Source organism: Ochlerotatus camptorhynchus, unplaced genomic scaffold (assembly GCF_037179485.1).
Source record: "Ochlerotatus camptorhynchus isolate MF236.1 unplaced genomic scaffold, CSIRO-AGI_Acam_v1.1 ptg000457l, whole genome shotgun sequence".
NCBI lineage: Eukaryota > Metazoa > Arthropoda > Insecta > Diptera > Culicidae > Ochlerotatus > Ochlerotatus camptorhynchus.
In genome coordinates this window covers 614,763-675,710 of record NW_027040943.1, presented here as the reverse complement: position 1 = coordinate 675,710, position 60,948 = coordinate 614,763, and the positions used below count along the sequence as shown (strand labels likewise).

General features: G+C 41.9%; 1 protein-coding gene and 1 pseudogene across 1 annotated transcript; both read left to right on the top strand.

Moving 5' to 3' along the window:
• Positions 1–1,172: 1,172 nt before the first annotated feature.
• On the top strand, positions 1,173–17,566 carry LOC135712073 (RNA helicase aquarius-like; annotated as a pseudogene).
• Positions 17,567–38,227: 20,661 nt separating this feature from the next.
• On the top strand, positions 38,228–40,170 carry LOC135712114 (solute carrier family 35 member F5-like). The gene has a single exon (XM_065235089.1). It carries the CDS (start codon positions 38,679–38,681, stop codon positions 39,999–40,001), a length of 1,323 nt encoding a protein of 440 aa, XP_065091161.1. The 5' UTR covers positions 38,228–38,678; the 3' UTR covers positions 40,002–40,170.
• The last annotated feature ends 20,778 nt before the right edge of the window (positions 40,171–60,948 follow it).

Here is a 60,948-nt window from a genome sequence, read left to right as displayed (position 1 = left end):
AACGGCTTCGTGCCGCGAGCCGAAATGTGCAAGGATAAGGACGGAAGCCTCTTGACGGACGGACGTGAGGTGATTGAAAGGTGGAAGCAACACTTCGATGCGCACCTGAATGGCGAGGAGAACGTAGGCACGGGATATCAGCGCAATGGAGGAAACGACTACGTCAGTGCAGCAGAGGACGGAACTGACCCAACTACCACGCTGAGGGAAGTTAAGGATGCCATTCAACAGCTCAAAAACAACAAAGCAGTTGGTAAGGATGGTATCGCAGCCGAACTCATCCAGATGGGCCCAGAAAAGTTGGCCACCTGCCTGCACCGGATGATAGTCAGGATCTGGGGAACAGAACAGCTACCGGAGGAGTGGAAGGAGGGGGTAATCTGCCCCATTCACAAGAAACGCGACCATTTGGAATGTGAGAACTTCAGAGCGATCATCATTTTGAATGCAGCCTACAAAGTGCTATCCCAGATCATCCTCCGTCGTCTATTACCTAAAATGACCGAGTTCGTGGGAAGTTATCAAGCCGGCTTCATCGACGGCCGATGTTCAGATCAGATCTTCACCGTACGGTAAATCCTCCAGAAATGCCGTAAATACCAGGTCCCAACGCATCATTTGTTCATCGATTTTAAGGCGGCATACGACAGTATCGACCACACAGAGCTATGGAAAATCATGGACGAGAACGGCTTTCCTGGGAAACTGATCAGACTGATCAAAGCAACGATGGACGGTATGCAAAACTGCGTAAGGGTTTCGGGTGAACTATCCAGTTCATTCGAATCTCACCGGGGACTGCGACAAGGTGACGGACTCTCATGCCTACTCCTCAACATCGCTCTAGAAGGTGTAATGCGACGAGCCGGGGTACGATTTTCACGAAATCCGGTCAATTTGTGTGCTTTGCGGACGACATGGACATTATCGCAAGAACATTTGGAACGGTGACAGAACTATACACCCGCCCTAGGGGCATCCCACTCTAAACTTTTGCTCTAATACTCAATAAGTATTTTCAAATCTCTATTAAGTATTTTTAAGTATTTTTAAATACTTTTTCTCTTGATGTGATTTTGATCATAGTAAGTCTTGATTATAACTTCGGTTGCTAGTGCAATTATTTTTTATATCGATGTCAAATGTTATGATTTCGAAGCGTATTGTGCAAAATGTTTACCGAAGAGTTCGTCACCTGTACGGTAAGTAAAATATATATTCACTTTACATTGCTATGATACTATGTTGATTAGTAAATTGTTGATTTTGTATAATGTAATTGACCACTCATGTTCCTCATTTTATTTAATATGTTATTTGCAGGCACCGTTTTGGGATGCAGTTCAACGAGACTTTGGTCAGGTTCCTGCGAAGGTGCAGAAGGTGTTGGACATCCTGGCATATTCAGGTAGCCTGACCCTAGAGTTTTTGAAGCCTGAAGTTATACCCGAATTGGAAGAAGATATGAGGACAATGGCAGAGTCATTCAAAAAAAACAACCCAACGTCAACTATGAAGAACTATATGGGGACTTCAGTGACAGCCCCGAGAAGTTCAAGTTCCTCAGCGGAGAAAAATCATGCACAATGCGATTGTGCCAGTTGTTTGCAACAAACGGAGCAAAAAAATATGTCAAGATGGCTTATCAGGGCAAAGAAAGACAACCCGCGCCCACTCGCAGCGGCTTTTTGAGCGAACCCAGTGAAGGGATGAATACTGATACTAACGAACTGTTGAGCACGATCAAATTAAACTTTGAGTCCCTTCTCCCGTAAGTAGATACTCAATAGTGATAAAGATGATTCCCGCAATGCGGAGGAGGGAATCAATGCGGACCATATTGTTGGTTTATTCGATGATTACAATATGTTTTATTTTTAGAGTGGGGCACTTAGTTAATGGTATTTTTTTTGGAACTTTTCTATGGGGTGAATGAGGTTCCCATCATTCAATTATATTGTTTTCCTTTACAACAAATTTAATCCTTTTGTTTTTACAGGGAAATCGATGATAGACGATATCACACGTTTGTATCAAAAATGAATTTTTTGAAGGCGGAAGTGTTCAGCGACACAGGTGGAAAATTAGTAGGAGAAGTATTGTGTCCAATTTGTGCCTCAGATCAAAACACGAAGCGACTTAAGGTAACGAAAGAAGTAGGAGGATGTTGGATGACGGGGAACTTCATTAAGCATTGTGAAAATCAGCATTATCGGATTCCAAGAGAGCTGAGAAAAAGGAAAAGGCGACTACCGACCGCTGACAGACAAACTAAAAGCATCGGTTTAGACGAAGCTACTATAACCGATAATTTCATCGTCGAAGAAGACCTCGTCGTTGAGGAAGAATACCTGGCGTTATCAGATGATATTCCAAATATCGATGATCCACAACAGTATATAATAGATCAAGGTATTGAATAAGCTTTACCTTTCCATTAACTTTCTAAAATCAGTTTTGTAAAGATTTCGTTTCACCGCCATCAAGCCATGAATCAAACCTACTGTTAATTGTAATAAATTATAATCCTGCTAGCATTTTATTTTTTTAATAAACAGATAAGAAAACCAATGAAGAACTTCATAAATGTATCACGGTGGATCACGGAATGCACTTCTATGATTCACTCGAAAGGCAGACTGAATGTAATGCTTCAGATTTATCTATAGACTCACCATTAATCCGAGCTGATGTAAATCTGCAACTGCGCTCAAAACTATACTGCAAAATTGGGATGCGTTATAGAAAGCATGAGAAGGACGTGAAAGCTTATGAACTAATGAAAGCAGGAAACAGCTTCTATAACTATCAAGCTAGTAACAAACACTGTATAAATCATAAAGTTTTGCGCAAACATATTACGGCTAATACTACTGACTCCGTAGAAGGTGTCCTAATGGTGCAAGCATTAGTAGACTATCTATCCTCAAACAATTACAGGTTTGTAGTTAGCCTTAGTGAGGATGCATCAAGTATAGTTCCACGTCCAACATATGATCCTGCAACAGATAGCCTATGTGGGTTGGTACCTCCTTTTGATGAGAATAGAATGCCCGTCATGCATCACTTCAAGATGACGTCCGCAATGAAGATGACGCAAGCGCTTTCGGATTTTGCTGTTGGTAATTTGACATATATGATATTAGCAACACCTATGGAGAAGCAAGCTGCACCTTTTTGCATTTACTTTGCATGCTCCGATACGAATTTTGACCATAACGTCATTTTTAAAAGATGGAACTACGTAGAGAAAACATTAGATGAAGCGGGAATAAAAGTTATCAGTAATTGTTCAGATGGCGATCCACGACTGTTGAAAGCAATGGTTACCAGAGCAGGGTTGAATAAGACAGATCCCTATATGAAATGGGGAGAATGGTTCCGGATTCAAGAAAAAAATCAGCCAGTGTGCATTCAAGATACCGTACACCTGGTGAATAAGTTTCGACATAGTTTAGTGAACCCTGGAAAACATCTTGTATTGGATAGCTCATACATATATAATTAAAAATTTACATTTAAGACATTAATTGATTCAAATATCTCTCAGGAACCTTTAAAGCATCACTTGCACATTTGGCTGAACTTATTACTCGAAAAATAGGAAAAGATAAACATCTTTTAACAACGTCTGATTTGAGCAGCAAGGATAAAATGAAATTTGAACCTACAATTAAAATGATGAACCCCAACGTACGATGTCTTTTGAAGCAGCATGTTCCTGGATGCGATGGGACAGTTTTGTTTCTAACTATAATGAGCCAGATATATGATTCGTACACATCAATCGATATGCCTCCTCTACAACGTATCTATCTTATTTGGTAGTTTTTTTTATATTGGAATACCTATATTGTTGGATAATTGATAAATGTAAAATCTTTTTCAGGAACTCCCTTTTCATAGTCAGAGCATGGCGAGCGTGGTGCTGGAAACGTTATCAAAGCATACAAAACTGTGTCACTACCAATGTTTACTTATCTCTTAAATTGAATGCACATTCGCTTGTGATTTATTTGGCCCAATGTCGAGATATTAATACTCCCGAACAATTTATTGTTGAAAACTTGTCCAGTCAGCAAAATGAGCATGTTTTCCGAGAACTAAGAGCTATGGCAACATCAAATTCTACAGCTGAAGCTGATTGGAAAAATGAAGCGTTTGCAAATGCAAATGAAAATAAAATATACATGGAAGAATGTACTACGTTTTCCATCAGGCACTAAACATCAAAAAAAGTTTTCTCCAGCTATCGTGGGCTATTTACCATCAGATGGGGATATTCGAACAACCATTGAAAATTCAAGACTTGATGCTATTACAATGCTTAAGGTAGTTGGAATCAACGAATGTGACATGGAGTTTGGCGATAGGATTAATGCAAAACAATCACAAAACAATACATTGAATCCATTTGAATTTGCCTCGGTTGAAGAATACCACGTAGACAGCGAAGATATTAACAATGAGGATAAACAAGAAGATGAAATTAAGGAAAATGGCTTTTACTCAAGCATATCGGAACTCGATCAAGAAAATAATATAGCTGATGCTGAGATGATATTTAAACATTGCAGTGGTGAGATTAACTTAAGAAATTGCACAACTGGCCTAAAGCACACTTTCAAAATACGAGGTACAAATGGAAAAGAGTACAATATCAAGAAATCTACGATACTTTGGATGCTTTTGAATACCAAGTATGAATGCTCCAATGACAGAATACGAAGATTTTACCGCCCAGATGAAATATCTATCAAGCAAACAAGCGATCGTCAACATAACAGTATATTAGAAGATATAAGTATGGGAGATTGGATTTTCGTTGAAGGATCAATTATTTGTCACGTGAATGGATTCTCGTTTAAGACAGGTAAAAGGGAGGTTTGTTATAGCATGTACTGCAAATAATATAAAAAATAATAATACTACGTTCGGAAATTAGCTGATATTACGTAATATAGGCTAACTTGATATCAAAAGTCATACATATGATTTCCAGTAAAAATTTCACGTCTTGTTATGATATCAGCTATAGTCTGAACACAGTCGCAGTTCAAACTAATATTAAAATTATATTTTCAGGTAGAACAAAGATGTGTTCGCTTCAACGGATTCCAGTAAAGTGCCATGAAAGTATAAAAAAAACGAGGAGTGTTAGTCAAATGAAGCATCTATAAAATTATGGACGGTGGAGCACTGTTGAACGCCAACGGGAGCATTATTGGAATCGATGTTGAGAAATACACATCGCATATCCAACCACCGGATGCTTCAGGATCTTTAAGTGCTGAAACTATAAAATATTTAAACGAATGCAATTTTTGAATATTTTTGTGTTTTTATTAAATGCACATATACCTATTATTACAGTTAATATTTATAAATCAATGTGTCATTAATAAGAAATAAACAATTAGTTCATATTCTATGTTCATTTTTGTTAGAATAGCATAGTGTGATTTTTAATATGGAGCACATAATATTAAATTTTAAAATACGCTTTATTTTCTCCAGGAAACGGGATGTGGGATATAGGGGACCACTTTCAGGATAAAATATTTTTTTTCTCGTACGTCAGAGGAAAAGACACATTCTCATAAGCGATAGACTTATTTTTACATACTAATCTTCTTTTTCGCTGAAGTTGGATATCTTTTCTTTTAAATGATTTATTCATTGATACGTTAACGCTCGCAATGCACACAAACCAGCCTAACACATAAAATTCCTGACAACATTGAATAAACAAACTGCAGAAATTCACCTAGCAACCAGGTAAGCATACTAGTACTAGGTATTTCTTAAGTATTTTTAAGTATTTATAGGTATCTAAGATATCAGTCAGATATTTATAAGTACACCGCGAGAAATATAAAGTTTAGAGTGGGATGCCCCTAGCACCCGCCTGAAACACGAAGCAGCAAAGGTCGGACTGGTGGTGAGTGCGTCAGAAACAAAGTACATGCTAGTAGGCGGAACCGAACATGACAGGATTCGTCTAGGAAGTAATGTCACGATAGACAGGGATACTTTCGAGGTAGTAGAGGAATTCGTTTACCTTGGATCCTTACTGACGGCTGACAACAATGTAAGTCGTGAAATACGAAGGCGCATCATCAGTGGAAGTCGTGCCTACTACGGGCTCCAGAAGAAACTACGGTCAAAAAAGATTCACCCCCGCTCCAAATGTACCATGTACAGGACGCTAATAAGACCGGTGGTCCTTTATGGACACGAGACATGGACTATTCCCGAGTATTGTGGCGTACTATTGTTGATTTTGTCTTATCTTAAATGTGATGTTGTACAAATAAATGTATGTATGTATGCATTAATAGCAGCTCGCTCGAAGTCGGCTAGAGCCACTTCTGGGTCTAGCTCAACACCAGTGCCTTCCGAAACTCTTACCACCTCCTCCATAGCACGCGTGTATATTTCCTCACTTTTGTTTGGGAGGAACATGAAATCCAAAGGCAAATACCTCAACGCATCGCCAGAACCTATGGATCCCAGGATTGAATAGATTTGCTTAAATCATGGAGCAGCAGTAGCAAACGTCTCATCCAACATCCAAATTTTGGCGGTGGACAGACACCGAATTTTGTCGTGGGTGGTAAACACTAAAATATCTCCTGAATGCGCATTCCCTGTTCCTGACGGGAAATCGACACCATTTAGCGTTTTCTTGAAATCCTCCGAAATCGCACTATAGTCACCGGGTGTTGGCTCAGCATGATACTTTTTCGGTTGCCGAACGCCTATATCTATCAATGAACTGCTCTTGTTTGAAAGAAGAAGACAACTCTAAGAGGGAAAATAGCATTCAATTGTACTTCGACCTTTCGTCCTACAACCGAGGAAGCGACTCGTTGGCTAAGGTGGGCGCTATGCAAGGCGATATTTTTGAGCGACAAATCGCCTTGAAAGAATTTTTCTCCATTGCTCGTCAGCAAGTCCTCATCAGTTGGCAACAAAAATGGAATGATGGTGATTTGGAAACATGGTTACATTCTATTCTCCCACAGGTGTCGAACAAACCGTCGTTCACAGGGTTGAACGACTATATACGTGGCGGTGGTTATCACGATGTCGAGCATGTTGTTTGATTATGTACTTTACCTCCGTGTTGCCAGATCTGAGTTATCCACATCCCTCAGGGCTAGAGGAAAACAAACCCGCGATACCCATAAGAAATGTCTTGGCGAGCCTGGATCTCGAATACATGAATTTTATTTATGAGTTTCTGAAACGGATCGATTCAGAACTTAGTTGTAGGGTAGAGCGCTACTTCGTCGTAATCGCCCATTTCCGTTCTATCGATCAGAAAAGATCAATAATATCAATGATTTCACCGTGCACAAATCAATAATAGGTTTGTTCCTATGCGTTAGTTCATTAGCCACAACATAAATCCTGTTAGAGCGCATTGTACGAATATTTACGCTCATTGTTCTCAAAACAAAAGAAGCGCTCCTAGCGAATCCCCTTTTTCTACGTTTATCCGTAGGACGAAGCAAATCTAATGGCGTTTCAATGCGTTAGGACGGAATTGAAACTCGTAGAACGAATTTAGAATCAAGAAGCAATGTTAGATTTTAGACAATATCTCAACAATTTGTAACTCTTTATCAAATCCAACGGTACGTATGGAAAGGTGAATAAATTTGCAAGTCATCTTTGACAGAAATATTCCATTTTTTTTTTAAACTCGTTCAGAAAAGAGAGGTAAAGCGTGGGTTGTGCTTAGTAGGACGGAAATTAGATCAAAAACCCTATCTCGTCTTCTTGTGTTTCTCCAAGTTAAAGCGTCAGCCCCTCTTCGGTGTTCGACCATAGTCCGTCTTTTGTATTTTGGTATATTTTTCTTACGTTCGCTTAGTTCGAGATCCTAAGCGCTTACTCAAACACCGCCATAGTGCATCCCAAAACTTTGTGTTATCAGTCCATAGCCCTCCATCCTCCTCTTTACCAATTTTTACCCCTAACCTCGAACAAGCCGTGAGTAATCGGCCCCCGCTCTACTAATTTTAGTTTTAATAAGTAATTTTGTTAAACAAAAACTGAATATCGGCTCCGTAAAGGTACTGTGAATGAGCCTGGAGAAATAAACGAACTATAAAAACAAATGAATGACAAGACTCAGAGAAGTAGTCTCAGTGTCTGTTGAGTGAAGTTAATTTAAATTAAATAAAAAATTAAATGAAAATTTCTTGAGAGAAGGGATGTTTTTGTATAAACTTCACTGGGTAAATCACTGAGCGCTTATCTACTATAGTGCAAGGTGAAAATGGCTATTGCTGATATTGATTGATGAAATCGGCAGCAAGTTGCGTATCAAAAGGACTTGTGCCTAATCGTATTTTATTAAATGCTATTTACGCATGCTGGAAGAACAAAAAAAGTTAAATTTGATGCTTGCAGATAGTTATCACTGTTTATAAATTATAATGTGTTGTGGTTCAAAGAGTTTGATGGAGGTTTTATGGTGGAAGCTTTTACATTAGGAACAGTGCTATGTTCCTTGTATATGTGTTTTCATGTGTTTGTGTATATTTTTTTCCTTTTCTTTCTTTTCGAAATTTTCCAAAATTTGTTTAAGGTTGTGTTGGAACGATACATCGAAATCTTACGGAGTTCAACACGGATGAGACTGGCGAGCTGTATGTTGTTTGAAACGAGGGTGACGCGCTTGGCATAGATGGCCCACAGCGACTCACAACGAGCAACTGAATCCGATCAGTAGCAGTGCGGCTTCTTCCTCCTTCTTCGGTGAATCGAGGGCTCTTGAGGGCAGCCTTGATATCTAGCTGCTTTCAAGGAGCCTTTCGTTGTGTACTGGAGAAAAATTTACAACGCCATGCGCCAAAAGCACTGCTGCTGATGATGATGATGACAACCAGACACCCCCACTCACCACACACGGTGATTGAATAAACACCGTTCGGCGAGACCGGACGGAAATCAATTTTGAAATCTGTGTTAGAGAAAGTGCTTTTCGCAGGCAATAGGTGATAATTTTAATTATTATAGCAACAGTTGCATATTTGAGACCTTATGAAAATTGATAAAGTCTTAATTTTAACAAATTTGTAGAAAAATTTCCTATCGATTGGCGTATTAAGAATTAAAATCTATCTTCTTCCTCTTTTTCGCATTTCAAGCTTATTGCTTACCGCATTTTAGCTTATTGCGTGCTCTCAACTTACTGTCCTAGATGCACTTCCACGGTTATTAATTGAGAGCTTTCTATGCATGTACCATTTTTGCATTAATATAACTGTGTGGCAAGTACAATCAGGAAAGTCGAGATATTGTCCAATCCTAAAATTCCTAGACCGGACTGGGAATCGAACCCAGCTACCTCCAGCATGGTCTTGCTTTGTAGCTGCGCCTTTACCGACTTAGCTAAGGAAGGCTTGAGAACAATGTTCAACACCACGTGCCGAAAGTACTGCTGCTGCTGATGAGGATGATGACCGACCCACACCACAACATTCTGTAATTGAATTGAATAAGCACCGTACGGCGAGCCCGGATGGAATTCAGTTTTGAAATCTGTGATAGGGAAAGTACTTTTTGCAGGCAATCGGTGATAATTTTGATCATCATGGCGACAGTTGGACATTTTTGTAATTTTCAATAGTGACCTATTGAAAATGGAAAAATCGTTCATTTTAGCAGATTCTTAGAAAAATTCTCAATCAATTGGTTTGTTTAGCATAAAAATCCATTCTTATTGACAGAGTTATAAGTGGTCAAAACCTGACCACTTTTCGTAACGCGGTCGATTTTGGTTTTTTGAAATTGCACCCCCAATATGTTACCGAAAGACGTAATCCTACGTCAAAATAATGAAAGTCATATAAGTAATCGATGTGACCTTCGAAACTCTTTACTGTGTAGGAGCCTGGGATTGAACGCACGGTCTTCTGCTCAGTAACCAAAAACGGAACCCACTAGTCCACCAAGTTCCTTATATCAAACTACTACGATCACCTTGGTCGTTTTGCAACCCCTAGGTCCAGTGTAGTAATTGAGTAACCAACAAAGTTGCTGCTTTAGTAGAGCATTGTCTCCTGCTGTAAAATCAATATAAACTCAAAGATTACGCCAAGACATGCCAACTACAGACACACCGCAAGGCATGATATGAGGCAACGAGACCTTTGAAGTAATTACAAGCCGGTGTACCCCTAAAGCTGTTATCCACTTCGTTCCTCCAACCACCTGACCACACCAGGTAAGACGGTATCAAACCTTACCAGACTTCATCTTCGTCTACGCCGTGTCGCCATCACCTTCACCACCAGTGACAACGATACATCTTTTGCGGTAGAATTTAATTAGATTTCAAACTTCATATCAGCATCATTATCACTACCCCACCGACCGTTCTCGTTCCATATACATATAGTATATATATAGTACCCAACGATGGATGGTTTACACTATATAGCTTCCTAACTTTGTCCCCAGAGCCTTCATTGCAGCAGATTAATGTTTAATTAGAATGTAATTAAGATGGGATGATTTAGTTACAACCACTTAACGGAGCTACTCTCTGCCACTAGTCGATGTACACATAGTAGCTGGCGGCGGCTGGAACCCGGAAGTCCAGGCTGGTAATTAGTCAATTGCTTACGGTTCAACTATTCCCAACGAGTGGAAACTACGATGCGATACTGTAGGATCACAATTGTATCACAACCCCAACGTGATGGGATATTCCAGGTAGCTGATGCGAAAATACGGCTCATAAACACTATAATGGAAACACATTCCCAGCAAGAAGGCGAATAGGGCGCGCGCAACCGGAAGCACGTGTGAAATCGAACACATTGCTTGGGGTATTTGGGATTCGATTGGAATTCGTGTCGGAATGCAAGCAACCCTCATCAGTGCAGTGCAAGGTTGCAAATACTCATTTCAGCTAAAACAATGTTTTCTTTTAATTATGAAATAATTAGATGCTATGATCATATTTAGAATTGGTAAGATACAAGAAGAGGTTGCAAAGAATGTGTTTGACATATTAAACCTGTCTATTTCACTTCGTGAGAGTCACAATCAGCGATTTTTCACACACTCGCTCACTCACTCACTCACTCACTCAGCGATCAGCAAATCACTGATTCTGACTCATAGAAAGCAAAATTTACAGGTTTTATGTTTCAAACGCATACTTTGTAACCTCTTCTTGTAAGTTACATATAAAACATGTCATCATACCATATTTTGGTTTTATTATTCCGAAAAACATTATTTTAGCTGAAATGAGTATTTGCAACCTTGGTGCAGTGCACCGAAAAAGCAACGATCGCACCATGCGATGAAATGCGCGATTCAATCTCGTGTTCTTCCTCGCAAGAGGGGCCAAAAATCGCCAAGCGGTTCAATGGGGTGCATTCAATTGCATCGCGAGGATTGTACGAATCGACGATAAATTTCCGAATGCACACATGTTGATGTTGGAATGAAATGGTATCGGTTCCGTCGGAAATTGCTCCCACCAAGTTTCGTTGGGGCAACTTTTTTGCAACTTTTTTTCAATCCCTTACACAAATTTGCTATAACCCACCGCGGAGTCAAAGCACTAACTTTTTCGGTTCTCCGTTCGAAAGCATCCTTTCAGTGGTTCCCAACCCTCAGGATGAAGTGTACAAATTAAAATAAATATTTATTTAGTAACACTCATCGTCCGCACCGGGTTCGTTGGCGCGGTGGAAGTTATTCCCCGACAGTTCATTTGCATTCGCAGAGCGACCCACGCGGCAAGAAAAAAATAACCAGTGTAAAAGGGGGGAAAAAACTGAATTAGAAAGGATCACTATCACGTCGTTCGACCGGTCCGGAAGCGGCAAATGGACACGGAAAAATGATCTAGGAACGAAATGGGAGCCACGCATAATTGCTCCGCCGAGAGATTGGTTCAAAGTGGAAAAGGTAGACGCACCGTTTTGGTACGGTGTGGAACGATTTTGTCCTTGAGCGAAGGAAGGTTGTCAATTTTTATTGCTGCCGGTGTCATCTGTGTACAAATAAGCGGACTTTGAGTGCTTAGGATGAAAATTAGCATATTTAAATATGGGTGTTCGATGCAAGCCAAAAGGGTTGAGCTTACTTGAAGCATGTTTCGACATATTTCAATACGCTTTGTCGATATTTGCAAAAATTCTGATTTAAATAAACACACAGTGATTAATTTTATTTATTTATTTATTTATTTCTTTATTTATTTATTTATTTACTCGTCAATCAAAAACGTAGAATACATTATAACATTATAACTTATAATCTATGATTTCGCAATGTTTGAAATTATTTTGTTTCAATTTTAGCGGTGGCATATTTAGGTCTATCAGTTTTGCAGCTGGACTCGTTGAACGAGATTCCACTGTATCCGACGGAAGATATCATCTGAAACGAACACATCGTTCCAACGGAGTACTACTCCGGCAAAGGCTGTTTGGCTCTGCCGAAGTTGAATCTGCAGTTTTTGACTCTCCACGACTACCTGTTGCTATACTTCAATCTCTTCCGGTCGGAATCGACTTGTAAGTTGAATATTGATCTTCTGATTCCATTATAAACTAGAATTATAATTCCGTTCATAAACTTTCAGATGAAATCTGGCAGGTCATCACAGACGCCGTCAGTCTCCGTGGCAAGGGGACGTTTGCAGTCGTCGAGGTGTCCAAACTGCACATTGGTGAGAAGAAGCTATCGCGCGTGCGGGCCGATGCCAGTGTGACGCTCAACGTTCGCAAGGAAATCCAAGATGAGTGGGAGAATTTACGGAAGCATGATGTATGCTTCTTGATTACCGTGAGACCGACTAAACCAAATCGAAATCCGAAATCGAAGAAATGCTCGATGGTAATGGGAGAGTCATCGAGGATGGAATCGAGCAGCTACCGCAGTTGACTGGAAAGCAGCGTACGTACAGGCTTTGGTTGAAATTCAACCAATATCGAATGGGGATGACGTGTAGGAGGAGTTCAACATAATCCTGCGTCGAAAACCGAAGGAGAATAATTTCAAAGCTGTTCTGGAGACAATCCGGAACTTGATGAACACGGAATGTGTAGTTCCGCCGTGGTTGCACGATATCCTCCTAGGATATGATGATCCAGGGGCGGCTCACTATAGGCGGATGTAGGACCGGGCACGGGTGCTGGACTTCAATGACACACTCCTTGATATCGATCACGTTAGGGTTAGCTTTCCGGGATATAAGTCTGTGGTGAAGGAGACGGAAGCTAGTAAGTTGGTACGTCCCTTCCGGTTGACGTTTGAAGATGTTGCCGAACAGGTGGACAGTAGCGATGAAGAGGACGACGATAAGAAGGTTGAATTGCCGAAGAATATTTTGGTGGAGCCATACACGATTCCCAAGCGTGAATCTTACAATTACAACGAGCCGAAATGGTATGAAACTATGACTAGGTTAACCGTTTGTCCGTACTAAGACCACTTTAAAGTGCTACAAAATGTTCAGTAGCGCCAAGTCAATTAATATTCCAAGAGAGTTCCAACCCCTGAAACTCTTCTTCCACTGGTCGAGTGGCTTTTGAAACTCGATGGCTTTCCTGCAGACAGTGATGAACTTCGCAGTCTTAATCTCTCCACACCAGCGGCGTCTTATAACCTCACTTTTTACCTGTTCACCAACTTTGAAAAGGTCATGTTTCAAAAGGCACAGGGTCTTCTAGTTTCACTGATGTGTATCCATTGGAAGCAATATTTTTTCACTTGTTTAAGTTTTGAGAGTTGGTAGAACAGATAGATTGAGGTTAGGGCGACGTCACTGCTTCACACATGTTGCCTGCCCTGGGATAGAATTGGTTATTTTTAAATCATTTAGTATAAAAGCCCACACCGACTCTAACAACCCATCCATCTTCCATCCCACAGAACTTACCTTACCAATCAGGCTAAGGCCTTGTTGTCCTCTGCTGTCCGAAGAAGTCGTCTCCACTCTACTCGATCCATGGCCACAGTTCGCCAGCCTCGTAGTCTGCGAAGGGTCCGCAGGTCGCCTTCTACTTGGTCGATCCACCTTGCCCGCTGCGCGCCTCTTCTTCTTGTTCCTGTTGGGTCGCTTTCTAGAACCATTTTCACTGGGTCGTCGTGCGGCATTCTTACGACGTGCCCAGCCCACCTTAGTCGCCCAATTTTTGCAATGTGGACGATGGATGGTTCTCCCAGCAGCTGGTGCAATTCGTGGTTCATTCGCCTCCTCCACGTTCCGTCATCCATCTGCACTCCACCGTAGATGGTACGCAACACCTTCCGTTCGAAAACACCAAGGGCGCGTTGGTCCTCCACGAGCATAGTCCAGGTCTCGTGGCCGTAAAGGACCACCGGTCTAATCAGCGTCTTGTAGACAGTCAACTTCGTGCGGCGGCGAATTTTATTCGACCGGAGCGTCCTCCGGAGTCCAAAGTAGGCACGATTCCCTGCCATAATGCGTCTTTGAATTTCTCTGCTGGTATCATTTTCGGCGGTCACCAGTGAGCCCAAATACACGAACTCATCGACCACCTCGATTTCGTCACCGTCAATCTGAACTCGGGGTGGGAGGCTAACATTGTCTTCCCTAGAACCTCTTGCTTTCATATATTTTGTCTTTGATGCGTTGATGGCAAGTCCAATCCGTCTAGCTTCAGCCTTCAGTCTGATGTACGTTTCCGCCATCATCTCAAAGTTCCGTGCCATAATGTCAATGTCATCGGCGAAACCAAGGAGCTGGATGGACTTCCTGAATATCGTGCCACTCGTGTCTATCCCAGCTCTTCTGATCACACCTTCTAACGCGATGTTGAACAGCAGACACGAAAGTCCATCACCCTGCCGTAACCCCCTTCGAGATTCAAAGGGACTCGAGAGTGTCCCCGATACTCGAACAACGCACGTCACTCGATCCATCGTCGCCTTGACCAAACGCGTCAGTTTATCCGGAAATCCGTACTCGTGCATAATCTGCCATAGCTGATCTCGATCGATTGTGTCGTATGCGGATTTGAAATCGATGAACAAATGATGTGTGGGCACGTTGTATTCGCGGCATTTCTGCAGAACCTGCCGAATCGCGAAAATTTGGTCCGTGGTAGCGCGGGCACCCATGAATCCCGCCTGGTATTGCCCCACGAACTCTCTTGCATATGGTGACAGACGGCGGCATAGAATTTGGGAGAGTACCTTGTAGGCGGCGCTCAGCAGTGTGATCGCGCGGTAGTTGCAGCAATCCAACTTGTCGCCCTTTTTGTAGATTGGGCATACGACACCTTCCATCCACTCCTCCGGTAATATCTCCTCCTCCCAAATCTTGGCAATTACCCAGTGCAGCGCTCTAGCCAGTGCTTCACCACCGTATTTCAATAGCTCACTTGGTAGTTGATCTACACCAGTTGCTTTGTTGTTCTTCAGCCGACCGATCTCCTCCTCAACTTCTTGAAGATCAGGGGCCGGTAGCCTGTCGTCTTCTGCGCGTGCTCCAAGGTCTGTTGCCGTGCCACCTTCGTTTTCTGCTGCTTCACCGTTGAGGTGCTCGTCATAGTACTGCTTCCACCTCTCAATCACCTCACACTCGTTCGTGAGAAGGTTACCGTCCAAGTCCTTGCACATATCGGCTTGCGGCACGTAGCCTTTGCGCGAACTATTTAGCTTCTCGTAGAACTTCCGTGTGTCGTTTACGCGGTACAGATTTTCCATCGCCTCGCGATCTCGATCTTCCTGCTGACGCTTCTTCCTTCGGAAAACCGAGTTTTGTCTGTTCCGCGCTTGTCTGTATCGCTCCACATTCAATCTCGTGCGGTGTTGCAGCATTCTCGCCCGTGCTGCATTCTTCTCCTCTACTAACAGTTTGCATTCGCCGTCAAACCAGTCATTTCTTCGGTCCGGGATTGCAGTACCTAGTGCCGCTACAGCAGTACTACCTATGGCTGAACGGATGTCCCTCCAGCCATCTTCAAGAGAAGCTGCGCCAAGCTGCTCTTCCGTGGGTTGTGCAACTTCCAGCTGCTGCGCGTAGTCCTGGGCAACTCCGGTGTCCCGTAGTTGCTCAATGTTGGGTCGTGGCGTTCGACTTCGACGTGTGTTATGCACCGTCGAGAGTTTTGAGCGCATGCATACTGCAACTAGGTAGTGGTCCGAATCTATGTTCGCACTGCGGTACGTGCGGACGTTGATAATGTCGGAGAAGAATTTCCCGTCGATTAGAACGTGATCGATTTGGTTTTCTGTGTGTTGGTCAGGTGATCTCCAGGTGGCTTTGTGGATATCCTTGCGGGGGAAAAAGGTACTTCGAACTACCATACCCCGGGAGGCTGCAAAGTTCACGCATCGTTGGCCGTTGTCGTTCGATACGGCATGCAGGCTGTTTGGCCCGATTGCCGGTCTATACATTGCCTCCCGTCCTACCTGAGCGTTCATGTCGCCGATGACGATTTTGACGTCCCGTTGCGAACAGCCGTCGTACACCTGCTCCAGCTGCGCATAGAACGCTTCTTTCTCGTCGTCGGGTCTCCCTTCGTGTGGGCAGTGCACGTTGATGATGCTGTAGTTGAAGAAACGGCCCTTAATCCTCAACTTGCACATCCTCGCGTTGATCGGCTGCCAACCAATCACGCGTTGGCGCATCTTACCCAGCACTACAAAGCCGGTTCCCAGCTCGTTGGTGGTGCCACAGCTCTGGTAGAAAGTAGCCGCTCGATGCCCGCTTTTCCATACCTTTTGTCCCGTCCAGCAAAGTTCCTGCAGTGCTACGACTTCGAAGTTGCGTGGTTGAAGTTCGTCATAGATTAACCTATCGCAACCCGGGAAGCCGAGCGATTTGCAGTTCCATGTTCCGAGTTTCCAATCGTAGTCCTTATTTCGTCGCGTAGGTCTGTGCCGATTGTTCCGATCCGTATTTCTTTCTTCGGTATTTGCAACTTTGTTTTTTTCCAGGGCGGCTTGTTGGGCCTGCCCCAACCCCCTGTCTCGCCGGGGGACCATCGTGCACAGCTCTGTTTAGAGTCCCACGCTGGCACTAGGACGGTGATCAGCCGCTCCTAACATGGAGAACAGACGCCGTTTTGAGCCGCACCTCCATGGTGAGCAGACGCTCAGGTTTGGTGAAGCATTTCCTCTATCACCGTACTATGGTTACCGCGCCAGTGTTCGCGTCGCACCTCTTCACTTTGCTATTGCCGGACTGGCAACATTGCCCAGGCTACGCCAACCAGCTGTGTCCATGTTTCAGCTGGTAGTCTTTTGTTATCATATGACTCGAGGAGGCGTGAAGTAGGAACTTGTGAGGACCAGGGCTAGGTATTCCGCTCCTTCCAGGTTGTCAACTCACCATTTTGTAGCCCACAGAAACACCATCCGATTCACGCCAACCCAGGTGGAGGCCATCAATGCTGGTATGCAACCAGGTTTAACGATGGTAGTCGGTCCCCTCGGTACCGGCAAAACAGACGTCGCCGTATAGATCATCTTCAACCTGTACCGCAATCACCCGAACCAACGTACCCTGATCGTAACGCACTCCAATCAATATCAAATATCAGTGTGCTAAAGTACGAAGGTGGACTTGCGACGAACTCAGACTTGTGGTAGTGTCGAGGGTAGTGTTTCATCTTCAGTGATGGAACAAGTTCTGCGATTTGTCCGGATCGACAAAATGGTATTTTGTGAAGAAAGAGACAAAGAAGCAGAAAAGTTTGGTCAACAAAACCTGGAGGGGGGAGGCGACTGTAAAATACGAACAATCTTTGCCTACCTCGCATAACTGGTTCCAAACGACAACAAAGCCATAAGCAACGATGGTTTGTTGATGTTTGGAACCAAATTCACATAGGGAAAATCAATGAGCGTAAACAGGTGAGGCCCCGTAAATTTGTCGTCTCTTTCGTTCTCCGGCTGATAAAATGGATGACGAAGTTTAACGTCACACTCCTTCAACCGTTTAAACAGCGGGAGAACGAAAGAGATGACAAACTCAATGAGCCTTACACATTTACATCTCATTGATGGATTTTCAGTAGGCCGATTTGACTGCACATCCCGCCCCTGAAGAATGAACTAAGTATCCAATCCCGAGCAGGAACGAATATCTCGATACCTTACATTGGTATGGATGAGCCATAAGAGGTACAATACAAAAAAAAAAATCCCGCAATACTATTCAAATAGCAAATTTGCTAATGCAATACCACGCAGATATTCTTTTGGTATCCAAATATCAATTTTAGCTATTTACAAAGTATTTTGCATGTAATTTTTTGGTATTATTGATACCAGATGTTGGCATCAGATCAGAATTAGGTATACATTAGTTATTTTCTTCTGCTCGGCACGTTTTTGTGACTCACGAGATGGCCAAAAGTTAAAGGATCATCCAGTTTCAACAACTATTTAAAATATACTATACTGTGGTTGAAGTAGTGATGAGAGTGTGTGATAGTGATCGAGATGTACTAAAACAACCAGAGCGACACAAAACAGAATCCTTTGTCTGCAAACTCGAATTGTTGCTCTACTGATGTGGTCATACCCACTGACCTACATATGAAAACTAGGTCAAGCAAGCTAGCCATGACCTGGTAATGGATCAGCTGGGTTTCTGCTGTTTGCTGTGTCGATCATGCTCCGGAGTCCTTTCGGCGCTACGTGTGCTGCTAGATGACGTTGCTGGAACTACGGATGCTACTGAGCTGGTATCCGTTACTAGAAAATATTCGTTGTAGTTCGGCCGATTGTCAGCTACCGGGAAACTTGGCCAGTCAACGAAAATTCGTCGACTAGAATCGTAAGAACTGTCGGATGATATCATAGGTACCTGTAGTTTCTGCTCCTACTCCTACTGTTATTTCTGTAACTCCTTCTATACGGTGAACGCACCACCCGTCGACCCACACACTAAGATTTTTTTACAGGAGTCAGTATTTTTTTACTGGGTTTTTGAATTGCTGAAAAAGTCGGTAAAAATTCAAATGACCGTTATCCGTAAGGAATCAATGAAATCGATCAATTTTATTTTCTATCATTAAATGGGGTTAACAGAACTAAGTATGTACAAGTTCAGAACAAATTTTCTCATTAATAAATTTTCCACAGATTTTTAAACTTTTACCGAACAGTTCCGCAATTCAAAAACTCGGTAAAACCGTACTGACTCGATTAGTGTGCAGTCTGGCAATTACGCTACCTCTCCGCTCATCATCTCTGTCAAACTAAGAGATGAACTAGCCTTTGGCTAAAAATCTCTATAATAAAGTATTAAAAAAAAAAAAATCTCTGTCAATGAACCGTGTTTTATCAGAAGATAACTCCTGATTTACAATAAGCTTTTCAGCCCTTTCTGAAGATAAATTTTCTTCATCAAAAAGTTTCTTTTGTAGTTGGCGGTCATATACCTCAATTACCAAAGCATCGCGGATGGCTCGCTCCTTAAAAGCACCGAAATAACAACGTTCAGCAAGCTGCTTGATAGAAAGCATAAAATCCTCTGATTTTTCATTTTGAGCTTGTCTACCTTTCCAAAATTTGTAGGTGTGGATTACATCGGAATCCTTTCTATCGAACCTTGTTTTGAGCGCATCTGTCAATTGTTTGTGTTCTTGTAATAAATCAGATCACCCTTCCGCAAGTTAGTGAACAGATTAGTTGTATAGTCTGTATCTGTAAGCAGTGGGTCTCGTTCCTCATGCAATTCTGTCTAATTACTTTTAAAACTATGCTTAGGGTTAATCAAGTCAAGTGTTGTCTTTGGCTTATACGATAGTAGACGCTCTGAGGGAAAACTTCCATCCTTTGCTAGGCATATGTTCGTATAATTCATTAGAAAATAAAAAAAAATCTGTTCATCATTGTCTAATTTCCTTATCTCGGGATCCAACAGGAACTTCCTTAGAACATCCTTCAATAAACGAACCATCCTCTCTGTTTGGCCGTTACTCGGTGGATGGTATGGAGGACTCTTCATTACGATCACACCCTGTTTCTCAAAAAAATTGACGAAATATTCTGAATTGAACGGAGGACCCCCGTCCGTAACCAGGACGTCCGGTAATCCGTATCTTGCAAAAACGCCAATGAAAACTTTAATCACCTTTTTGTGGTCTGTACCATATCTCATAAGCAGGGGTTGAAACAGTTGACGTTTTTAACTACACTCGCTTCGTTGTCGTGCGCGACAGTCTGTTTGTATTCGAACACTCATGCTCTACCGTCGTCTCTCTCACACCGCTCGTGTTGGTAGAATAACATTCGAGCTAAAAGAAAATTATCAAAATAGCTATCATATGACATGTGTGAATTCGTTGTAATTCCTCAATTTGGTGTAAATCAAACCATATCTGATCAGAAATATTATGACTAGGACATCATTGCTTGCTATTTTCAGAATTCACACAAGCACACCATCAGCAGCTCTTATTATACGAAAAACTAAAATACATACATTCGAGACGGTCTTCAGCGACAGTGCCGTATGACAGAGCCTGTCATACGACATTTTAGTTTGGTACTGCACTATGATAGCTTATGTTGCAAGTGTCCGAGGCAAAGGCATTCAATTATCACAGAAAATGTGTCGACTACCGTGACCGCTTACAAGACTGCTCATTAGCTCAACCTCAATCCATTTTGTATAGCTGTCCACTATCACAAGATAAACCTTTTTCTCAAAATAAAAAAATCAGCATGAATTCTACTGAAATACTTATTTGTAGGAATCCATGAAGAGTAAGGAGGTTTCCTGAAAATAGGTGTTGTTTCATGGCAAATTCTTTTTTTTTTTTTATATTAATTTATTTGTACAGGCTCAATCGAATAAACTTTACAGAGCCGAGTTATCATTTTCATTATACATGATTAATGTCTTAAATCTAGAGTTAAAGGAATTGAACCGATTACTCGCGGTCGTCTCGAGGTTAGTGGAGATTTACAATTTTTTGGATGGGGAAAGGGAGAAGGAGGTTTGAAAAATGATTTATTATACAAATATTTAATTAATCCTAAAACATGAACTTATTTCTATTCATCTTGAAAACAAACATTACAAAAAAAACCTACACGCACAATACACAAACTAAACACAAGGTTAATCAAACTTACAATCTAAGGTTAGTATTCTTAAAGTAAACATATATGAGTTTCATAAACTCCAGATCACGTCTAGCCAATCATGGCAAATTCTGCAAGATCTAACAAAATCCTCTATGTTTCAACACGTACCTTTTCATAGATTCTGTTATGATCACTCTGTCCTGGAAAAGAATGCATCCTTCCACTTCTTCCAGATCCTGATAATGAGAATAAACGTCCGTAAATAAAACGTTTTTCCAAACGTTCTGGCCAGCCTTTCTTCAGGAAATTTATAACTTTTACGAAAAAGTCGTCATGTTTGGTTTCTTGTGCGATTTGTTTATAGTCGATTGGAAATTTGTCTATGAAATTCAAACTCTTTACATATGCTCTATCCAACGTATTCGTATTCGTAAATGGAAAGCTCTTAAACGTAGCGCTGCAGCCTCGTGACTGACATCGAATTCCTACCTTTTTTTGCCAGATTCTAATTCCAGAGTAATTCATCGCCAATGCGGCGACCGCCAGCTTTCGTCTACATTTAAGCTTGGTAGGGTCATTTCACCCTGCCATAGTACAGCAATTCAGTTTCTCCTCGACACTCGGAATTAGATGTCACCAAACTAAAGTACCATCGAACTATTGCTGCGTACATTAGCTCACCTCGTCCGTCTCCAGTCAGACAAGCTTAACCTATCGTAAGATTCAATCAATCATCTGATCTTTGCGCAACTATGGCATCCAATGACATTGAATCGTATTGTCATTGAATCATCGCTGCTATCCCTCACCTATGGACGTCAACTCATCAAAGTTTCCATCAGGTAAATAGGAACATGAATATGTCCTCAGTGTTCACTCGGCTATCGACAGAAGCAGGCCACTCTCGATGTGTGCTATGCGATCGTCTGTTTACTCGGCAGCAACCATTGTGTGGTCCTCCTCATTGTTCTTCATCAGCAGTTCTTTCAGTCAATCCGTCGTCAACTTTGGAAAGCAACCGTTTCCTAATGAAAGTTTGAGTGCTGACCACGTGTTGCGTTCATTGCTGCTATGGAAGCGCACGGCCCCCCGTTGGCGATACTGCCATGCAATGAAACCACTCGAAGCGGCTCCCGTTGGACGGCAGACTACGAGAGCACGCAGCGATCGTCTCTCGTCCTCTTCCTCATCGTACCGTCATTGCGAGTGGACGCTTGGGTAAGTGCAAAACCTGCACGGATTCCTCAATCAATGACGGAACTTCACAGTCCCCAGTTCATGAGCTGATTGATGGGTCGATAGGTAGGGTCCAGGTGTGGGAGCTGCCTAACTGGGGTTGGTAGCATTGGTGCTCAGCACCGAAAACAAGAGTGACGGAAAACAAATCAAGGAAAAAAGGCAACAAAAGTCATAGAACGGTGAACTCTGTTCTGAAAATTATGATCTTGTTCTGGTTAACCTGATTCAAGTTCATGAGTTGTGTTTGATATCGTGAATCTGTTCTCGAAAACGGGAACATTGTTCATGGATTTTAAAATATCAACAAAGACAGCGTGAAGCTCAAAAGATTTACAAGAGATTACCGACAGCAGTAAAAGTGAAATGGAACGTCCAATTCCCCTTCGAAACAGGCCATATTTCAAACGGAAATGCCCAGCTCACCGATTCTCAGTTCAGAAGACTGGAAAATCTTCCGCAGGCGGATAAGACCCGCAAATACGCAGTGATTTTACCGCAGTTCTCGAACTCTGGATCACACGAAGCAAAGCTGCGCCGACCAGAAAGGCAAACTGCACCAGTTCTTTTGCTGCACAAGAATTTTTGCCACCTGTTCTGCCACAACCGATATCGGTCACAGCTCGTAAACCGGACAATCGTCCGTCGTACATGCGAGATTGGCGAATTTGCACTCACTTCTATTACCGCTGCTACTGATATCTTGGCCGGAATTGTTCATATCCCGGAATTGTTCATATCTTCTGATATAAAGAACTCGCGCCTTGCATGCCAAACGATAATGGTAATGTGCCAGTATTGCTGGAAATAATCAACAAGTTCACGGTTATAGGAACGAAATCAAGATTATGGGTTCATAGTATCATGAAATCATGATTATATTTTTTGTATTTTTATAGCGTACGAATTTGCTGGTCACGCTGAACAGGCGTCAACTTAGTTCACGGATTTGAGATTAAGTCCTTCCAATACGATCTACGTAATCACGTTTACGGGAACTAAGTCATGAATTCATATGAACTAGCAGTTCAAAAAACTTTCCTAAATAAAGGATGACTAATTCACTGATTTAATATAAAGAATTGTGAACGTCAACGCTTCTATGAACAGCTACCAATTTCCATGGAGAAAATCCCTTCAAGACGTTATCTATCGCTCAAGATTCGCGTCAGAAAGTCGATTACGAAAACAACGAGCAATAACCTTCTTCTCAGTGGTGGTGTCATGATAGATACTTAGTTTATTATGGATGAAAAGCGATGCGAAAATCCCCTTTACTGACGGCATTTCCAGACAACAACGACGACGGTGAACATCAGCTCTAGCCAGTACAGTCAAGCTGCTGGTAATTATCGCATCATTACCTTGAAACCACCGCATAGAGCTGTGTGCATACGACGATGTCTGACAGGCAGGAGATAAATTCATTAATTACTACCATTACCCATCGCCTCTTGATGTACGCCTTAACGAAGTAAGCTTCTTGCAACTATTTTGGTGTTCAATGATTTGTGTTGCTACAATTACTTCTATAGATTTTCAATTTAGGTCGAAAATGTTTCAGGCGATCCGAAATAAATTTAACAATGCCTTTTATCACTCCTTTCTCCAGAAATAAAAAGGTGATAATCCTTTCCGCATCACTTTAACAACGAGTTGATTGGAAACCGAACGCAAAATTTACGATCCCGTCGTAAATTTGGGAAACCAGTCGTCTCACTGATATAGCATTACGCGGTGACGATTTAATTAATTTCTGCTTGGACCAGGAAATTTATTATCCCGAAAGGAAATCGGATTTTTATCACCCGTTTTATACGTCTTAATTACTTTTTAGGACATCGTCGTTTCGAAGAAAGTCTCCTCCATCCAGCAAATCAGCTTGCAGCATCCCACAACCAACCTACGTGGTTCATTCTAGCGAATGCAGTTTAATTAAAACCGAATAATGCAGATACCTACACCTAGGCGAAAAGATACAACCAGCAACACACACATACCGTTAAAGCGAGATGTGCAGGACAAAGTTTCACGTTCCTGGAAATCTGCTACAATTAATGGCTTTCCATCAATACAAACAATGGCCGGAACCGGGGAATTAGAGCTGCTGCCGCTACTAGAGCTATTGCTATACATTCAATCAATCTAGCCTGAAACTTGGCACAAAATACCACTATATTAATGTGTCATCCCGTTACAGCCACCCTACCGTGTTCTCAGGCTGCCCGAAGCGATAGGTGATCCATAGAAAGTCAACGAGTTGCTTTGCACTCTTTTGAATTTCTGAAAACTATGAGCATGAGGATTGATGACCGTCCAATCTGTAGTTACTATTCCGTGATTGACCAGATCCAACTATAAACGATAAAAACTCTTCCACATCTTGGGAATAGGGAATGATTGTGGGGAATTCCGTATAGGATGGGTTTAGGTGGTATAGTTTGAGAGTGGTGCACGCATTTTACACCTCCTATAGTCCTTGATGAGTAAAGCACCGCTATATCGCTGCATCGCCCTTCTTGTTCTTGCCCTTGTATGAATCCCAAATTGCGATCAATCCAAACTGACATCCATACATCATGTTTTCCATTAGTGTAGGCTCATGTCAGCAGTTGTGAAACCGAAGAAAAGGAAAGTGGTGTAGTATACGACTATGCCTTGCTTCGGCCGGACATATATAAAGTGTCATTACCTGGTGGAACAGGTTGTTGCACACAACCAAAACGAAGATATTCCCAACTAACATTTTCAGCTTTGTAAGCCAACTTTTCCAGCGTTGTGCTGTAAAGTAGCTGAAAAGAAGCTGCAGATACAGCTACAAGCAAAAGCTAGCAAAATAGTTTTGGAGAGCGTTTACTCAACTTTCTCACAACCATTATTCAATTTGTCAGTCGCACTGAATAACATAAGCTAATAAACGCTAATGTCACTTCTATACACACACTAATCAACTTTCAACTTGTAGCTGCAAAACAAAGCTAACAAAGTGAATATATTACTCATTTGATGGCTTCTAAACAACCAACCACTCTTGCTGAATAACATAAACATCAAAAGTGCTTTTTCAACAACTAAACAACCTGTACTCAGCTTATAAACTGTGTTAGAGCAACTTCGGAAGCATTTTCACAGTCAACTAGGTTTATTTTTAGACGTGTGCAGTTTTACAGCTTTTACTCTGCTCTTTTATAACTAGTCGAGAAAAGTGATTCGTGTGCACTATTATAAAGCCTCTACTCAGCAATTTTGATGTAGAAGGGAATGCTGATTTGTTTACATAAGTTCAAAGTGTTGGCGTAGCACAGTTGGTAGTGTCAAAGTTTGCCAATGAGGTCGTCTCAAGTTCGATTCCCTGGTTCCGGTGCAGGGTAAATAATTGTGATGATTTGTAACTAATTTCGATTAATTTGATTCACAGCAAAATAAACTCAATAAATTCCTTCATAAAAAAGCGCAAACAGTATTTAACCCGGCTTCAAGAGAAAGCTGCGTAGTGATTATTGGATAACCGGGAAAAGGTTGAATAAGCGCCTTTCAAGTTCACACACAACTAAACAGCAGGATAACAGCTGTATAGAAGCGTTAATGGATAATGCAATAAGAGCTTGTCCCAACCGGTCCCAACAGCCATAAGTAGCTGACTAAGTTCGCCAGATTTGCTTGCATAGAGGTTGAGTAGAGGTTTCCTCATATCGTATAACGTTTGAATACAGCTTGAGGCTGTATAAATTAAATGAGTAAAGCGTTTACATTGCGAAAATTGTTAGTTGGATTGTGATGTAAATGCTTTCCGATTGCCAGACTTTGAATCCACCGATGAAGCCAGTTTATAGCGCAAGTTGAAGTAGTATTGTTTATTGTTGCCACATCAACAGGCTGGCTGTAGCCCAAATGATGTTAATAATACTAATCATAATAATAATAATAGTAAAATTACATGTCAAATAATCACAGAAAGAAAAACAAAGCAACATGGTCAGAATGTAAAAAAACATAAATGGAAATACACTAATTTTCTCTGCGGCCGGCGAAAACAGATGAGAATCTCCGACGAAGCGCATCACGTGTGAGGTGAAAGTCGAATACAGATGCGACTCTGTTGAACACACGCTGTAGTCCCCAAATCGCACCATATGCCCCGTAGTTCGTGCGACGCAGTGGCAGTCTCAGCATGAGGTTGTTACGGAGTGGTCGGGGTTGCACGTTTAGGTCAATTTGCCTTAGGATAGCCTCACAATCTATTCGTCCCTGTAGAGTGTCGGCGATAATCAAAGCTCTGTTGGTATCCCTTCTAATCCGGAGAGGTTCAAGGTTTATCAGTTGGCAGCGACTCTCGTAGCTGGGCAGCCGAAGCGGATCTCTCCAGGGCAGTCTACGAAGCGCAAAACGAAGAAAGCGACGTTGAACAGATTCGATTCTCTCGGCACCATTGTTGTAATTCGGATTCCAAACCGCAGAACAATACTCAAGCGTCGATCGTACGAGGGAGCAGTAAAGAGATTTTAAGCAGTAGATACCGGTGAAATTCTTAGCTATCCTGAAGATGAATCCTAAAGTCCTAGACGACTTATTGATGACATAAGAAATGTGTTGCCTGAATGTTAGCTGTGAATCCAACACCACACCCAGGTCTTTCACCTGATTCACGCGTTCGAGTGTCGTTCCAAGCAGGTCATAGCTGAATACAATCGGTTGCATTTTTCGTGAGAACGTTATGGCAGAGCACTTTGCTGGGTTCACTACCATTCGATTTAAAGTACACCAACTGGCGAAGACATTAAGCTGATGTTGAAGATTGTGGCAGTCAGCGATCGAGCAAATTCGTAAAAATATTTTGAGGTCGTCTGCATATGCTAATCGAGGTCCTTCGATAACCTGGTTCACGTCGTTGAAGTAGAGTAGAAAAATCAACGGTCCCAGATGGCTTCCCTGCGGTATACCTGATGTGGCAAAGAAGCTAGCTGATTTGCAATCTCCTATAGCAACCATAAGTTGGCGACCAGTAAGATACGAACGGAACCAACTCAAGAGATTACCGCTCACCCCAAGCCTGTCGAGTTTAGCAATCGCAATGTCATGATTCAACTTATCGAATGCCGCGGATAGATCGGTATATATAACGTCCGTCTGTACCCGTTCAGTCATACTATCGGTAATGTAGGATGTGAGGCATAGCAGATTGGTGGTTGTAGAGCGACCGCCAGTAAACCCGTGTTGATCAGCACTCAGATACTGCTTGCTGTGAGAGAGCAACGGTTCCATAATAACAAGCTCGAATAGTTTCGAAACAGCACTCAGCGATGTAATTCCACGATAGTTGTCCACGGCTCGTTTGCTTCCCTTTTTGTGGACAGGAAACATGTGTGCACATTTCCAGAAGGATGGAAATATACCACTGGAGAGAGACATCCGGAATAGATGGTGAAGTGGAGTTAACAAGCAAGCAATATGTTTCTTCAAAAACACGGACGGAACTCCATCGGGTCCAGGGTTGAAGGACGATTTGAGCTGCGTTGCAGCGTAAGAAATCATCTCAACGTTGACATCAATTGCACTCAGCGTTTGACCATTTAGTGGGATGTTCCTGGCTGCGAGGGAAACATGGTCGTCACTTAGTCTCTCATCAGTGAACACACTGGCAAAATTGACAGAAAAAAGGCGACAAATATCCTGCGGAGTGGAAGCGACTTCACTGTTCAATTCCATTGACGATGGGAGGCCAGATTCTCTGCGTTGCTCGTTCACGTAGTTCCAGAAGGATTTCGGGTGTAGTTTAAGGTTACGCTGAATACCTCGTTGAAATCGCAGAAAACATCGACGACTGGCTCGCTGATACTCGTAATTAAGCCTCACGTAGTGATGTTTCAGAGGAAGCGTGCGATACTTCGTAAATCTTCTCAATGCTGCTCTCTTGGTAGGCTTCAACCTACGCAGCTCAATCGTCTGCCAGGGAGGGTGAGAGTCTTTGCGTTGAATTCTTTTCGGGACGTGTCTGTTAATGACATATGCCAAGACATGAGAAAAAGTTTGCGCAGCGGCCTCAACGTCGTCATGATCGAGAATGTTCTCCCAGTCCATGTTTGACAACACATCTACAATGCTTCGATGGTCGGCCTTTCGAAAGTCATTAGAAACCGCAGCAGGAAGACTATCGAAATCACGAACGAGATTGTCCTCAACAGTGACAATCAGAGGAGGGTGGTGCGGAACAAGCTTAACTAGTGGACAAGGTGCTGTGGAAATGAACGGAGCATTGTCCTGAGTGCTCACGAAGCAGAGGTCCAAACTACGGTTGTTCTCGTTGACTACGTAGTTAATTTGAGAAAGCGGTTGCTACGCTATAGTTATCGAGAAGGCCGATAGCTCCTGCATGAAATACAGAACGTTCTGGATCTGGATAGAGGAAGCCGCTATGGGATGGTCTCCACGAAACGCCTGCTAGGTTAAAGTCCCCAAAAATGAATAGCTCATCAATTGGAGTCGCTCTTTCCATTACTGTGAAGACTGATTGACAGTGAGTCTCGATGAGTTCAAGATCACGAACTCGATCTGGAGGCATGTACAATAGAGTGATGCAAAATTTGAAATTTTCGCTCCACAATACTTAAACGATTCCAAATCGGATCCTGACTAACCTCCCAAAATTTGAAGCCATTTGGTGAGAAACTGAGATGGCACAAACCATTTGAAGTTTGTATGGGAATTACTATGGTAAAACCAAGATTTTTGTTCATGTCTATCTAATAATTCACCATATTGGTCTGCTTTAAATGCTTTCAATTTTACTTGTAGGAAATTTTCCCAGCTACAACTTTGCTGAAGACAACTTTTTGATTAAATGCAAGGATCGAAAGTTATAAATGGTGCAATGCGCTGATGTCTTATGATCATGCTCAATCAACTGCTCAGCAGGCAACATTGGTGTTTCTGAGGCGTTGAATAGGACACAAAAATCATGGCTACTATGTCACACTGCAAAATACAGTGTTGCCTACAGAGCAGCTGCTTGATCATGCCATAAGTTTACCAATCTCTTAAATAATTAATAACTTTTTCCTGTCTCGTTTTACATAGAAACGATCTGCTGCAAAGTTGTAGCTGACATTTTTTTCTATAAGAATGGCTAACGAACTGTTTCGCAGCTCAATATGGAAAAAGACTAGAAGGCAATGAACAAAAAGTTGAGATTTCCCATAGTAATTTACATGTAAACTTCAAATGGCTTGTGCGAAGTCTGTTTCTAACCAAATGAGTTGTAACTTTGGGAGGCTAATCAGGACCCGATTTGAAACCATTTAAGCACTGTGGAGCGAAAAAGTCAATTGTTGCATCAGTCTAATGTACAATGCGCACAAAAATAATGTGCAATGCGCACAAAAATAATGTGCGAGTTTAATGGCTGTCCAAACCTGTTCCACACTGTTCCACGATTCATTTTCGATTGCTCTCGCCACCAATCCGGAACGGACAGCCACAAGAACGCCACCACCAGTAGGTTTTCGGCTGTTGTTTGGATTCCGATCGCAACGAAAAACCTCATCATCGGATCCGAACACCTGGTTGGAAAGCGTTCGCGAATCGAGCCACGTCTCGCATAGGACAATCACATCATAGCAACGATCCGATACAGCAAGCCGATAGTCGTCAACATCAGAATTCATTCCGCCGGCGTTTTGGAAGAAAATCACGATGTCCTGCTTGCGGTTTACAATCGAACGTCTGTTCTCCCTGGAAATCACGGAAGCATCAGGCAGCGAATGAACATTAACAATACCATGCGGATACTCGCTATAGTGACTGGGTTGGAAGACCCCCTCTCCACATCCGACTACAGGTCCGGAACGACTATGGTGAGCGGCGGCAGCAAATGGCTGGACTGAGACGGAGGGATCAGGGGCTTCCACGAGGCATTCTACGGCGCGTTCGGGGCTCTGAGGTACGAGAGTTGATTCGGTGGCATTCAAGGTGCTGAAATTTGGACCGGCATCAGACATCGTATTTGCGCTATTAATTATGTACTCGCCTGTTCTAGCAAGTTGGAAGACCCCCAATCCACATCTAAAGTCAGGGCCAGGACGACTATGGTGAACGCTGACAGGAATTAGCACGACTGAGTTAGAGGAACCGGGGGCTTCCATAAAGCTTTCCACGATGCGTCCCGGTTGCAAAGCAGATTGGTTCATCCAGAGTTCAGAAGACATCGAGCTTACTACGTCGTTTTCAGAAGGCGAGGTTGGATCGGATGATTGCGTTAAGCATTCGCTGCTGGAAGCGGAAGGTGGCTCAGAAAAAGAAGGTTTTGGAACGTATCGATACTTGCCTGTAAGTACAGGCTGGAAGACCTCGTCACCGATTTCAAAACCAGGGCCAGGACGACTTCTGATGATTAGATCTACATACAAACAGCTCGACTGGTTCGGAGGGATCAGAGGCTTCCGAAGCGCTGTGTTGTTGCGTCCCAGATCCGCCCAACAGCACGTTAGTAATTGAAAAGGAAGTATCCTGGAACTGGTGTCACTGTGCTGGACCAATACGGGTGATTTTGGTCACCTTCTTTGACCGGGAATCATCGAACTCACGGAACTGAAAGCCCTCCGGCCACGAATCGCAGGAAAGGGCAACATCCCGTTTGTTTTGGTTGACGCCGACTTTGAAGGAAACGTAGTTTAACGTTGACGGATCTTTTCCTCTGGGAACCAACTTGGCAACCCGAGGTTTCTCGTCTGTTTCCAGACACAAACACTTAGAGACAAGAGATGAAATTTCATCGTTCGTAGTAGTGGGATGAAACGCCGATAAGTACACCCACACCAGATCATCGTTCAGGTTCACGGTTCTGACCGAGTCGATAGGTGCTTTCTTACCACACAGTATGGGCTTGTCGTCAGTGCTAGATGAAGTACGGCGACGTTTCGGGGTGCCACGACCGGAATCAAAGCGGTCATTTTTAGACCAACGTGGAGTTGAGCCGACTGGGATCTTCGATTCCACAGAGCAATTAAAAACCGAATTCAATTTCTCGATGTCCTCTTTCATCGAATCAACCGCATTTGGAGCCACAGAAGTCTGATTGACGTCACGGCTCACGATATTACGGAAGTGGCCGTTTGAAAAAAGCGCCGCACAGTGATCGCACATCCAGAAGACATTCTTCTCGTACAATCCAAGTTGATCGAGAAGTTCGAGATCAACTTTGGCACAAATCACGTGAAATGTGTCACCACAAAAACCGCGACAAACAATACGTTCGGAGTCCGAAATGGTTTTTTGGCACTTCTTGCAAGCCATGATCACAAAAAATGCGACGCAAACTTTATACACGCAACAAAGACTACCACGTAACGAAAAACTATAGCAAATTTCCGATGCGCGAAACGAGGCAATCAGACGTAGAAACACTATTCAATACGCAAAAGTACGGTAGCAGAGTGTAATGCAACAAGAGATACTGACAATTTGGTACGCTAAGTACGGTAGCAGTAGTGCAGCGACAGATACAAAACAAAAAATGTAAATAAAATGAAGATTGAGACCACTGTTCCACGGGACGACACTTTCAATCTACAATTTCTCAACTTATCCACAAAGCTACACGAAATCCTACACTTCACAGAGGTACACCAAACGAACTCGCACTCTATAACACAAAACACTACCAAAACAGTTCAAATTTACACGGGTAAAACGACGATTTGTCACCAGCGGGTTTACGTTTTCAACTATTTCAGTGAAACTCTATACATTGATGTCATTTATAGTTCAGTTCTAATGACTCTCAGGTGTAGGTGTTGGAGAGGAAATTTGGATTAGTGGAGATTCTGCATCGTCCGAACATATACAACTGTTCTAACTGACCTGATCGAAAATAGTTCTCAGCCAGCTCTCCAGCGTTCCACGCATTAAAGAGAAGTCCGATCTGTTTACATTATCCAGTCGTTGTTGTCCTATAGACTGATGATTACAACGTAGTGTAGAGAACTACTTAGGCCTAATCGCCCATTTTGGGCCTATCGAGCAGAAAACTTCAAATAAATCCATGATTTCAGAGTTAACAAGTCTATTATGCGTTTGGTACGATACTTTAGTTAAAATCCTACCGAACGAAGTCAATGAGTACGCTTGATACACCCCGGGAGCAACTAAACAGCTCCAGTGTAATGCGAATGTACCCCGAAAATTCTGGTACTCTGGTTCTGTCAAATCGAATAATGGTGGAGTAAATTTACAATTGGTCTTATTTTTTTATCAACTTTTTTTTTCCGTTTTTAAGTTTTTTGTTTTTTTTTTAACTTTTTATAAAAACATTGATATTTTTTTTTCTAATAGTCTTCCAATCGACTCAGCATGACGGGATCGGAAAATGTCTGTCTATTTATGTGTGTGAGAGAGCGCGTAAGACAATTTTCTTATATGTATTTCTCGGCAACCACTCTACCGAATTGAACGCAACAACAACCAAATGAAAGCTATCATGATTCTATAGAATGTTAATTAATAGACTTTCAATCGATTAACTGGTTCCGGATATATGGACGGAACAAGACCCTAAAATCCGGGAACTAAGTGATGTTTGTCGGCAACCACATAACCGAAATAAACGAAACCCTTTAATCGGGTTACTGCCCAGTGCCCACATAGGAAATAACCATTAAAAGTGCTTAAAAACCTGTGCAGGTTCCGAACTATGTGTCATATGGTTAAACCATTTGGGTTATGGTTCGTGTATGGAACATTTTTATTAGGGTGGTGCTTTCGGGGTAATTTTTAAAAAGAATATCAGAATTTACAGAAATAAGAAGTGCCAGATCGCACCACTGGTGGATTAATAAAGTTTTTTTTTTATTGTGACGTCTCACTCAAAATTTATTCTTGGTTTGCTTTCGACGTCCACATGAAGTGAAACAAAAACATGTTTTCTGATGTGAAAAAAGTTGTGCCACCAACGATGGCTGACCCCATTGTTTACGTACGGTGGAGACATCTACAATTTGCAAGTGGGTACGTGAAACTAAGGTTTTCTGTCTAGATGCTCGGGGGGTGGCTTGATATGAATGTTTGCACCCATGTTACTCAAAAACAATAGAAGCGGAGCGACCGAATCAATTTTTATCTTCATCTGATAAGCCGAAGTGAATTCAAAGGCGTTTGAATGGCGTTTCAATGCGTTATACTGAATTTAGAATCCGTAGACCGAGTTTGGGGTCAAGAAGCAGTGTTAGATTTTTGATTATCTTTATCAAATCTTACGGTACGTACGGAAAGGTTAATCAATTTAGAAGTCCTGCAGTGAAAACATTCCATTTTGTGAAAAAAAAAAATCCAGTCGAAAAATAGGGGCAAAGGGTGGGTTGTGGTTAGTAGGCCCAAAACTAGATCTAAGCCCTATTGGTGTTTTTTGTTAACTGCCAACGAAGTGACTAGAGAAGTTCATCTGATTGTTTCTTGCCCAGTGCAGAGACGTTGATAGAGACACGCAAAGAAAATTTCTGTCAAAACAGCAGCACGGTTTTTGAGGGATCGTTTGGCAATGTCACTGGCAACCATGTTTCTTCGAGTGGCTTCATATGAATTTCATACAGTGCCGCAATGCTGTGGAGAAAATTTGAACGTTCGACCGGAACTGAATAAAGCGTTTCGTTACCTTTACGCTGAGAATCCATGAGCCGTACAAAGTTCGATCAAATAAGTATGCCAGTCGCTCCATGATATTTAGTATAACTTTTGTCATATTTTACTGTTTTTTTTTTTTTGCAGCGCAATCATTTTTATTACCATAAAACTAAATGAAACGTTCCGATTCGAAACAGTTTTTAATCACTTATAAATGTTGTATTTAATTGAATCAATAATAAACAAATATATAACAGATATCAAATATTTCGCGAAAATAATTAAACACATTTTTCATCATTGAGAACAATGCTTCTTTCTGGTGTATTGAGCGAACAGTAATGTTTATTTACTTTGCTCGTTTGGTTCAGCGTTCGACGGTTCGCTTGGTACTTCTTGCTTCAGTCTATGCGTGTCTCTACTCAACGTCTCAGGCCTAGTGTAAGTAGCAAGTGATTTCCATTGAGGGGTTAGAAGGAAAGGGTGTAAGTAACTTTGATCGATTTTCTTCATCGACTTTCTCTTTTGATAGCCACAGCGTTATGAACAGATTTTGCGCTATTTCTGCCACATAGTTTGATAAAGGCGGTTCTCATCTAGCATCCAGAATGGCACACGAATCAAGGAATGTGCTTGCAGCTGAATTATTAACGAAATTCGATGAAAAGAATCGATCAAAGTCACTTACACCCCTTCCATTCTAACCGTCTCAATTAATCATATCATCCGGCCATTTTCTACAGAGATGGCGCTGTTCCGCTCATAGGAAGTGATAAAAAACCCCATATAGAATTTGAGAGAAGTGGGAATAATTCGCTTTCGGTGCATATTAAGCTCAAAAAAAAGTACGACAACCTAAAGAAACCATGTCGTTCACTTAATTTCCTGTGAATTATTATTAAACAAGCTACAATTATCAAACAAGCCTTTCAAGGCCGAATTGTTGAAATTGCGAGACACCCTAGTGTCCTGGTTGACTATGAAGGTATTTGAATCCTCCAACGACGTCCTCAGCCTCCGTTAATGGAAACTGATATCAATCCTTCGAATACCCCTAGTATCCGAATTGGTTGACCGGAACATCCATGACATTCAAGTCCCTTCTTCCTGGATTATCGAATACCTCTAGCATCCAATTCCTTAGCACTTCCTGTGCCGGTTGTGTATAAATATCTCTGTGGCATTTGTAGCAGTCACTTCATACTCACAGAAATCCAGTAATGATCGACGGCTATCGTACTTTGCAACCTTGGGTGGACAAGCAAACGTCTGCTTCGTGAGTTTGTTTACATGGCTTGGATTTGTTTTCCATCACCGTAAATCGTCCTTTGACGATACTCATTAGATTAGAAGGCGCCGATCTACCACAAAATCCCTGATTAAGTGAAGTCGTGGATAACGTCATCGTTCGTATACCAAATAGTATTCCAACCGTTTGGTATTCGTGTTGGTGAGCACTGACTATGCCAGTACCTGAAGTTGCTCCGTAGTATTCCAATCTCCAATTCCAATATTCCAATGATCCAGATTGGAATCATTACATACCCTTTGGAAGATGTATTGTTTTTCCCAGCAAATTTGTAACCCTTGTACAGGGTGTTCAATAAGTTCGAATACACTTTAAATTTTAAATGTTAAAAAATGAAAATACAATATATATATACATTCTTTTCCGAGTCAATTTTTATTGAAGCAATGTTTATTGAGAACCTTTACGACATGTTAGCTGGTAGCACGTCCCTCCCCCCCTCTTTGTGCTGTATGACGAGCTTGAGACGTTTCTGAAAAGAATCGCACGCAGCACGTACCTGGTTCATCGGCATCTCGTCCCAGATCATGGAAATGAGCTTCTTAAATTGGTCCATTGTGCTCACTTGATGTTCGCTCTGCTTGGCCAGCATGTACGACCATACATAAAAATCCAGGGGATTAAGGTCCGGGGAGCTGAGAGGCCACAAAGTCTTATCGAGAAAATCAGTCAAGTTCTCCCGACACCACGCTTGGACGATATTCGCCGTGTGGGCCGGTGCACCGTCCTGTTGAAAGACGTAGAGGTCCCGAAGTGCCGGGGCCACAACCTTCTCCAGAACCTCGGTCTTATAGAGCGCTGCGTTGATTTTCACGTTTTATCGATAAACACCAGTGGGAGCTTCCCACGCCTGGATACGGCCCCCTAAGCCACCACCAACGCGGCGCTCTGGACGCTTGGCGCCCACAGTCGATCATTTTGGACATTGTGCGGCTGTTGCAAGACAAAAAGTTTCTCATCAGAAAACACGAACTCCTGACCTGCGTGCCACGAAAGTATCAGTTTAGCTCTGTCCAGCCTATTCTTCGTTGTAGCCTCCGTTACCCCGTGAACCTTGCGTTTCTTGTACGGCTTGTATCGAAGGTTCTTCTTCATGATGGTGTGGGCAGTCCCGATCGACACATCCAGGTCAGCAGCGGTCTTCCGGATTGAGCGGTTTATTTTTCGACGAACCCGCTCCCTCACCACCTTGATGGCTGCTGGCGTTCTCGCCGATCGCGGCCGCCCGGATCTCGCGCGGTCCTTGGCCGAACAAGTCTCCTGGTACCGACGGATGGTGGTATAGATGAAATTCCGCTTCATCCCGTGGGATTTCAACCACCAGAATATGTCGCCGGGTCGCTCACCTCTCGCAAACAACTTTACTACGACGTCGCGGTACTCCTTCATCGTGCGCGGTAAACAAACAACAAATGACAGCAAGACGGTGTCGACTTCGGTCGGCGCGTCGGTTAGCCCATGGTAGGTATATAAATGGTAATACGGCTTTGTCACTATATTGGCAAGGAGGTCGCGGGGGGAAAAAGTGCGGTTTTAATGCAAATTGTAAACAAACTCGGTCGTTGTCCCATTCAAAAATCCAACATGTCTGAATCATGAATTTGACACATAAGAACACCTATATGTAGTCACCTTGGGTTAGCCTATATATGAGTCTAATGCTGACAACAATATCAATACACAGACTGCACATGGTGCGCACCTACACAACGATGAAAAGTTGTATTCGAACTTATTGAACACCCTGTAAAGTGATCGAAGAGCCCGTTTCAGTGCGATCGATGATTAGGAGTTTATTGTTGTCATCACCCTAATGGCCGTAACCCATTTTAGCTTCCAGAAAACCTGCCTCCGTGATGCTAGGATGCTTCTGTATCCGGTTTACCTCCAACAATTCCAAACAGCAAATTCGAGTCATATCCGAGTGGGCCGATATAATTTTGATAAGTGGCCGTGTATGCCTTGATTGAATGTCAGAACATCGACCCTTCCGAAGATTTGTTTACTACGATCTCCGTAATAGTGGATCAATATCTACAAATTGGTGTTTAAAAACGAACGCAGTTTACCAAAACAGATGATTCAAATCAAATTTGGTAGGAAATGTTCATCCAATACAAAGGTTTTCGAATACCAATAAGCAACACCGTACCATAGAGGTAACTCTAAGACCAGAAGGTCCCAAAGAAACGTGCTAAACTTTTTTGGCTCAGCTCTGGTACTCTCTTCGGTCCCAAGCTAATCGATGCACCCCTCGAAACATAGGAAAACCTTAGACCCCCTCATTTTATCTGTCAAACTTTCATAGCGAATCAAAACAAACATTGTGTAGTACTAGAATTTCAACTAGAATGGGGTGCGTTAATCGATTTGCTTGGGACCAATAGGCTAGTCAAGTAGTGAGCCAATTTCAAATCGATAGTTTCGAATTGATTGTTGACCGTACAGCTTCTGTCGGTAGTAGCATTCCCAATTGTGGTGACCATAAATAGTATCGTAGTTGTTGAATAAAAAAGTGAACTGGCATGCACCACTAGATACCGATATCGCTGATCAAATCAAAACATGGCCCCGAACGTGCGTGGTTTAGGAAATAGGTAGGTGATTGTTGAAACGAAGTCGATAAAAACAAATTGACGAGTGTAATACCAAAGCCCATGCTTGGGCGGGTATATACTCTTTTCTTACTGACCTGGGCAAACAGTTGTCGGCGCTTCATTTACGTCTCAACCAGTCATCAGCTTCTTCGATGCCACACGCCTTACCGGTGGATGACAGCTGATGATTTTTGCAGCCGTTGCAGCGGTTGAAAAGAATCCGTAACCGTAAAGAATATTCCGTGCCAGTACTGAGATTTGTCATTGTCCTTGACAGACTTCGGCGCGATATTGAAAAAATTGTTCTTCACATTGGCTGCTCCCATTTATTCCTGCACTGATTTGAAAGATACAGATATCAACCAGATTTATTGTTGCTTTGTTTATTTTGCTATTGGCATCTCGAATACGATTGTTCAATTTAATCATGTGACCACAGGACCCACACATTTCTCGTATCATCAACAAAAGAAATCCAATCGATAGGGATTCTGCTTCCGAAGTTGGAATGTAACAATTGCCAACGGTCGGCTGCTCTCGGATGACAGGTTATGCCGATGATGAAAATGACGGAGGCAACGAGTGCAAGGGTAGCTGTTAAACCCAAATCGCCAAGTGAAATTACGATCACGCCGGAACGCAATCAATTATTACTGAAGACCGCATCGAAGCGGAGTAAAAGCAAAACGTAGGCTCGCAGAGACAAGGTTGTTCCGAACTATTGCGATAGAGTAAATCAATTTTATCACCGGACGCATTTAGACCATTTAGACACATAATAAGCATTAATTTGATTGATCTCGGCGAAACAACAACATCAACCTCCAGGGAATTGAACTCACGTGTGTTCTGGAGCAAACAGTGAAATGTTAAATAAGGCACAAAAACTGTTACTTGGGATAGTCTTGCTAGTGCTTGTCGATGTTATTTGGGTATCCTCGAGTGAACTGACCAAGTTTCTATATGATGACGAAAAGTACGACAAGCCGTTCTTCTGCACCTACTTTAAGTCATCTATGTTTACAATCTATCTGGTATTTCTGGGACTCATTGCACCATGGAAGGAAAGTTGCAATCGAAATGGAAACTATGCGCTCATGGAAGCGGCAGAGGAAGACGATGCCTTCTACGGAAATGGAGCTTCTAGTTTGAGTGATTCCTCCTTCGTCCCAATCAAAGCGGATGCCCAGGTTTCTGGCACCGAGAGTGATGATTCTAGTATACGAAGTGTACGGTTTAGCAAGGTAGCCGAAGTTCGTGAAATGTCACCTCATGAGGCAACTGAAGCGCTCATGTCGCGACTTTCGTATGCCGCCAGTTTGAGAGTGCGTCGCCAAAAATCACATCACAAGACTGCTCGCACGGCACTGATGTTTTCGATTCTGTGGTTCATCGCCAACTACATGTTTCAACTGGCATTGGAGCCAAGCGAAACCGCCATGGTAACTTTGCTGAGTTCAACCTCAAGCCTCTTCACGTTGGTTTTGGCAGCCATGTTCCCTTCGTCGTGTGGAGATAAACTTACAGTTTCGAAAATATTTGCAGTTCTTCTGACCATCTCCGGGGCTGTCATGGTCTCTCTATCGGAAATATCTGAACCGAAGATGACTCGAGGCATTGTACTGGCCATAACGAGCGCCTTCTTTTATGCCTCCTATTTGGTGCTAGTCAAGCGAAAAAGTGATACCGAGGAAAAAATTAACATTCCGCTATTCTTTGGATTTGTGGGAATGTGGAATCTGCTGCTGCTGTGGCCTCTACTGTTCGTACTTAACTTTTCGCAGTTGGAAGTGTTCGAGCTACCATCGCGGAAACAGTTTCTGGTGCTCTTCCTGAACGGTATGATTGGGACAGTTCTGTCCGAGGCCCTCTGGCTGTGGGGCTGCTTTTTAACGTCGTCCTTGATTGGAACTGTAGCCATCTCGTTACAAATCCCAGTGGCGATGCTGTTCGATATGCTACTTCACGGCAAGAGCTACCCATTGCTGTTCTATCTCGGCTCGTTGCCGATGTTCCTTTCGCTGGTGCTCGTAGCCTTTCTGATGAAGTTCGATGACTGTGATCCTTTGCTAAAGTTCTGCAAACTGGTCTATAGGCGGCTGCGGAACTGTCGAAAGACGAACATTGTCCGGATACCGGACCTGGAGGAACAACACGAGTCCCTAATAGATGACAGTCATGAGAATTAGATGATTCTTTGGAGGGAGATTGCAGATTCGGGCATAAAGGAACTTGATTTTAGTGAGAAGAAAGTGTTTTAGCTTTTGTTTTATGATCAGACATATGTTTCCTACTACATTGGGCAGGTTTGCAATAGGAATTGTGCGTTATAGTTGAAGTTGTTTATTATTATCATTTGATTTTTTGTTATGAAACATTTGAAAATCTCACATTTATCAATATGTATCGTGCAAACTCGAATAAGTTTATAAAATTTTTAGTTGTATGTGTCGCCCAGTGTCGTTTGGAATCTATCATTATGGCCCTTTTAAAATGTATTAGCTATAAGTGCAAGAATGAGAAGAATACAACAATATATAAAGTAACTGATAGACTTGATTGTCCAAAAAATCTTTGCCAAAATCTCATTCATTTTTTCCTGGTAAGAAAAAGTGTCAAGTGCTCCATGTAATTGTTTTGCTCAAGTCATTTAATACAAATTAAGGTACAAATTAAGCTAATACAAAATCTGCACATGTTCATCACTGACAGCATTGTCACTGACAATTGACATGCGGTTTGCCTTGACAATGACTGTTAGCTTAAATGAGTGACCAAAGCAGAATTTTGAATGTCGCCGTGCAAGGCTTGTACTCGAAAAAATGCACCATTTTTAGCAGTGTGTTACTTTTTTATCCGTGAGTAAAAATTGATGAAAATCTGGGTATAACTAGTTTGGAGTGAATTGTTTACATGTGCAAAATTTCATAATAATCGGTTCAGTGGTTATTGAGATGTCATCGAAACAAGAAGAAAATCACCGGAAATCCGGAAAATCCGACTGCGACCATGAGATGGATCGGAAGACAACTGGGAATCACCCATACAACTGTGTCTCGAGTGGTAAAATCGTTTAAGGAGTTCCAGACGACCAAGCGGCGGGCTGGAAGTGGAAGAAAATCGAAGACAGCTGACCCTGTGGAAGGTGTTGGATTATTTCAAGCGTAATCCGAACCTTTCGATTCGCGACGCGGCTCTGAAGGCAAAGTGTTCCGCCTGGTTCGTTCAGCAAACCATGAAACGAGCTGGGCTTAGTGTATTCAAGGTCCGGAAGGCACCGAACCGGCGTGATCAACAAAACACGGCGGCCAAATCCCGTGCAAGGAAGCTGTATCGAGAGTGGTTAACGAAACCGATGTGTGTGGTTATGGATGACGAAACCTACATCAAGGCAGACGCAAAGCAGATACTGGGGCTGGAGTTCTACGTTGCCAAATCATGGTTTGATGTTCCGGAAGACATAAGGAAGAAGAAAGTGGACAAATTCGCCAAAAAATACTTGCCAATGCGGTAAACTGAGTAAACCGTACATCACAATGGGTACCATCAACAGCGAAATTTACCGCACCGAGTGCCTCCAGAAGCGTCTGTTGCCCTTCCTACGGTCCCACGGAGGCGAGACATTATTTTGGCCGGACCTGGCATCATGCCATTACGCGCGATCGACGTTGGATTGGTACAGAGATAATAACGTTGTTTTTGTACCAAAAACCGCCTACCCCCCAAATTCACCAGAGATTCGTCCGGTGGAAAGATTTTGGGCCATAATGAAGACCAAAGCTCGAAAATCGTCCAAGGTGTTTAAGAACGAGCTGGAGTTGAAGAAAGAATGGATGAAAGTGACCAAAAAGGTCGGCTCCACCATTGCACAAAATGTAATGAGGGGTCTTAAGGGAAAGGTGCGGGCTTTCAGCGATGGAAAAGAAATTGAATAAAGTAATTATGCCGAAACATAATCCATATGTATTTGTTCATTCCCTGAAAGTTTCAAGAAAATCCGACTTAAAATAAATTTTTGACGAACAATTTTGTCTGGTTCATTTTTTTTTTCGAGTACAGGCCTTATTGTCAAGATTTTGCAGCACTACCTAGATAATTAATCATGTTCAGTATATGTCCACCGAAGCACGGATTCCGTGCTTCTGAGGACATATACTGAACATGATTAATTACCTGGGCAACAGACGTCCGAGCCAGTTCAGTAGTCCAGTACCGTTTTTCCGCATCGTAGAGTTTGAAGTTGAAGCCCAATTGGTCACCTTAACCGTCGTTTCCAACGATAATTCATGATTGATGAAATTGTCCTGTGAGTAGTTACGTTGATCCGTAGCCCTTTATTATGAATGGTCTTGAATATTCCGTTTCTCGCGATGGAGTTTTCCTTTGTCCACTTGATCGATTTTACGATTACTGTATCCTTGGGAGTGATGGCGACGATCCTTTCAATTCCTCCAATAGTTGATATGGCGCTTGAATCCACAGTATCCCTTGACCCGTGTTGGAATGGCGGCGTTGGGTTCAGTACCGAATCCAAGATCCTTGCTTAGTTCAGCGCCATTTTGCCTTCCAACGTCCTTCCAGTGACATCTGGCTTGAAGGACCATTATGTTGGGGTTAAAGCCGATCTCCAACACAGTAAGGAAATTATAGCCAGCGGAAGAACGTTACCTGAGACTGGAGTGTTGAGATATTCGCACTCTTGGGGATTGGAATTTATTCACATTTATTCACAAAATACCGGACTAAAATACAAAATTTACAGAAACGTTTAACACATTAAAAGTTGTCGTACTGGACCTTCTACCCAGCGGCTGCTGATATTGAGGACCTAGATTTGACTGGCTGTCCTATCAGGCTCGGCCTGTGTGGCTGCTCTTCAACTTATTCCGAAGTCTCACTAATCCTATCGGACTCCGATTGTATAGAGTCCTCTCGCTTGCCTCCATACTCTCACTCTGTACTATAACCGTAGTCCACACTATAGAGTTCTTGGTGATGGTAAAGTGGGTGGGGTGGGTGTGGGATGTTGTTAAAGGCCAACAGAATCCAGGGTTGAATTGTTGGGCTCACTTCCGAACACAATTAAATCTAAGAAGGCCGAGTCTAATCTATTCGTCATTTGGCGTGGAATTAATCCACATGTTATCCCTTATCATAATATTCCCATTATTATCTTGTGTGCTAAGGAGGAGATTTTATTATCAAAATTATGCCCCATTTACAATTCTCCCAATTAACAGCAGAAACTTCGACATTGTTCCCACCGGGGTAAAATTTACAATTTTAGTCAATCGTATGTATTCGGCATACACGATTTGAAACAATGGCTTCAGGAGAGCAACCCATGTTTCAACTGAACTGTAGCCAGAACCAACAACAATCAGTAGTCCGAAAGCAGGACCCACAGTCAGTCAGTCAGTCAGCCACTAACTTGAATGCTATGTGCTGAAGTAAAAGTACAAATGCTTTTACAAATGTTCTCCCCTCCCCACCAATTACAGCCCTTCTGCAGTGCCAACATGGAACCGTTTGGATTCTGGGTAGTGCTCTATACAACAGATTATCAATGTTGAGTCGAAAGTTCGGAATCCTATTTTTCAATTTCACATTGCCAATTGTAGTCTAACGGAACGACGGGAACACCACGTGGCTTAGGACGATTTCCATTCACCGTCACCGTCACCGGCGTCGTCGTCGTCGGTGATTGCCCAGATGAAGAGACAGACAAAAAAATCATAACATGTGATATGGACATGGTAGACATAGGGCTTTCGAAACAGAAACCGTTGTTGTTGTGCAAAAAATAAACAAGGGATTGGACATCCACTCTTATGCACAATTTTCAACCCGTTCCCCGATTCCCTTTGCATACAGCTCTTTGTAAAATTGTTCCCATCAGCGTGCCGATTCGGGAATCGAAATTGGAACAAAAAGAATCGGAATACTGGAGCACCCATTTCATCTGCTGATTCTAGCATTCTTTTCATCCAGTTTAGATTAAAAACCAGCCCATCAACGGTAGCCCTGATGACCGACGCGGGCGGAACACGGCCCCTACCGAAACTGTTTCATGCTTTCAAATTGTTTCCAATCGATACATTCAAATCCAATCCAACGGCACCACAGCACGATTTGCGGCAGGTTGATGCGGTTTACGGTGAGTACGACGGTAATGGTGATTGCTGTTGATGATGACGATGGTTTATCCTTGCCTACTGGTAGATTCTTGGTATTTCGTTGAACTGCTGGCTGTAGATCTCAATGTTTGTAGTTTTTCTCGATGCATTTTGGATCGTTTTCCAGATGTGTTGTCTCAATTATTATAAAATTCTAACGTAGGAGAACTATCTACATTCCACTACTTATTGAAGGAGTGTGAGATGCTCAAGCAACTGGAGACAAGCAGCCACAAAAAAAAGTTTGTTATCGTAACAGCAGGTTAATTTTTAGCAACGTCGGATTAGGAAAAGTAAGAAAGTTTATAACTCGTCACTTGGTGTTGATTCAATGTCTCCTGGACAGAATTCATCGAAGACATTGTCCTTCTATTCGGTGCGTGTTTTCGCAGTGTTTGAATGTGAATTGACCCATCATTACAGATAATCCTCCAAGTCGTTCTTCCAGTTTCGACTAAGTGCAGGGCTGATGCGAACAATATTGTATATATTCTCAAGCCCCAGTGAATCTGGAAATGTTCAACTTTGCATCGCCTTTAATATTCCTTGCCTTCCTGAGCTTAAACTTTGAAGTCAGTTTCCCCTAACACTTTTACTCATACAAAAACATGATCTACGATTATCGCGTGGTGAAAATTCAATCAAGACGAAGATAAATTGAGTTTTAAACGGTTTCCAGCTACGGGTCACCGCCCATCCTTCCCCCCCCCCTTGATCCCGGAAACTCTCAACATCCCAGTACAATGGTCCCTACCAGAACCAGCATCTCGTACAGACGGTGATTGACTTCGGTTCAATCCTTTTTGTGCCTTACCATATTTGGGGCTTTGTTATTCAAGTTTCGTTTCTTTCATGATTTAACGCAGTGCTCAGAGGTTTTTTTCTCCCTCTATTCCTGGTCCGACGCCTAAAGCTATGCAAATTTAAACCGTTCGGGGAAGTCTTTTTTTTTTTGTTTCCACAAGCTTTCAACAAATCTGGAAGAATATTTATAGCTCCCCTCGGAAGGTCCAAATGGTCAAACCGCTTCAGTTCTGGTAGGTCGGTGAAGGCAGTGGTGGCAGCTTTTAAACATATTGGAAGGATCATTAATCTCGGTGGGATTGATTTGGGGTTTAAGACTACCAATGCTTTCTGCTCAACATTGCTACCCCGCTAAACCAAGCTGAGGAGATGAACCGCGGTTTGCTGTTTTGGCCGGGAAAAGGATTAAACTGGAAACGCCGAAACGGGTTCTTATTTCCAGCCTTTCTCCGAAACACACGGAGGAGTAATCCGGAAACCAACCCAATTCGAAATCAAAATGGCATTACAGCTGGGCCACAGTTGTTACTCCCTGGAAAAACAGCTCTGGGCGCGATGGGTTATTAGGTGATTCGTTCTCGTAATTGATTTCAGTGTTTTGTTTTCCTCCTTTGGCCTGAAAATGGAAATTTCCCATGCGTAGTAATGTTCCTTTGCAGAGAAACACTGTGGAGGTGCTGTTGTTGAAGTGTGTTGTAAAGTAGAGCGTAAATTCTTGCTTTATGGGATGCAGTAATGGTCGAGCAATTTGCAAGGGCATTCGTGATAATTTAGCTTATTGAGTGAAAAATAAAGGGATGTAAAGTGCCTGACCCAATGGAATTAGTTTGTGAAATTGGTTAATGACTTTGAATTAGTGAATGGGTGAAGACTTCTACTAGAATACTAATTTAAATACAAATACAATACAAATACAATACAAATACAATACAAATACAATACAAATACAATACAAATACAATACAAATACAATACAAATACAATACAAATACAATACAAATACAAAACAAATACAATACAAATACAATACAAATAAAATACAAATACAATACAAATACAATACAAATACAATACAAATACAATACAAATACAATACAAATACAATACAAATACAATACAAATACATAACAAATACAATACAAATAAAATACAAATACAATACAAATACAATACAAATACAATACAAATACAATACAAATACAATACAAATACAATACAAATACAATACAAATACAATACAAATACAATACAAATACAATACAAATACAATACAAATACAATACAAATACAATACAAATACAATACAAATACAATACAAATACAATACAAATACAATACAAATACAATACAAATACAATACAAATACAATACAAATACAATACAAATACAATACAAATACAATACAAATACAATACAAATACAATACAAATACAATACAAATACAATACAAATACAATACAAATACAATACAAATACAATACAAATACAATACAAATACAATACAAATACAATACAAATACAATACAAATACAATACAAATACAATACAAATACAATACAAATACAATACAAATACAATACAAATACAATACAAATACAATACAAATACAATACAAATACAATACAAATACAATACAAATACAATACAAATACAATACAAATACAATACAAATACAATACAAATATAATACAAATACAATACAAATACAATACAACAATACCAACGTATGCGCCTTCCAACTCCACCTACCTCCGTAGCTCCCCTAGTTTCGTCTGTTCGTCGTGTTGACCACGTGTTGACCACTGAACCAGTGGTGAAGCCATCCGCTTCAAAGTCTCAACAGGAAAAGGAGCATTCACAAACTGCCGAACTGTCAGAGTTTCATCGAGAGAACCGAGGGAATCACTCAAACAATTCGACTTCCTGAACTGTAACAAAAGTGGGCATTAAGTGTGAGATTGTGAAGTCTTCAAGAAATTCAACGTCAACGATCGCTGGAGAAGAGTTCGCGCGCTGCTGCTGTTCCAGAACTGCCTGTTTAACCATGGACGTCGTGCGTGTCGAGGACGAAATAATTGCTACATTGAAGGCTGCCAGTTTCGCCACACATGCTCTCCTCCACTCCCCAAGAGGACCACCAAAGTCGTCGGTACCGGTGCCGAGAGTTCAGGCAACCGAAAACCATACCCACAAATCCGTAATATCATCGCACGGCTGCTAAAACTAGGTTAGGCTGGTGCGTCTATGGTCCTCCAAGGAGTAACAATCGTGAATCGTACAGCTTCCACGTTGGAAAATGCGCCTGTGACGAAGTGGGACGAAGTGGGACGAATTGGGACGAAGTGGGACGAACTGGGACGAACTGGGACGAAGTGGGACGAAGTGGGACGAAGTGGGACGAAGTGGGACGAAGTGGGACGAAGTGGGACGAAGTGGGACGAAGTGGGACGAAGTGGGACGAAGTGGGACGAAGTGGGATGAAGTGGGACGAAGTGGGACGAAGTGGGACGAAGTGGGACGAAGTGGGACGAAGTGGGACGAAGTGGGACGAAGTGGGACGAAGTGGGACGAAGTGGGACGAAGTGGGACGAAGTGGGACGAAGTGGGACGAAGTGGGACGAAGTGGGACGAAGTGGGACGAAGTGGGACGAATAAGTCAGCGATGAAGTCTACACGAAGTGACAGAGGTGGATACAGATGATCGAATACATAGACGAGATCCGAATCCCAAGATGTTACTTCCATGGTACTACTCGAATGCAAGGTTGCAAAGACTCATTTCAGCTAAAACAATGTAATTAAATTATGAAATAATTAGATGCCATGATCAAATTTTGAATTGGTAGGATACAAGAAGAGGTTGCAAAGGATGTGTTTGACATATTAAACCTGTTTATTTCACTTCATGAGAGTCACAGTCAGTCACAGTCAGAGAGTTCAGGCAACCGAAAACCATACCCACAAATCCGTAATATCATCGCAACTATTCCGTATCATTCCCGTGATACTCCATGGTAGTAATGGGTAAATCGGAACTTTCACCTTCCTAGATGAGGGTTCTGACCTGACACTAGCGGAACACGACCTGGCTACTGCGCTGGGCGTGAAGGGCACGCCTCATCCTCTATGCCTTCGGTGGACTGGCGATACTTCACGATTGGAGGAGGAATCGCGGCGGATCACTATCGACATCGCTGGAATTGGGCAGAGCTAACGACACAAGTTGATGCTAAGTTAGCGGCTGCTAAAACTAGGTTAGGCTGGTGCGTCTATGGTCCTCGAAGGAGTAACAATCGTGAATCGTACAGCTTCCACGTTGGAAAATGCGCCTGTGACGAAGTGGGACGAAGTGGGACGAAGTGGGACGAAGTGGGACGAAGTGGGACGAAGTGGGACGAAGTGGGACGAAGTGGGACGAAGTGGGACGAAGTGGGACGAAGTGGGACGAAGTGGGACGAAGTGGGACGAAGTGGGACGAATTGGGACGAACTGGGACGAACTGGGACGAAGTGGGACGAAGTGGGACGAAGTGGGACGAAGTGGGACGAAGTGGGACGAAGTGGGACGAAGTGGGACGAAGTGGGACGAAGTGGGACGAAGTGGGACGAAGTGGGACGAAGTGGGACGAAGTGGGACGAATAAGTCAGCGATGAAGTCTACACGAAGTGACAGAGGTGGATACAGATGATCGAATACATAGACGAGATCCGAATCCCAAGATGTTACTTCCATGGTACTACTCGAATGCAAGGTTGCAAAGACTCATTTCAGCTAAAACAATGTAATTAAATTATGAAATAATTAGATGCCATGATCAAATTTTGAATTGGTAGGATACAAGAAGAGGTTGCAAAGAATGTGTTTGACATATTAAACCTGTTTATTTCACTTCATGAGAGTCACAGTCAGCGATTTTTCACAAACTCACTCACTCACTCAGCGATCAGCAAATCGCTGATTGTGACTCATAGAAAGCAAAATTTACAGGTTTTATGTTTCCAACGCATACTTTGTAACCTCTTCTTGTAAGTTACAAGTAAAACATGCCATCATACCATCTTTTGGTTTTATTATTCCGAAAAACATTATTTTAGCTGAAATGAGTCTTTGCAACCTTGCTCGAATGACCTTGCAGAGTTCTGAAGTCCATGTGATCGTCGACGCAAGCGAGGTAGTGATTCTTGTGCGGTTTATCTACGCACATTCAACGAAGTTCGCTCCACTGAAACCTTGGTTCATTCACCGGTTGGAACTTCAGACATGTGTTCTGGGCGCAAGGTCTAAATTTATCATAGAAAACCACAACGTTTTCGTATCCAAGACCACGTACTGGACAGAGCCAGCCTGGATTAAAGCTGATCAGCGTAACTATCGACAGTTTATCTCCTATCGGGTAGGCGAGATCCTGGAACATTCAACAACAACTCAGTAACTGTGGGTACCGTCTAAATCCAATGCAGCGGATGAAGCGATGAAATGGGGAAGTGGCCCGTACTTCGATCACGACAGCTACTGGTTTCAAGGACCCAACTTTCTACGATTGCCGGAAGAAGAGTGAAACCAGTGACCGCTACGAACGAAGAAATGCGTGCATTGATTCTGTACCACCGATCGTTCGAACCCACAATAGACTTCGATCGGTTCTCATCCTAAGATAGACTGCAACATGCAACCGCATACGCTCTTCGATTCCTGCACAACACGTCCAAGAAACGGCCGTTGAATACTCCGGGCCGTTGCAACAGTCGGAAATTCGAGCGGCTGAAGAAACAATCCTTAAGCTGGTGTAGCATGAATCCTACCCAGATGAAGTTGCTGCGCTGTCGAACAAAACACCGAACGAAGCAGGGCAGGAGTTAATCGGGAAGCAAAGCTCCATCTACCAACTGATGCCAGTGCTGCACGGTAACGGCATGCTACGCGAGCGCGGTCGGATCGAAATAGCTGAAAACGTGCTCTATGGCGTGCGACATCCGGTGATACTTCCAAGGAAGCATCGCGTCGTGGAACTCTTGGTGAGCCGATACCATCGCTGTTATCGCCATGGGAACTACGAACCGGTAGTCAAGCGCAGCTGTACACAATCTCAATACTTCGACTGGTGGTCAAACAGGTGAAACACGATTGCGCCTTCTGCAAGATTTGTCGAGTACTATTTCGGACCGCTGCTGGTGAAATTGGGCAGATCCAACGTCAAACGGTGGATCGCGCTGTTCAGCTGTCTTACGGTGCGCGCTGTCCATCGGGAAGTCGCCTTCACACTATCAACGGAATCATGCATCTCCTGCGTCCGCAGATTCGTGAGTCAGCGGGGGCCACCGGCCGTGTTCTTCAACGACAACGGAACGAATTTCCAAGGGGCGGACCGAGTATTGCAGTACTAAATAATCCAACGACTGTCCGCAAGATTCCCCGGTACCAACACAAAATGGAGCTTCATACCACCGGGAGCACCACACATGGGGATAGCCTAGGAACGTTTGGTTCAGTCCGTAAAGACAGCGATGGTAAAAACGTACTCTGAGGGGAAGCTAGACGACGAGGGACTGCAAACACTGGTCGTGGAGGTTGAGAATATGGTAAACACAAGGCCTCTGATGAGCTGGCCACCCTGTCACCTGACGTTTCCAAAGGAAAAGCGGGGGCTATTAAGCGCCTCGGCAGTGAGATTGACAAACGTCAACGCTGGCGGCTCGAACTGTCAACGGCAACGACAGGCGAAAGGAGAAGCAAAATTTCTTTTAGTTAAAAGTTCGCGGCGTTGTCGGCAGTATTTTTCTTATCGCTACAGTTAAAATCTAGATAGAGCTGGAATGAGGGCGAAACAGCTTTTGTAAACAATGACTTCTCTCGATGATTTCTTGAAAGCCTCCCTGGAAAATAGACATCACCATCGAGTAGGGGAAGGCTTCCCCTACTCGATGGATATGTTGCTTTATGTAGGCATTGTTTACAAAGGCTGTTACGCCCTAATTCCAGCTCTATCTAGACATTAAAGTTATTAATTACTTATATTAGGGAGTTCTGGTTCTAAATCTATTTGTATTACAAGTTAGAAAAGGAGGTATGATATTAAAACTAACAAATCTAAAATTAAAAGGAAGCAAAATCTTAACATGTCTAGGATCTACAAGCTAACCTAAAACTAAAATGGCAGTGAAAGGACGATGCAATTATTTTTAATCTTTTTTATTCCGTGCTCTGTCTATGCTTTCACCTACACAAAAAGCATTTACCTTGATGTTTATGTATAACATGGTAGAACCACACTTGCCTCTCCCTCCCCATGGACATGGAGGTTGACGGTACTGAAGCAATGGGCTATGTTTAATTTCTTTATATTTGCAACGATGATGATTTCCTATAGTGACACATATCACCTTCTTAATGCTTCAGTATACCTCAAACGATTAATTCTTGGTTGTTAATAGAACTTCCTTGATGAAATCGGCTGCTTCATGCAGACTGAGCAATTCTGATTATAGTATCAGATTTGTTCTGTATACAGAGGAACTGGGAGGGCTTATTAGAAACTTCTCACCAATAAAGCAATGATCTTCTAGTAAATTTTGCATATAATTTATTGATGTTTCATTTTATTTAAGCATATTATTTTTGTTACAGTCAATTAGCATTAGCATACGATACAAGATACTTGCTCGTTTTTGCGTAAAATTACCAATATTTATTGTACTTGTAATTACCTTTGAAAGTTTTTTTTTCAAGTTTTTTTTTATCTGATAATTTTCCCAGTATGGTTAGAAGTTTCGAAGCTAACGCATGTCCAAAGGCCTAATAGAAAGATAAACAGAAAAAGTGTATCATGAAGAATGGTTGCATGCAGGGTTGCTTCCACTCACTTGCTATAGATGAGTGATTTTCGGAGTTTTGAATTTGTTAGATGTTGTAATGGAGATTTGTGCTGTTGGATGTGGGAGGAGCTAGGACGCATAGAGCCTGTCAATTTCACTTTCAGAGTGTCGCATTCAGCGGTTTTATGATTCGTGAGCGCTCGCGATTCGTAGAATCTTTGATTGTGACTGCAAGGTGATCTGGAGGGTTTTGTGTGTCGGACGCCTGCTGTTTGGCCTTTTCTTGTGTCTAACATGTGCGGAGTACCATTAGAGCGTCTAATGGTTTTGAGATTCCTGGTTGCGTGAAACATATTTGTGAGAACATCTTTTTGAGATTTTAGTAGTCACGTTTTGTTTGTAGTTTATATTTTATTTCTTTCATGTAATTATCGTAAATAATAGTTATTCAATAATAGATTGTTCATCCATATATTCGTACTTTGACGTGAAGCGCTGTGCATTATGCGATGCTCGATGACCCTGGAGGGATCGTTTTTGCTTACTGAGCAGATAATCATGGGTTTAATCCCAAGCTCTCCGTCATGACTCTTAAAATTCATTATCACTAAACAAAATTAACATGTTCTTTCGATAGCCGGCTATCGAGAGATTAAATAAACAGCGAATAAACAACACATACTTTTGGTTGCATCGCCAACTTGAGGTGAATCCTAACCGAATACCCTTCCCAACCCTCCAACTCCGTAGCACTTATGAGGGTGTCGCTAAGTCGGTGGCCTCTCGTTAAGTAAGTACTACATCAACATTTCCTTCCCTATCCCTAGTTATGGTAAAGATGGGCGTGGCCGGGAATAGCGACAATCATGCTTCTGTTACTCTTGTTTAGATTGGAACCAATGTTTACTCCCCAGCATTATTCCTGAAAGTAGTCTAACTGAGAATTTCAGAAGAGACGTGAGTGTCGCTAGTATCCAATCTACGAAGTATATCATAACAACGCTAACGCTAACATGGTAGAACCACACTTGCCTCTATTCTCTCCAGCAGAAAAAGCAAACGAAATCGATTATGCGAAGGAATGAGCGCTTCTTTTTTGCTTTTAGCCTATCCATATCCCAAAGCACGAAGAGAGCAGTGGAGAAAGCACAGGTCTGATAATCGCAACGTTCGTGTTTCGAAAACCCCAGTCGGTAACCTTTTTTTTTCGACATGATTAATTCCACTCACTAACACCATAAAGGTAACTCTAAGGACCAGAAGGTCCCGAAGATACGAGCTCAACTTTTTGGCTCAGCTCTGGTACTCTCTTCGGTCCCAAGCTAATCGATTCACCCCTCGAAACATAGGAAAAATCCACGAACCCCTCATTTTATCTGTCAAACTTTCATAGCGAATCAAAACAAACATAGTGTAGTACTGGAATTTATACTAGAATGGGATACGTTAATCGATTTGCTTAGGACCAATAGGCTAGTCAAGTAGTGAACCAATTTAAAATCGTTATGTTCGAATTGATTGTTGCTAATACACTCCACATTTTTCTTGCTCCATTTTCTTGCATTGGACCGCAGCTCGGTATATCGCATCCTCGTTTCATGCGGTCTCCACAAATATCCTCTGATGATTAATCCCATATAATTGTAAGCGAATCTTACATCCCACGGTTTGGTGCAACTGAATCATCTCAGAATACCCTCAGAGTTAATCATTATTAATAACTTATGCTGTATTACCTAGTAAATTCCTTGGAAATTTATTGAAAAATTGGAAAAGTATTTATTTTGGCAGATTTATATAGTTATTTCCCATCGATTCGTGCATTTGGATTTTAATTTCATCTATAAATGCCAAAGTTATAGGCGTTCAAAACCTAACACCTTTCCGTGATTTACCCCCAGTACCTTTCCGTAAGACATAGCCTACATCAAAATGTATTATGGAGATTTTGTTTTTTACACAGGTCAAGAGACCATTTTGACTTAAGAAAAAAAATTCAAAAGGGCGTATGTGTTTTCAAATATGTATTTTTGAAAAAAAAACTGTTGATTGTAACGAAATTGTTTCTGAGAAGAAGTTGTAGAGGATCATTGATACTACTGTGATTTGATGTGTTGAATGAAAGATTTAGGTAATATCAAGTTTTGGCGCCCCGGATGTACCAGGAACATATCCGGGTTTGACCAAAGAGCTGATGATCTTGTTCGTTAGTACTCATGTAATTTAATCTGTTATATGATGGCTTTTGGCTCATTTCAAAAACTGGTAGCTACACAGCGTGCACCCGGAACATGCTCAGATAAGGGAAATGTGCTAATGCACATCCACAGTTTAATTGAGAGCATTCTATGCCAACACCAATGCATGATTTTGTATGTTGTGTGTCAAGCACAATGATACTTTATGCCCAGGGATATCAAGAAGATTTCCAACTCGAAAGATTTCCTCGACCGTTCTGGAAATCGAACCCGTCGCCTCCGGCTTGATAATAGAGGGAGAGGGTGTTTAGGCATCAGAATGACAACCAGCCTCCGGCTGAAAATCTGCTAAATTATGATACAAGAAGTAGAAGAAGAAGACTACCAACTGACAAATGGACAAATAAGGGTGGCATAGCTTGAGCTATGTTGTCAATCCTACAATAGCAAAGTGAGGAGGTGCGTGAGCATTGGCACGGTGTGCTCGAACAGCGTCTAACAGGTATCCTGCGGCTGAATAATAAATGCTTATCCCCGGAAACTATACCTAAAACAGCAGCCCCATCACTGTGAATCGGAGACCTTAGGCCAACCTTAGGCTAACAAACCAAGGCAATGAACCGATTGACCAGAACAACTTTTAGCGCAAAACAACGAACACTAATGTATAAACGTCAGCCCAGCAGTGAAGCTTTAAACCCTGGAACTGAGCAATGTTAGATAGCCAAACTTTGGAGAAAGCAAACTAGAGCCAAACATAAATATTAACCATATTAAAACAAATTAAAAATGCAGATAAAACACAAGTGATAACTACAAATAACAAATAATTTTTGATCTGATGTTCTGATTTTCTGATTTTCTCATTAAGACTCGCATGTGCAAGCAGAGTGATCCTTTGATACCATATTTTCGTTCCCTATCCTTCCACCAGTGCCAAAGTTCAAAAATCTGATCAAAGGTGCATGGTAAAAATCCACTGTAGCAAATCTGTAACACACACACACACACTCCCTGCATTAGCTTAATTCCATTAATATCCAAGCGTGTGTCACGTGTGAACTCCATCGCACGCGCGACAGCAATAGAAGCAGCAGCGAGACCCGCTGCATCCATCAGCAGAGAAGCGCTTGCCATGTGGGACTGGGACTGAGTAAGTCACATCATCACCACCATCGCCACCACCGCACCGACGGCACAGCATGCATAATTTATGCAAATCAAATGAAATTAGTTGCCCTAGGTGTGACAGTGATGCATTTTGCAAGGAATTTGCTCGGTCCGTAGAGCAGGGTGATTTTTCTTTTCACCCACGAAGCAAGTAACACTCTTGACAAGCAGTTTCCACCTTGTACATTTCCGTTTATGAATGGTAGCTTTAAATTCGATGGTAAGACCATAACCGAAGACCACAACGTCATATCATCGAAAACCAGAAATGCATCCGGTGTGGATTTACTCTTACTGCGACGACCGAGCAATTTCCCCTTGAAAGCCCATAATACTACCTTAAATTGAATCAAAAGCCACACGAGTAAGCCACAGAAAATGGATTTGCGAAGCAATTTTGCAACCGTTGAAGTACGGGAATGATTTCATTCGAAGAAAGGTTTCCTTTAACCAATCTGAATACCAGATATTTCAAACATTATCGAAAAACAACCATCCGCCTCCATCGATTTCACAGAATATTGTTTATTTTGACGTAGGACTACGTCTGTGATTTCTATATGGAGGTACACTTTGAGAACATGTAACAAAATTATGAAAGATTTTGAACGTTAATAACTCAGCTGCCCCTCGACCAATTTCAATAATTTTATCACCAATCGATCAAAAATATTTCTACGCATCTTTATCGCATTTTTTTAAGGTTTTATCATTTTTCAAAATGTCACTACTGAAAACTGCACGAATGTGTAACTGTTGCTATGATAATTAAAATTATCACCGATTGCCTGCGAAAAGCGATTTCCCTAACACAGATTTCAAAGTTGAATTGCGGTCTCACCAAACGGTGTTTATTCCATCACCGCGTGGTGAGCAGTGATGTTCTCCAGTACACAACGAAAGGCTGCCTGCAAGCAGCGAGCTGCAGCCTACATGAGCATAGAAGGAGGAAGAAGCAGTACCGCTGTTGATCGGAATCAGTAGCTCTTCGTGAGTCACTGTGGGCCATCTATGTCAGACTACAGAGCATAAACAGAGAAAATCACCGACAAACTGACATGAAACTTAAACTTCACTCTTGATTGAGAATCCATAACGGACGATTCAAATATGCAGGGAACCCATCTGTCAAAACCATAGAATTCTTTTATCTAGGTAACAATAATTTGTTCGCAATAGATTAGACACGAACCAACTCATACATTTTGTACGTGTGCTCGTGGCTATGATACACATTTTTCGCAAACACAGCGCCAGATGTCAGTTTTGTGCTTTGATCAGAAATATTATGGTAATTTGTAAGGCCATTCATATCGGTTTTTCGGTGAGAGAACCCCACTCAAATTCCTATTCCTGCACAAAACACAAGCTCCTGCTGCAGCTAACATTCCTTATTAGAGATTTGAATAGATTTTTCTCCTAGTTACTTAAATCTTGGGTTATTATTAGTTAGGTAGGTTCCGATTCTACACGTTGTAGTTTCATTTTTATACCTGTGATCGTGACATTTTTACTTAAGGGGGTTAGGTTTTCGATAAGTCTTTAGTGGGAATGACACTGACTGCTCATTGTAGTCGAAATACGTATCTGTCATGGATACCAAAATTAATTAAGTGGAATTAAATGCAAGATAACCCTTTTTTGCTGTTTTAAAACAAATAAGATTTATTATATATTAAGACCACGTAGTCCTACGTCACCATTGCGTACAACCCCATAGGGCTATCCCTTGAAGTTTTTTGGTTCCAGTGAACCTACATTTTTCAAAGCACCATACATTCAGCAATAAACCTATGTCCACTCGACACAGATCCCCGCTTTAATTGATTCCCAATTTTTCATCGATGAACGATTTTTTGTTTTCAGCGCTGGACGCACTGTGAGTTTGCGGAAAGTACTTTCACGCTGTAATAAAACCCGATTCGGCGATGATTTGTGGTATTCGCTTCGATCCTCAAACAGGAGGAAAAAAAACTGAAAAGCAGCATTGAACGATGTGTTGTATAGAAAATCTGCTCCCCTCGATTGGGGTGAAAGAGGTGCAAAAAATAAAACAAAATCTATATCCATGGAAAGATGAAAAACGCTTCCCTTCCCGAGCTCCCCAGCTCTCAACAGCCATCCGTTCGCGTTTTATTTTTTTTATGAGTGGCTGCGATGTTGGCTCACCATGGAGTTGCTAACAATCATCAATCATAATATTTATTGCTCGAGGGGTTAATAAAAAATATAGGACATGGATTTTTTTTGAGTTGAATCGGAGGGGATTGCCAAAACGCAAGTATGTCGAAATTTAAAATGGGGTTGTAGAAAATGGGATAACAATGGAGGTCTTTACATCAATAATTGATCTCCATTGTTGAGGAGATTATGGATCACTTTTTGCATGGTGTTGTTGTGGATGTCATCACCACTTATCACAATGACAGTTAAATGAATCGTTCAATGGTTTTTAATGGAATATTTAACTTTGTTTACTACGGTAAAACGACTTAAAGTCATGTTAATTATAATTGATTTTGCAAAAAATAGAAGATACTGAGAAACAAAGCATACATAGTCGGCAAGACACGTGTGCCTGTGATAAAATTGCCGCCATCTTGGATTTCGAAATGACGTCAGAAATTGATTTCCGGATCCTACACGTCAAGCCGCTCCCAAAAATACCCATATTGTGGGATATTAAACAGTATTTTTTTCTGTTTTTCTCTAACCGGAAGCCACCATCTTGTATTTCAAAATGGCGTCAATATAAATTTCCGATTCCTACATGTTATTTCGATTCCAAAAATACCAATATTGTGGGGTATTTGACAATATGTTCAAAAACATTTCTTTTTTTCGAAGTAAATCTCAAATAACTAGTTTTTTACGCACTAATTCGATTTACGAACCTCCGGTTTGGTTGGTAAATTGAGGTTTTTACCATAAAATTGTTTGTGTTTGAATTTTACCATTTTTTTAATGCTCTACGTACATAGTTGAAAGTTGGAAACTTAGTTTTGATACCTGGAAAATCAGCGAATTTTGTATGAACTTATGAGTTTCTACCCTGTTAACACAGACATAACACATTGAATATTTCTCACTGTTAAACATCGTCGCTAAAACATTATCGCCATCTGTTGAGTACACTGTGGTTGATAGTACGCTGAACAGATGGCGGTAGTGTGTAAACGTCAAACGCCAGGGAATTGACTTTGCGCGCCAAAGGTGGCGGTACTACCAACTACGATACTTTTAAACTGACCGTTAAATGCTTGTTCGATGAACAACTTGCGAGTGTTATGTCTGTTTTTCTGTGCTATTAATGTGCCACGTGATAGGTTCTCCCTGGTAGAGGAGCGTAGAAAAACAAATAGTGCACAGTAACCTGGAAAATCCATCGTGGTCCCAGCGTTGCCAGATATACCGATTTATCGGTATTTATACCGATTTCCGAACTAGATACCGATATACAGATAAGGTTCCTCAGAATACCGATTTTTGAGGATTTATACCGATTTATACCGATTTTTTTTAATAATCAAAATGGTTATTGCATGCTCGCGCACGAATTTCGGAGAAAATTATTGTGAAAGACTTGTTACTTTCTGAATACTGAGCCTTTAAAAATCTAAAAAAAATCTTTAAACATGTCTTATGGATACTCTTTCGATTAATGTTTCAATTTCCTCACCGTTTTTGGCTTCTCATTAATCGATAAACAGTCGATGGTTCTTTCTGGTAATTCCGGGGGAATCGGAAAGTCTTTTTAAACATTTTTAACTTCCTGAATTTTCTTCCACCTTACATCGTAAATTATTTTTCAATTCCTCTCGGAAACTTATTTCGGCTTCTCTTGGAAGCTTCTTCAGCCTTCGCTCGAATGATTCTTTCATCTTATCCCGCCAGTTTTTTCAACTTTCCCGAAACTTCAGGGAAGCTTCCAGATTTTGATTGTGGATCCACACTAGCTACAGGAACTTTTAAGAAGTTCTGAAATTTCAGAAAAGTCCAGACTTTTGAGTAAGTTTTGATAAATTGAAATTTTGACAAATGTTTCAATAACTTTTGTTAAAATTCTAAAACCCGGAAATTTCAGGAAAGTCCAGCGAACTCCATTGAACTTAAAGAAACATCATAAATAGTTTGGATACTTCACAAGTCCAAAGAACTTCTTGAAAATTTAATCGTTTTCAGGACAGTTTAGTTTCAGGAGAACTGAGAGAACCTTAGGAAGCTCCAAGAACATCAGGACAGATCAATAAATTTCAAGGAAATTGCTGAAATTTTAAAGGAGTTTCGAGAAACTCAGGCAATTTTCGAAAACTTCAGCAATATTCCGAGGGGCTCATGCAAATTTAAGAAACGTAAGGAAAGTTACATGAACATTAGCTCATTGTAAAAACATTTTATGGGAAGTTCCGTGCTCATTAATGGCAGTGTCGATAACTTTTAAACATTATTAAAATCGGGAAGATCAGAGAACATCAATGCTGATGTTACAATAAATTCAAGAAAATTGTGAGAGCGCTTAAGAAATTTCGTAATCTTCAAGAAAGTCTCTAGACCTTCAAGGTTGATTTGAGATATTCCGGTAGTCTCATTATAATCAGGGAAGTTTCAAGTATTTCAAAAATGATCAGAGTACTCCAAAACAGCCATATTTACTTAAGGAAAATCACAATAACTTTTAAGGAATTCCGAGGAAATATGGAATATTCCTAAGTACATTTCAGGAATGTTCCACAAACTTCAGGGGCATTGCGGGGTCTTCAGGGATGTTTTATGACCATTTGGAAAATTTTCTGGATCATTGGAGCATCCCCCAGAGCTCTTTCTTCCGGAATTATGTCCTTGTTTCTTTCGACTGTTCCGTTAGCGCTCTGGCTTCGGACTTCCTCCATATTTTTTTCTTCAATCTACCTTAGGAAGTTTCTGCTAGTGTCTCCAGAAAGTTGCTTCCGTCTTCTCCAGGAAGTTCTATTAAACTTCTCCCAGAAAAAATTATTTCGTCTAGTTCTGGAATTTTGTCCAGCTGTTCTTTTTTTTTTTTTTTTTGCTTCTATTGGGAGGTTTTTTCGAGCTTCTTCTAGCTTCTCCTGGAAATGACTACTTCTGAAATTTACTTCCAATTTCTCAATTTATGTCTTGGAATGGAATGGATGTTTTTTCGACTTCTTTCAGAACTTTCCTAAAATTTCCTCCAGGAAGCTTCTTTCTTCTTTCTCTGGATGTTATTTTCAGCTTTCTCCAGAAGCTAATTCAAACATTCCCCGGAAATGTCCCCCATTTCGGGAATTTTCCAATCATAGTCCGAAAGTCAAAATTTCCGCTTTCAAAAATGGCAAAAATTAAAATTAATTAAAATAGTAAATACCGATAAATACAACGCTGCGTAGTCCTCGTCCAAACTAGCAAAGTGTTGAATTTTCTTAGAAACACCGTATGGCGCGTGCTCAAAACGTACAGGGAATTTTATTGTTTTTTTGGATAAATTCACAAGCAAATATAAGACCCGGCAGGAAATTTGCAGCTGCGGCCAGAAGCCAAAGGTTTTCGTTACTGAGAAAATGATGAACTCGGAGGTTTATAAAACCGAATGCCTCCAGAAGTGATTTCCATCCAGTCACATGATGGACCGGTGACATTTGAGCCGGAGTTTGCGAACTACTGGGCAATTATGAAGAGGAAACTGAAGGTAATAGGTACAGTCATCAAAACGGCAGCTCAGATGAAAAATTTGTGGGATAAAATCACCAAAATTATGGAAGAGACCGTTGTGCGCTGCTTGGTGGGTCGTTTTAAGGGAAAAGTTCGAAAATTCTTTTAAAACCGTGACGTATAATTCGTTTCGTATTTTTTTCTTAAAATATAAAAAATGACCCAAATGATGTAGTTCCGTTAATAAGCGATGTTATGCCTCAGAACATCCCGGCGGCGCCAACTGGGATTGAACCCAGGCCTGCTTGGGTGAGAGGTAATCACGCTTAC

Bases quoted from the DNA above. Each gene is read 5' to 3' on its own strand.
- LOC135712114 (XM_065235089.1), top strand. From the start codon at position 38,679: ATGTTAAATAAGGCACAAAAACTGTTACTTGGGATAGTCTTGCTAGTG.